The sequence below is a fragment of the Netta rufina genome (genome assembly GCF_964035555.1).
Source record: "Netta rufina genome assembly, chromosome: 4".
Taxonomy (NCBI): Eukaryota; Metazoa; Chordata; class Aves; order Anseriformes; family Anatidae; genus Netta; species Netta rufina.
The window spans coordinates 51,456,230-51,510,677 of NC_140127.1; the positions used below are offsets into that span (position 1 = coordinate 51,456,230).

Sequence of the window (54,448 nt, forward strand, 5' to 3'; positions counted from 1 at the left end):
CACTTGAAGGTAACTGTGGTGGTGGAATAATCTATTTTGGCATTACTTTTAACCTCATTATATCCCTCTTCTGTAGAGTCAAGGCATATTACATATATTTTTAAAACTTTTTATTCAGTTACTTTAACTATGGTAAGTAAAGGATTCTTCTGAATCACTTTTGCTGCATATGTGAAGAGATCACTTTTTAATGGTGCAGGCTTTGATATTCTACTATAGTATATGCATTAAACTACTGCACTTTTACAACTGAAGTCTTGTGCCTTCTATGTTATATGTCTTCTATGTTATTAACTTTAAGAATTACTTTAAAACCTAGTCTAGGCAAAGAAAATGAAAATTCAATATTCAATATTCATAACGAATACAGAATTAGGACATTTATTTCAGGCAGTGTAATCTTGAGCATTTGCTGTCTCATATCCTTTGACTGCACTCAGAAATGAACGCCTACAAGAACAGTATTATTTCAAAAGATGTAAAACAGATATAGCTGTTTTTCCTACTTCCAGCACATGTTGTGCATCTCTCTTCTTCCTGCAGTCAGTTTCTCATTTGTAAAGGAACGGGACATCCATACACACAGCTGCTCCCCCAGCTTAGCAAATTTAAAGGGACAGATCCTTTGAATTAGCTTGGCTTTCTATGAAAGATAGCTTCACCAACGCAAATCATTTTGCAGTTGCTGAAGAGTAAGAGCAATGACAAGGTTACTACAAATTAGACTGATTTCAAGTATCTTGGTTACATGCTTTAAGACTTGACATACAGACTTTTCTTTAAACAATACTGAGAGCCAGGACAACTGTTTAATCTGAAAACTGTAACTGTATGTCAAATCACAGCTTAATAATTCAGTATCCTTGAAAAAGGAGGAGAAAAGGCTGACCAGCAAATCTCTAGTGGGTACTAGTTTCTCAAACACCTTCATTTTCTCTTTCTTCTAATAATTCACACTGATAGAAAGAAATGACTTCCCCTCCTCTTATGCCAAAATCCTTCCTTATCGTTTTTCAAAGATACTTTTGTAAATATCATTTCAGTCAGCTTAATGACACACAGGTGATCTTTCTACAAATTGATTTGGAAATAACAACAGCCTGTGTCTGTTTTATGCTCTCTGGGCACAAGAGAGTATAAAAATGACCCAGTGATAGCATGATTGACTGGCAGAGGACCTTGCTTCCAGAGAGAGCAGAGGATATGGACTGCTGAGAGCTCCCTACAGCCAGGTTCCAGTAACAGGTGAGGGAAGGATGGTAGAGGAAGGGGCCCTGCTGTGCACCACTTTCCACACCTCATGGCATTAGTGGGGCTTCCAGATACCCATGAGAGAGAAAATGCTAGGAAGTGGGGAAGCTGAGTTTAGATTTTCTCCTATGGGAATTAGGGGGATGCAATTAGGGCAGGGAGCACAGAACAGAGAAGTGGGGACAGCAGGTGAAAGAAATCCCCTCTGTCCTCAGCCCATGGAGGACTGCAACAAACTCAAGGCTTGTGACAGTAAGGAGATCAAAGGTAAATTCGCTGGATGTGCGGTTACTTTAGGAAGTAGATGTTCCTACAATTTCTATGGCTGGATTAGTGTAAAGTGCTGATAAGAAAAGGCAATTTTCTCAGATCCAGAGATAACAGGAACAGGGGAGGAGCTTTCTGTGCTAAATACTTCACTCTACATCTGATTTATCTCAATGCTTAATATATTTGAGAAGTTAAAACCGCACTGGAATGACATTGTGTTGTTAGTGCAATGGTATCTACCTACTAACTTTATCTGAATTATAACTGAAGTTTTTCCTTAAGAAGAACCCTCCCTACCTGCACACAAAGCCATGTTCTTCTCACCCCTGAATAGCTGAAGTGAGTGAACCCATCTCTGAAAGTCTGTTCTTTTACTAATGTAAGACCCATCTCTGCAACATACCAGAATTGTTCTAAAGCAAAGACCTAACAAATATGTATAAATGTTTGCCTTTTAAGGCCAATTTCCACCACAAAATGCTAGTTCTATTTTACTATTTTCTTAGCAGTAGATCTAGGGTAAGAGCTTTTTTTTTCCGGTCATTCCTGCCTCTAGTGGCAGATTGGGCACTTCTACAGGAATGATTCTGTGGTAGTGCTACTAATGAATCAGAGAAAAAGACAAAACAGTTTGCAAGAGCCAGGAAGAAGTTCTATTTGGTTGTTTTGTTTTTTGTTTTTTGTTTTTTTTTGTTTGTTTGTTTGTTTTGTTTTGTTTTCTTGCTTGTTGGTGTTTTTTTTAGGTTTCAAATTGATCATTTAACAATCTGGATATACAAAAACTGTTAGAAGTGGTGAGGGGGAAGAGTCTGGAATTTCTGAAACTAGATTGGCCACCAAAAGAGTCATAACATGGAACTATGGTTTCTTTTGCACTTCTGTAATATAGAAGGAAACTACACCTCAGACAAAAGTCATGGACAGAACTGAATGTGATTTATATTCATAGGTTTTTATTATGTCTCTGTGGATGAGTGTCAGTCACTCACTGATCCTTGTAAATTACATTTCAAAGAGCAGTTGGGCATGCAAATAGGATCTCTAAGGGGAGTTGGTAGCACAGCTTACAGATGGCTCTAGGTGAAGCAAGCAAAAAAGAAATGATTAGTTTTTAACTGTAGCATTGACCACCTCACATACAAAGATGCGATAGATGGCTGTGACTGAGAGCTGTACAAAACGTAAGAAAAACAAATTCAACAAGCAACAACTAAACATATGAAACTAATCCTACATTGAGTAGTTGCTATGTTGAGGTTTAAATGTGTACATTCATACAGCTCCATAATGTATGGTGGTTTGTTTTCAAAGGTCAAAGTACTAACAAAGTCTAGTACTGACTAAAGGTCAGTATTATCAACATATATTGGGGCAGAATTGCATATTCCAAGGTATACCTGCCTTAATTTAGGCAGCTAGACCTGGTTTGAACATTCATCGCCTCACATTACTGCTACCTTGTTAGCATCTGTACAAAGCAACATTGATTCATTTACATCATATATAACAACTTTCTCCTTCACCCACAGAATATGCATACTGTGTCTAACCTGTGATTGACACTTCCCAGACACCTAATGGCTGTTTTCAGGCCATTATTTCTAGATAAGCTCAGACTACCATTAGTCTACCAAAAGAATTCATAATCAAACTTCTGGATGTAGCACAGCAACACTCAGTCTGTGCTGCAAAACCATGAGTTTCACACAGCACTAACCCTAATCCATGAGCCAGCACTGTGCCTTTGTGGACAAGATGGCTAATGGGATCCTGGTGTGCATTAAAAGGAGCATGGCCAGCAGGTCAAGGGAGGTGATCCTCCCCCTCTACTCTGCCCTGGTCAGGCCTCACCTGGAGTACTGTGTCCAGTTCTGGGCTCCCCAGTACAAAAAAAGACAGGGATCTCCTGGAAAGAGTCCAGTGGAGGGCCACAAAGATGATACGGGGCCTGGAGCATCTTCCCTATGAGGAAAGGCTGAGAGACCTGGGTCTGTTCAGCCTGGAGAGAAGAAGACAGAGGGGATCTCCTCAGAGTATATAAATATCTGAGGGGTGGGGGACAGAAGGATGTAGCCAACCTCTTTTCAGTGGTTTGTGGGGATAGGACAAGGGGCAATGGCTGCAAGTCAGAACACGGGAAGTTCTGCACTGACATGCGAAGGAACTTCTTCACGGTGAGGGTGACGGAGCATTGGAACAGGAACATTTGGAACTGCCTAGGGAGGTTATGGAGTCTCCTTCTCTGGAGATATTCAAGGCCTGTATGGACGCCTACCTGGACAGCCTGCTCTGAGGAACCTGCTTTGGCAGGGGGGTTGGACCCGATGATCTTTCGAGGTCCCTTCCAATCCCTAAAGTTCTGTGATTCTAACAGACCGCATTACACTGCAGGCTGCTCTCAAAGGGTCTTTCATTGTGCAACATATTTGTACACAGAACTGTGGCATAAAGACCACAGGAAACTCTTCATCAAACTCTTCATCAGAGTGTGAAGAGACAAAGTAGAAATGCCTAGCAAGACATGTTGAACTTGGGTATCTGGCTTAGAAATATACATCATACAAGTGCCAGAAAGCCTATGAAACATACAGAGGAATTACAGTTGTATGAATCATTTTGTACTGAAGCCTCCAACATATGCAGTGGGATTTACAGTATGTCTCTCCAACAGGTTAGTGTTAGTTATTAAGGTCTAAAGTCAAGATTTAAACTGAATGACAGTGGCAAGACTGGGTTAGCGTGAACAGTGCGTCTAAATGCTACTTGAACTAAGATTCAGCAATAGGCATAGCTGAAGAGCAGGACGGGAAGGCTTAACAGCATCTCACTTGTATGTATTACCCATAAGTTAAAAATAAAAATATAAAATCAGATTTATCTCTTTACCTGATCATTTCATTCCCTCCCTTTTGAAATTTTCCTAGGTCTTATCTCGCTACCCTTTCAGTTCTTCTAAAATGTAGATTCTGCACTGGGGCCACACTTTCAAAGCTGTTTTCTACATCCCCAGTCCCATTTTGTTTCTTTTTTCTCTTCTCTGCTTTTCTCAGATGACCTTTCACACTATGTATTATTCCATTCTTCAGTTTTGCTCACTCCCTGATGAGATGTCTTCATCCTGTATGTTTCTAAATAATTAATATTTTTGTACATGTAGCACTTTGTAACATATTTTTCATTCTTGCACCATTCCAGGAACCTCATTAGCATAATGGTAGGATAGATGCATATTGAACTAGAATTTGATTTAGTGCAGTGCTCTCAGTTCCTATTGTAAGGTCACAATTGGATTTCATTAGAGACTAAGAATAAAGCTGCTGGCATACACTGTCATTGTTTGATTCTTATTTATTCTTTTGGAAAAATATATTAGCATTTAAAATGTCAAGAGGAGTAAATTACTAGGCACTAGAGAGATTCACCTAGCAGGACTCCAGATTGGTCAAGCTCCTCAGCTGTCCTAGTTTATCCTGGGCTACACTGGTATGCACATTATTGATGTACTACGCAGTGGGGATCTTTTCAGACACAGATTTGTTGACACTAGCAGCTGACTGGTGTGCACTCAAATTTGATTCCAAGACTGGCACTGAATCACTACCACAGGAAGAGAAGATCAGTTCTAAAGTCATTTCTGAAGAAATCCCTGTTCAATATAACAGTGCAAGAGGTGATAACACACCAGTGCCGAATCTTCCCCTGACCTCGGGAGCTTTGGATTTGCTTTGTTTTGCTTCTTGGTGGGTGGGCTGATCTAAGTGAGGCTTGGAGCTTCTACTGCATAGATCTTTGTGCTCTTCTGCTCATTTAAAAAATAGGAACAACATTAAACTGTGTTCTCACCTCTTCCCTCCAGCATATCTTTGCCTGTATACGCTACTTGTAACAGTAAAGATAATCTCTTACCATTCTTCCCAAAACAGAATACCGAGTCCTGGAGTCATCAATCTCTGTAATGACAGCACTGTCCCAAGCTATTCAAGGTCTGCATAGTAAGATCAAGGAGGGGAAGAAAACGTAGCTTAGTGTTCCTAATTCTGAAGAGACTGAACAGACCAAAGGAAAGGACCGTGGCTAGAGACACATGAGTCAAAAGTCAGCTGCATCTCAGCACAGCACACAGATGACTGCCTTGCATTGCCTCTTAGGGGGAAATATATGGTGTGTACCCAGGACCAGCTACTGGCATGCACTTCACTACCGGAAAATGTGAAGGTCAAAGTAAAGCCCTAGAAGCAAAACAGCTCTCATCAGGTTTAATACTGGTCACTCCACTCCTTAATGTACAGGCAACCTCTGTGCTTTTGCTGCCAACTGTTAAGTCACTATGCTACTTTTACTTTTAATGTTCAATTTATTGATTATTTTTAAACAAAAAGAAACAGTAGATGTAACAACTGAAGTACATACAGCAGAAGGAACACAAGTTTTATACAGGATAGTGTGCATGCATCCATCATCTCTAGGGCACAGAAGTTTATTTTTCAAGTTCTTAATTTAGATAGGCAAGCTGAGTGTGAAGGATTGGAAGATTTCTTGTTTGATAAGATAGTAAATATTACTTTTTGCAATTGCCAGTGGTCTGCTGATTTTACATTTTAGATTGATCATCTAACCAATTTTCTATTATCTCTAGGCACTCTACGTGTTCAGTTATTGATTATTTACTTCTATTGATCTATTAGAAATATAATTTGCTTATTTCTAAATGGATCTCAAGTCCATTTTAATGCTGTTTTTGTTAGCAGAGAATTTAAATAAACAGCAAAGGCTTCCACCAGAAACCTCAGTTGTCTCCACTTCAGAGCAGCACAGTTGATGAAAAGGCACTCTTTCGTACATCCTTGTAGAAATAAAATATTCATCCTATCTTTTCAGTACTCAATCATGATAATCTTCATCTTCACTGCTGGTGAAGTGGAAAGACCTGGAAATGGGTTCTGCTTCCTTCCTGACCGTGCAGATGACTGATTTGTTCTTATCTGAGCATCACCCATTACTTTTCCTAGCTTTGTGGCTATACTGAATCATTTCTTTCTATTCTGTGCTTTCACTGAAATTAAAGAAACTGAAATGCTTTGATGGATCAAACTTAGACACTTGTACTGATGCTTAGAGTTGCAAAGGTTAGAAAAACAACTGTGCCATTTATTTTGCACTCTTGAAAAAATTTTATGGCTGGAAGGGGCACTAGGAATTCTTCTATTTCCTTTTCTCCTTACCTGGTTTTGTTGGCTTTCTGACATATCTTTATTAACTCTTCAACAGTTTGAAAGGAAGAAAAACCATTATGGTGTTTTTTATTTGTTTTGTTTTTCTACTATAAGGTCACAACCAGTATTTTTCTGTTATACTTTATTACAGGTTTGGAAATATTTTTTTTGTGGCTGTAACTTTCTGTTCTTTAACCATTCCTTTCTCACAGAAATGTGGCAAGAAGGAGAATGGTTCTATTTAAAAAAAAAAAAAAAAAAAAAAAAGAAGAAAGGGACAGGAATGGGAGAACCATTTCAGTGCTGAGGCAGAAGTCACCTCCCTGTGGGATATCCCTTTCACTTATTTTTTATTCTCACTTCAAATGCAACTCCTTTTTGGGCATTAAACTAACTCTACATTCAAAGCTTGGATGTCCTACTTTCTTTTCCTATGATATTGGAGCAATTTCTTCCTCTTATCCTTCGTTAAGTGGGTCATGGACCCACTCAGAAAGTTATTCCAAATAGTTAATGAACTGAAAAGGTGTAATGTGTGCTTAATATTCTCAATATGCAGCTATCCAGAGGAACAGTTAAAGCAGGTTGTTTTTCTTCTCTTATGCAGAAGCAAGGAAAAAAAAACTTTTATCATCAAGACTGAAAGACTGAGTGCTGTTTTGTCTAGGGAAGGGAGAACCAAGAGGAAACATCACAGTGGTCTTCAAACACAAGAAAGGCTACTGCAAAGACAAACGGAATCCTTCATACTATGACCTTTGTGTAATGAGCAAAAGCAATTGTATCCAATTACACAAAGTGGAAATTTAGGTTAGACATCAGACCAGACTTTACAATAGCAAGGATAACTGAGCACTGGAGGAGACTATAAAATATCCATCAGAGAAGGTTTTAAAAGACAGACTAGACAAGAGTAAGTCTAGAGTGGTAGAGCTTCATCTGAAGCTGAGTGATAAATCAAATGGTCTCTTAAGGTCTCTTCCAAACCAATATTTTTTAATGACTTTGTGATTCTACATAGACTTATGGCTTATTCATTCCCGTAGAAGTAGAACTAAAAACCTAGAATTATTTAATCTGTATTCTATTAAAACAAAACTAAACAACACATACTGCATTTTTTTTCCTCCTGATCAAAAGCACAAGTGGGAAACCTGGATATATGTTTTGTACCTGGAGGTAAAAATTGTAGAATTACAAGTATCTTTCCCCCTGTCACTCACCTGCATTTTTTTGGCATGAAGATCTATCGCTACAATTTCCAGAATATCTTTTGTCTCCAAGTGGTCCAAAACTGTCCCTGGTATGGAATGTGAGGTAAGTGACAGAGACAGCAGCAGAATGATTAACAATGTAGCTGTTTTATTGAAGACTTTATGAATAATTTATCATATATATTATGCATTTGTTCTTATGACTGCATAGCTTCAATGACATCAGAAGAGAAAGGACAATTCTATGACAAAAGAAGAAAACCAAGCATTTCCTTGAAACATGATCAAAAGATCCTGACTTCATGGTTGGGCTGCTGTTGTCTGAAGAGATCCTTATCATAGTGCATGTTATGTAAGCCAGCACTGGCAGCAGAAAACAGTGGACTAAAAAACATTTTCAAAGAGATGTATACCTTTCATACATTGAGTTTACAAAAAAAAAATCACAAAAAATATGCAGAAAAGCATTTAGAGAGAACACAGACACCTAAATTCACAAGAACAGCTCAGAAAATTTCTGCTATTATAGCCTCAGCTCTTGAGAACTGCAGAGCACAATTTCTAATGTCTTTGTTGTCATTTTCTGGATGAAATTTGCAAAACAGAAATTCAGCATTCAGAAGCGAAGTCTCCTAAGTGTCCTGTTTGCTGGGCATACGTCTGTTTGTGCTCTAGCATTGTTGATGGACTCTTAATTGGCATTCATATATACAGAAAAAGTCCACTTTTGAGACTCACCATAAAGTGATTATCTGTGATAAAGGTGGTATCTTTTTATCCAGATGTAGAAAGCAGTGTAAGATATTGCTGATACTGGGAGATGAAAGGATTCAGGCACAGCAGGTCAAATCCTGGAGAAAACTCTGAACTGCCTCATGTAGACCATTTATGTTCACATGAGTTTTCCACATGGAAAACTGTATCTGATTTTCATAGAAGTTCTGAGGTCCTGTGTATTTTTCTCTCATATAATTGTGAAAACAAAATCAAAACCCAAACAAAACTCTTTTTTTATATAACACTTTTTATTTTTTGTTACTTCAGAAATACACTCCAAGAATAATATGAGCATCCCACTTTCAGCTACTGTCTGTGCCATAGTAACATCTTGGTGACATAGCATTTATTGAAAATGACAGCTTGACGGATGACAGGGCAAGCCCTTTAATCCTTGTTTTTTATAGCATAGTAAGTTCCACATCTGATGCCAGAGAACATTCGACTCACATAAACAAAGCCACATGCCCTATGAAGCTTTCAGATTCCTAAAGATACAATGGAGGTATCTCTGCTACTGTAAAAAATACTATGCTCTCCCAGATGGTTAATAAAACATCTCTGGTATGATATATACTACATAATATAGCATCTTCCTTTCTTAAGAGCTAGACAGAAAGAAAATCAAAGGGTGTAAGAAAGAAAATGTCAGATTTTGAGGAGAAATTGATAAAAAATTCCTCCCATGCAACTGCCAGGAAACAGCAGCTTGCCAGTGTAAGAAACTACGAGAGACAAAATGGCCTTTTCAAGGAAGGGACACCTTTTCTTCATATCTTCATATTTTCTTTATATTTCCAGTTTGCACTGCTTTCCCACAGCATTGACCACCATGTTCTTAGCTAGATTCTGATGTGCCAAGAATGCTTCCCATATATAGATAAGTTTACAAAGCCAGCAATTTATTTTTTTTTTCCATAAGAATAAAGAACAACTGTACTGTGTCCATCTAGCCCAGCATGTTGTCTTGGAGAAATCAGTGATAGCAGTTAGCAGCAGAAACATATGGGAGAGTGGAAAAATGTCAGGAAAATGTTTTATTGCTCCCCCAGTACCACAGTAACATTTTGTATTTGCATTAAAAAGCCTCATCTTCCCTCTATCAGATGGTCCTGTTGCTTTCAGAAGCCTTGTAAGGGCTATAGACTGTAAGATAAAGCCCAGCACAGCTTTGCAACTCTTTTTCATCTCACTAAATAGGTCTCTCATGGTAAATGCCCCCCATTTAACTTTGTCTTCCCCTTCTTAAGAGCCCCTGTGCTGGAACATTGTTTGCCACACCTCCCCTTCTTCTCTTATATCTTCTTACACACAAAGCTTAACACAATTCCTAGAGCACATAATAATACTGCTAAAAATGGTGATTTGGCCATAGGGTTGTGGAATGGGTGGAGAAGAGACAAGGGCAAGAACAGCTAAAATTTTCAAAGAGCAGGTCAGGCAGAAAAAAGTGGAATGGGAGAGGAAAAGCCTTTGTGAAAGGCCCAGCTCCTCTGTCTAGGAGTAGCACGAGGGGGGGGGGGGGGTTAACAGTCACAGTAGTCCATGAGCCCATTTATGTAGGCTACTGGGAAGAAGGTTTTATGAGGAAAAAGGAATTTAGCATGATGGGTATCATTTGGTTTTGAATTGAAAGCAGCTGAAAGGATGGAGGTAACTGTCTCTTATTCTTAGTCAAAGAGCAGTAGACATTTCCCCAGAACTACCAGAGAAGGCCTTCGTTAAGCAAGAGCAGTGATCTGTATGCAAAAAGAGTCTGTGCGATTTGTTCTCAGTGCACTCTTACTATACATCAGTGAATCAGTTAAGAGCTGACTCCTTCCATCCGTTTCTGCCTTCTGAAGTCACTTGTTTGTGGATTCATGCCTTGCCTAAATTGAAATCAGCAGGAACATCTACTCCTAGACATAATCTGGCTGTGTCAGTTGCCAACAGCAATTACGGAAACTCATGGGGAACATTGGCTGCAAGTTACCGAAACAGATGTCGGTTGTAGCAACACAGGCATGAGACTGAATTTCCGAATGCAAGCAGTCCTACGTGCCATGTGGAAGTTCCAACAGCTCCAGCCACAAATCAGACCAGCAGCTAAAAATCACACTTTGCAACCACCATTCACATTCAGAACACTCCCTGATTTCATTTGCCTTCTAGAATCCTATACATTTCTCAGTATGAAAATGCCTTTTTATTTCCTGTGCTGGGAACCTTACCAGAGGTACAGAAAGCAGCGAGGTGAAGATGTGACAATAAACAATTAGAAACACAAGCTCGCTCTTACTACAGGAGAATAATCATCATAGTAAGAAAACTAATAAAATTGAGATCAATAATAGATGTAGATATTTTTTTTTTAATCTATTGAATTTTAAAGAACACGGCAAGAAGCATTTCTGCTAGTTTTGTGTTGCCATCACTCACAAATATGCACCCTTTTTAATTAATCTCTGAAAATAGGTAAACATTTTGAAAAATGCTGAATACACTAATCAATGTAATCTATAAGGGTATGTCCACTTCATGTTGAGATTTGGTCTGAGCCTCCCCCACCTTGTTTTCTATTCACAATCCTATTATCATGAGCCCAATCACCAATCTTTCCAAAGTAAAAAACTCTGTGGTGAGAACAACATTGACTTGGTAGTGTTTTAGCATAGCTTCATACACAGCACCTATCAGGCCTTGGATCTACAATTCTTCAAATACTTTACAGATCTGCAGGTCATCCCAACTCCCAGAATGTCTCTTCAACCCTCCTTCTTTGCCCCTCAGGGAAAGCTACAGGAGGTAATATGCAGCCTGTTTTCTGCATTATCTAAACATCCTGGGGGAGTGCTGGAGCAACCTCAAGAAAATAGTTCCCCATGTATTACCACTTAAACTGCTAAACGCAGTCAAACAACTTGAAACTTCTTAAGAGAGTTCAGCACAAAACACAAGTTTTCCACTAGCAAGCAAAACATTTACATCACTGATAAAATGCAACTTAAACGAAATGGGATGGGACACAGTCATACATATTGTCTAACTTAATGAAAATAACCTGATTTTAAGCATACTGAAATGCCAATAAGCAGTATGACAGCTCGAGAAGTCTGGGACTTGTTTATATGTATGTGAGGAATGTTTTAACAATTCGTGTCCATAAAGAACAATTCTGTTCGAATCCTGTCTGCCTCTGGGCCCTGCACTGGCAATTTAATTCTTGAACCACAGATGCAGTGTGTCCCAGTCTCCCCCTCATTCTAGTCAATTTATCACTTCTTAAATTTATGAACCTGTTTGCTTTTGTTATTCCGGACTTCTATTTCTAACACTGCTATAGATGTGTCTGTGAATGGCTGGGGAAGAATGTTTTAATTACTCGTGTGTCTGGGAGTTTCAGAACAACTGATAACAACTAGTGACTGTTATGGGATACTATGTGGATCTTTGGTATCTGGTTAGGGGGAGCCGAGAGATAAAGAGGAAGGAGAAAGAAGCTGAAGGACGGCTGGGAGACAAGACTTGAAGAGGATGTTCTATAAACTTGGCATGGTGTCCAGTAAGTACAAAGGGGGAGAGGAAGACTACGAGCCTTCAGCATGAAAGACCCCTAGAGACCCCCAGAAGAGACCCCAAAGGAGACTGAGCATGCTCCAGTAGGAGGGACTGCACCCCGGAAGCTAATTTTAATAATCTGTTTTTTTAGAAGTAGTAATGAATATGTATTAGTCTAGGAGCATAAAAATCAGCTGCTTGATGTAACTGGTGTGCGTCCTGGTGGAGCGGAGACTCCCGGTGCACCCAGCGCTGTTTGCTTACCTCTATTCCTTTATATTCTTTCAATAAATCCTATTTTTTTTATTTAATCCTAATTTGAATCCTGAGCCATTTATAACATGTAGTTTAACAAATTATTTGCTGAAAAGTATCTTTGGTAGTTTATACATAGTTCAAAGCAACATTAGGAGAGGTTCTGTCCTTCCTGCCAGAGGATGTCAAGCACGGTAAAGCCACAGAGAGGAACACTGTGAGAGGAAGGTGGAATGAAGATGAGTGTGATCTTCAAGGAGGACCCACTGATGATGGAGAGGCGCATACACACATAGTCCATAAAGTCTTGCATGCAAACTGTGTCAACCAAAGACCAGTGACATTCTGTAACTCCCTGTTTGGGTGAGTTGTTCAGCCATGATCAAATCATGCTTTCCCCCATGCCTACAGGGAGACAGGTACTCTTTTTGTCATATTGTCTATGGGTGCAACTCCAGCTGCTAAGAGCTCAGCAAACAGTAGTCATCCTAAGCATTTGCCCAGCTTTCCTGCCTTTCCTAGTTTGTGACTATGTGATTTGCCTCCCTGTGCCCCTAGAAGATATGGGAAATGCTGGAGTGATGGATCCTTTCTGTATGCTCTGCTTACTACTGGCATAGTTTCAAGCCTCCCTGATTGCCCACTAAGAACAACATTTAAAGCCACAGATCATGTCAACCACAAATTTATTTCACTTCCCAAACTGCACTATCCTTGAAGTGCATGAAGACATGCACAATTTTTCATATTCTGTCTTTTGTGACAGTACTACCCTACCTGTAGAATATGAATAGATTTTATGGGTTTTGATATAAATGGGTTACATTCTATGTATTTTTAGATCTTCAAAAAAGAACACGTAAAAAGTGTGGCTCTACAAGGACTTCGTTAAAGAAATCAAGGATGTAATATTAGACAGTCAGGGACAATTCTGGCCTCAGGTCTTTCCACTTCTCTGCCTGCTGATCAACATCTTAGCTTGAGAGGTGGCAACAGAAATCAGCTGAGCCAAACCAAATAATAGTCTAAAGCTGTTTATAATAATAAAAGATACTTTCTGGAGGCTTTATCATGTCCAAATATCCTCTCTTACCCCATGTTTCATCACATGACCACTCAAAACAAGCAGACTAAGATGTCTTTATGATATGTAAATAGATTTTTTTAGGGAATATTTAACACTGTATATATATATATATGTATATAATAATTTATACCTCTTAAAATTCCAAATGATGCTAACAAATTGATGAAAATGATTACACCTTTCAGTGACACAGTCTGATGGATGTTTTGACTGGCCTCAGGCTGGGGATAGGATGGGTGGAAACTACCACTGGCATGCGACTGGATTTTCATAGGAGACCCTCTGATCCTCATATGACAAAATAATCCTGAAAAAAAATATATATATGCATTTAGAGTGAAAAAAAAAAAAAAAAAAAAAAAAAAAAAGTTCATAATCAGGGCTCACCTTTAGATCACCCTTTTGTCTCTTGAACTGCAAGAAGTAGGCACGTACACAAGCACAAATAATACAATCAGCAGAGAACCACTTAGCCTCTGGGGACAGGCAGTCACTAGTGTCTGTAGGGATTAAAAAAAGAATTCTCCAGGGAGAAGAATTTGCTTAGGCTTCCTCTGTTTTTTCATTTATTTTTAACAACCCCAGGTGGGGCAATGACCATTATCTTCCCTTTCAGGAAATAACGACCAAGGTAGGACCCAAGCTTCAGAAACCGAAAAAGGGCTAACCCTTATTTAAGCTCTACCTGACAATGCATTGTTACAGCTAAGTGGATTCAGAAAGCCTCTGGTTAGAACGGTCTCATAAAAAACATGAAGTCAATTCAGGTGAATACCCATCAGTAGTTTGCTACACATTCTGCAGACTCGGTGCAAACAGACATCCAGACTTCTGCTTAAGACTAGCCTGGCTGAATAGCCAACTTGACAAAGGGTACTGAAATATACAAAAATAAGATTCTATATAATGGAAGAAAACAACTGGAAATATTATATATTAATTCCATTTTAGGGATTCTATACTTTTTATAAATATTATTTTGTTGTTGTTTGAAAGGAGCAGATAGTTGATAATTACTGCTTCACGCCAACTGCAGAAGCAAAGAAAGGAGGTAATAAGTAAAACCCGTTGAGACTACGAGGTATTTAACGTTGCCTTGCTCCACAGAAAGCAGACTTTAAGGCAACAAAAACCCACGGAAGGCGGCAACTGGAGAAGCGAGGACCCGCAGGCACAGCAGCTCAGCTCCGCTCCCGTCGGAGCGCTCCGGGGCATGGCGCCGTCCGTGAGGCCGCGCTGCCCCCTGCCGGCAAACAGCGCTAAAAAAAAATCTGCCAAGGATAATATTTGGAAAGTCTATTAATAAATACAAGAGAGGATAAATCCAGAATACGTTTCTTGAAGCTGCTTTCCAACTCTGGTCTTTCGAAACTTTTTAAAAACAAAACAAAACAAACACTCTCACACACACACACACACACAAATCATAATATATTTTTTTAAATGCACCAATTTTTTAAATCTCTGTTTGGTTTTGTGCAAGCACAATGAAAGGGGAACACGTTCATTAGCGCCAGGGAGACTCTCAGAGTTTCTCAGTCTTTATAAATGGCATACACACAGACATTCCCAAGCTGACCCACAACAGGTGGCCTATGTATAAGCTAGTGAAACAGTTCACTGGCTGCAAAACCAGTGAGCCTATTTCATGTGTGCACAGCTGGGATGGGGTGGAGGATTGAACATACCCTGTATATTTCTGTGCCTGCATATCTCTGCAGTAACACCTCCTACTTCTGCTGCTTTCTCCCTGGCCTTGTGCAGCACATGGCAATATGCCTACAGCCCGTAAGAGAGAGCTTTTAAAAACATCTCCTCAGATCAGCAGCCTCTGCTGGATACTTAGTGCTGCAACCCCCTGTCCTCAGTGGCTGCTGAAGTAGTGCAGGATGCCCACACTCAGCAAACAACAGCAAGGAGGGCCCCAGGGGACAGGCTGGGCATCTCCACATCCCGAGCTGCACACAACACCTCTTCCTGCTGTCCTGCACTGCCCGCAGTGGAAAAATGTTTTAGATGGAGCAGTCAGCATTGGGGTCAGGCCCTCCTGTTTCTCTGTACTTCACCCTGGCTTCCCTATCCTTTCAAAACATGCTGACAGGGGAGGCAGAGAAACGCAAGCAGCTGTCTATTTGCCTGACAGTATATTGTGACACCGGACTACAAATACACTACGTGCTTGCGTTGTGATTTCCTGAGAGGAGATGATCAGAGTATTGATTTCCCCATTATGCATGCAGTTAAAGTGGAAAGTCTGTTCACGTAAGAACCTGAAATGACCGATGCTAGCTAGGTTTTGGAACACTGCCACCTGGGCTGCCATTCATCTGACTACATATTCATGTATTCACTCCACATAAACATCCACATTCAGGTTATTCACATTTTTTGGAAGATGTTTAAGATTAATATGAATTCAACCACCCAGAACAGATGCCTTATTTCCCCCCATCACTCAGCAGATCGCATTCTAGAAGTCCAGGCCTGCAGATGGTGGGAATCAGCCCCCCCCCACCATGCTTTAATCAGGCTGCCTAACTGGGCAGATAGGAGTAAGCACACTGAGCAAATGCCCATATCCAAATCCCTTGTCATTCACTGTTGCTCCTTCTCAACAACTGTCACTATACCCCTTGCAAAAAGGCCTCTAAAACAATCAGTCTTCATGATGTATAAAACTTCTATGAAGCACGAGACCAACCAGAGATTCTCTGTAGATCAAATAAATTAATTAATTAATTAGTAGTGGCTTCCCATCAGATAGCACTCGAAGTAAGGGCACAAGTTTCATCTTAGACCTGCTAAGGACACTGCACTTGGTACCTCTTCTTTCTATTGTATGCATTTCAGCCCAGGTACATTCCTGGAAAGGCTCAATCATTCACCGCAGGAAAGGAGTGGATTAGGAGATGAGACAGATGAGAAAGGACAGAGTTGGAGAACATCTAAGCTATGCACTCTGAAAGGAATAAACTTGGACAACAGCTGAGAGCACTGCCAGAAGTTTCACTCAGCAACATCCTTGAGGACATCAAGAATGTCCCATGCTACAGGGCACAGCCAGACACAGATTTAGGCACTCGTACCTACGAGGCAGCCAACACTCCTGTCAGTAACAGGGGCAAGATCTGGTCTGCAGGGAATGTAGCAGGCAGCTGTGCCTGCTGGTTCAGGCAAAGAAGCTTGAAAGAGATGCTTAGGGAGAAACATCCTGGCACTGCAGACATATTAGAAAATGATCATCAGCTCTCTTTATGTGGATTAATGAAGCTGTACTGAGTAGGAAACTCCAGCACTGAACCCCTACTTTGAAGAATGGAAGAACTGAAGAATTTTCCAGCAAAATAAGGTAAAATGGTGATGGTATGATAATAACACCATGCACCTCCGTCCTCATCACCTTGAATGCTTACTCTGTAGAGATCGACTCTTACATCCAGAACCAGCTGGTGCTGCGTAACTGCCTGTTTTAGTACAGATTGTACCAGAATCCATGTTAGAAACAGCACATGGTGAGGAGAACAGAAACTGAAAACAAAAGCACAGGGTGCTAATTGGCATAAGCAGCCGTTGGTATTTTCATGGTATCACAGAATCTGACGTTTCCTATTTTTACTGGAAAGTGGATCCAGTTGGATTGCTGCATAAAGCACAAACCCAAAAGACATTGCATGCCATACACTCCTCGGCTCACAGAAATGTGGTGAGACCTAACAAAGCGTGTTTGGAGGAAAGCTGTGACAAGCACAGGGATGCTTTGTGAGCAGTAAGCAATGCTTCCAAGTGGATTCAGCCCCTTCTTGTTTATGTCTGGAAGACAAATGAAGTTATCAGAAATACAGTAATCTTCAGTCACAGAAATACAGAAGTCTAATTGACCCTATGGCACTAAGCAGAGTACCTGGGGCAACTTCTACTCTCTTCAAATTCTTTCAAAGCTCCAAAAATTTTTTGCTGCATGTCAGTTTAGTACAATGAACATAATTGCTGCCTGTTCCACAAGCCTGTCTAATTTTTAGTATACTATGCAATCTGTCTTTGCAATCTCCCTGTGACTTCCAGCCATTGGCTAACCAGCAGGGACTTGAAGAGAAAGCACTGGGTCACTGAGTGACTCTCTGTGAGACTGTAACCAAAATTTGGGCAGCTTTTTCTGAATCCCCAGTTTTCTGCGGCCTGAGCAGATCCAGATTTTTCAATTGCAAGGTGCACTCTGTGCTTACTGAAACCTAAGTGGAGCTGCAGAGATGAGCTGGAAATATTTCGCACTCTGGATATCTGCAAAATGGTGACCACTTGTTTCAGCTCTACTAGGGCTGATATTAAAAGGAGGTCCCTCAGCTAGTCCCTCCTAGATGGGCATCTGCTCATGGTGCTTGATCAGTAAGAAAGATTATTCTGAAGTGCCTACATGGTGATATGTTATTATAAATAGTCCATTAGAGTCACATTAGAGTCATTTCCCTTCATGGGCCTCAGTGTTGGGCAGGTTCCTTTATTCTTTGAACTAAAAAGGAGGGAATCTGACAGGATAACTACTTTGTTAAAATATTGGATTCAGCCTTCAAAGTTCAAGTGACCCTACTCAGGTAAAGTTCAATGCAGCTTGGTTACCATTGAAGTACACTAGTTTAAATTCTTAGTCACAAGCCAGACTCCTAAACATGTGGACATTTAAATAAAGGTAACACAAAAAACTACCTGCTCATAGTGGATATGTAAAAATCAGATCACCATGACTAGTAAATGATTTAATAATGAACAGAAGGGCTCATTAAGACAAAAAAAAAAAAAAAAAAAAAAAAAAAAAAAAAAAAAAAGTAACACAGTTCCCAGAAGCAAAAGAAACACTGACATTTTAAGTAATGTGACAGAGAGATTTTAAGAAATCTCTAGTCATGCTGCTCAAGGGGCTGAAACCTAATAAGGACTAATTAAGACTTCACCTAATTGCCTGCAACAACTCAGTGTATGTAGTGAATTTTGCATCTACTAACAATTAGAAGGGAAAAATCTGAAGAATTACTTGGGGAAAAAGTCACCCTACTACCCTACCCATTAGGATACTGATAAGGAGAGATACAATTGAACATAGTCACAAAAGATGAGAAATTTCTTGGAGAACATGTCTAGAAAAAGCAGTTGATAATTTTGCCATGTTTGCTAAAAGACAGTAGGTTGTTTGGAATTTAGAAACAGCAAGAAAAAGTGCAAGAAGTTCCAACAGGTGAATTGTGTATTCTCTGACCTCCACAAAAATATGCAACATGGGGAGCCTATTATCTGAATTTTATTATTATGAAATAAATATTATCTGAAAAGTGCTGAACATAGTGCAATCTCAAGGTGCAGAAACCAGCAGAACTTGTCTGAAAGATCTCAGATTCTTACAACTTCTGCAGAGTGATAAACAAAGTCAATGGACTATAGCAGGAATAGATGGTAGGGTCATAACTGCAAGGTAGGGCTAGGAATGGGATCAAAGAGATGGGAATATTGAGAGAAAGTTGAATGACTTGGGAATGCCAAGGGAAACAGAGGTAACACTAAGTGATGTTTTGTTCTGAATAAATGCATTACATAGTCTGCTGTATACAGATGCAGTTTACCTTGAAAACGTTACATGTGCTCCACATAAGTAGGAAAGAACAGAACAGAAATGTATGGACAAAATTTGGTTGTTACACAGGATCTGAAAATCACAACCTCCACAGTAATATTCTTTAAAATATTCCTGGCAACACTGATAGAAGCGGAGGTTCAGAGCATGATTCAAGAAATGGCGTAAGAAAAAGCATTCTTTGTGGTCCAGGAAACTTTGAGATAAATACTATAGGAAGAACAGACATGAGCAAAATCAAAGGGGTGAGAAATTGCTGATATTTGAAAGTTAAATTCAAATAAAATATTTTAGTTTCTGCTAAGCCCCAAAGATTTAAGATTTATTTTTGTCCTGAAGTTGCAAATGAACCTTCTAAGACCTTGGCAAACTGTTAATCCTTCCACGCTACCATGCTGTAGCAAGATTACCAGAAATACATATCATTGCTCTCACGTGAACATGACTCCTGATTTTAAGTTTTCCCTCACTTCTACCAGCTTCCCTCACTTTAATCACAGTGATTTTCTTAGGCAGTTATACTCCTGCTCAGTAGATTTACCCTGGTCTTATAAGACCAAGATTCTCAATGAACCCTATAGCACGTACACATAGACACAATTGCGCTGTTTGCTTTTACCTTTTCTTCAGTTTCCCCACTCAGTTTTGAAGCACCCTTCAAGATGAGGAGCCCTGCCCCAACCAGCAACACCCACCATACCATAACTTTTCAGAATACAGACCAGCTATGTGTATAAATCGTAGAATCATAGAATGGTTCGGGTTGGAAGGGACCTTAAAGACTCCAACTCCCCACCATAGACAGGGATGCCATCCACTAGATCAGGTTGGCCAAGGTCCCATCCAGCCTGGCCTTGAACACCTCCAGGGATGGGGCAAATCTGCCTTTAAACCAGAAAGAAGAGAAAGCAGTGGTTGCTGTACCCATTATTTTCACAATAACAATTATCAGCAGCTTTTACCACTGCCTCAAGAAAGTTCAAGTAAAAAGAGTTCAAGTAAAAGGATCAGTTTCCCTCCTGAAGACCCCAGAGCTTCCCTAACAGCCCTTTTGCCGCAGACAGGAGCTCTGAACAAAAGCCTCACCATAGGGCCCTATGAGGAGAGCTGGGGGTCAGCTTCTTCTCACAGATAACTAGTGATAGGACCAGAGGGAATGGCCTCCAGTTGCGCTGGGAGAGGTTTGAGGTTGAAAACGAGGAGACATTTCTTCCCAGAAAGAGCAGTCAGACACTGGGACGGGTTGCCCAGGGAGGTGGTGGCGTCACTGCCCCTGGGGGTGTTTAGGGAAAGGCTGAACGTGGAGCTTAGGGACACGACTTAGTGGGTGACATTGGTGGTGGTGGAATGATTGGACCAGTTGATTTTGGTGCTTCTACAACCCCTGATGGCCCGTCCCGCCCCTCCTGAAGGCCCCGCCCGCAGCCGCTGCCCCGCCGCATGCGCGGAGGCTGCCTCCCGCCCGCCCGCTTCCGCTCCTCGCCGGCTGCCTCCGGGTCGCGGCCGGCCTGCGGAGGGGCGGCGGTGGCGGCGGCTCCATCGCCCTTCTCCCGCTGCCGCTCGGCGCCGCTGAGGCCTCTCCCGGGGGTGAGCGGCGCCGGGGCAGGGGCGCATTTGGTGGGGGGGGGGGGGGGGAGGATTGGGCCCGGGCTGCGGTGGAGGCGGTCGGTGGGGCCGTAGGTCTGTCTGTAGGTCTGTCTGTCCCGCGGGGGCCCGCCTGAAGCGCCGTTCTCCGGCCGCCCTTCTCTTGTTTAACATCGCCGCGTCCTGGTAAAGCTTTGGCCTGCAGCCCTAGAGTTGCGGGGTCTCAGTTTACTGGGTGTCCTCCTGGAGGAGGCGGTGTTTGGGTTTTTCAGCACCTGTATGATAGAGTTTCCCATGCAAAGGTGAGTTTGGTTTGTTATGATTTTACGCCAGCAACAGATGCTGTGCCTCCCTGCCTTCTTTTATGAGAGCAGCAGGTACTGCCCTGCGGAGTGCTACAGTACCTTAATGTGTGTGTCTTCTGAAACTGGTCTCCCGTCTCCGGTTAGCTACAAGTAGTATGTGTTAATTGTGGCTTGGCACCTAGGAGGCCTCAGGCTCCTGACAGTGCTGTGGGGTTTGTGCTGATACCAAGCACGCTATGGCCTGCAGAGAAAGAAGAGTTGGTTTTGACATTTTTGGCGCTCAGCTGGTAACAGGAAACAAGGTTTAATCTCAGTGTTTGTGTTTCTTTGCTTTATATTTCAAGCAGAATATATTCCTTTTTTTCTCGTAAAAGTGAGAAGACTGAAATTCAAAATGACTTGCTCCCATTTTGTTTTAACTTTTCTTTATGAGTTCCTTTAAATTAGTGTGCAACTTTTAATGCATCTTTTTGACTGGCATGTGTCACTTGTAGCTTGTTTTTTGAGTGTCTGGCAGTCCAGTTTGAACTAGAATTGCAAGACTACAGTACACTGCTGTAGGTAAAATACCCTTTCTATTTAATTAGTACTATACCTTGTCATTATAAAAAAGGACTTTTACCTGTCTGTTGTCCAGGAGTTTTACAGCTATTGATGTGGTGCTTATTTTTAAAACTTTTTCTTTAGGTTTAAGTTCATTTTTACCGTACAAGCTCCTCGCTGCCATAATGAGGTTAGTCATTCTTGAAGATTACGATCAGGCAAGTGAATGGGCAGCAAAATACATCTGCAATCGTATTATCCAATTCAAGCCCAGTCAAGGAAGATATTTCACGCTTGGTCTACCAACAGGCAAGTCTTATTCAAAGCGTACATAATTGACTACACTTAGAACTGTATTTACATCACTGCTAAAAGATACTGTATTTAAAAGAACACAAACGTACTTCTGATAATGCTTCAACATGTTTCTATTTCAATAGGGATTTGGTTGTGTGTAAAAAAAGTGGTGAAAAGGTTTGAGAAACTGAGAAATTGTAGATGAGAAATAACAGTTCTTTTAATTACGTTGAAAAGCATCATAGCAAAATGTGACTATAATGATACTTAAATAGACAAAGTGTATGGATATATAGAACAGTGGAAAAACTTTGTTTAACAGGGAGTACACCCCTGGGATGCTACAAAAAGCTGATAGAATATCACAAGAATGGAGATCTTTCTTTCAAATATGTAAAGACATTCAACATGGACGAATATGTGGGTAAGCTCTAGTGCTAATTATTTGAGAAGACTGTATACAGTTTGTTTTTTTTTTTTTCCTTTATTAACAGTTGTACACTTCCACAAAGCACAAGACTAGCATTTTATTGTTATGCTTCTCCATTAAACCTGGGGACATTTGAAGCATTTGATCTGTTTATATACCAAAATGCAAACAAGTAACTAGTCCGTGTGGATCCTGGGCTAAATTAAGTAATCACAAATCACTTCCTTCCTACAGAAAGTGTTGTTCCATAGCATTATTACATTTGTTTTGAAGACTTAATACTCTTAGTGATATGATGTATACTAAGTGAAAGTAAACAAATTGTCTCATGTATATCAACAGGAAGTCTATCTTAGTATAATTTCAAATACTTCTTTGTCTCGTTTCTTACTGCTCAAGAAAGCCTTGTCTTGCATGCCCCATATTGACTACACGTAGGCTAGAACTAAGGCTAATTGCTGAAGTCTTGCAATATGTTAATTTGATTTTAAATGATTTCAGGGCTTCCCAGAAATCATCCAGAGAGCTATCATTCGTATATGTGGAATAACTTCTTTAAGCATATTGACATAGACCCAAATAATGCTCATATCCTTGATGGGAACGCTCCAGACTTACAGGCAGAATGTGATGCATTTGAAAAGAAAATTGAAGAAGCAGGGGGGATCGATCTGTTCGTTGGAGGTATGAGGAAATGCTCTGTGGTTAGTTATGGTTCAAACAAATATATTGACTCTTTAGACATGATCTTCAGAACATAGCTAAAACTACTTCGTATTGTAGTGTAAGAAAATTCTGTGACTGACAAAGAATTGGTATAGATACCAAAACAGAATGCTTGGTGTCCAGTTTTCTAATGATAACGTAGTTTAAGTAAGTTTTGAACGCTTTTTTTTTTTTTTTTTAAATTGAAAATGAGAAAGCAAAACAAAAGAATGAATCCTAAAACCTTTTTATTCTTTCACAATGTTTGAGAATATTTGTTGACTCGCAGGTCTGGAATGATTTGCTCTCTTTAACTTTGAAAAGGCATTGGTCCAGATGGCCACATTGCATTCAATGAACCCGGATCAAGTTTGTCTTCAAGAACAAGATTAAAGACTTTAGCAATGGACACCATTTTGGCAAATGCTAAGTACTTTGATGGAGACTTATCTAAAGTACCAACTATGGCGCTAACAGTTGGTGTGGGTACAGTGATGGATGCTAGAGAAGTAAGAATTCATTTAGTTCTAGTTGCATGTATCTGTTTTCAAGACTTGTTTGTGTTGATATGAGGACTGAAAGTAGAGACCTTTGTTTTGCAGGTGATGATTCTTATAACAGGTGCACATAAGGCTTTTGCATTGTACAAAGCGATTGAAGAAGGTGTCAATCACATGTGGACAGTTTCTGCTTTCCAGCAGCACCCTCGTACTATCTTTGTGTGTGATGAAGATGCTACTTTAGAACTAAGAGTTAAAACTGTGAAGTACTTTAAAGGTGAGCACTGAATCAGAAGTTACCTATATTAAAATTAAGTAAGTCTAGCTACCATAATGTGTCAGAAGGCCCAACGTATAATGTTATTTATTCAAAATACTAAATGTTAACTTATGTCTTGTGAGTGGAAAAGCACTAGGAGATGTGACTTATGTTACTTCCATCTGAAAGGACAGTTGCTTGATACATTCTTGACAAATCTCCTTTGAATAGAATAAGACATATATAAGACATATATAAGACATAAGACATATATAAGACAGCAGCTGTCTGGTATTCCAGAATACTGATTCTAAATAGAAAGTGGAAAAGTTTCATTTGCGTTCTTTTCTTTTAAACCTGATAAATTTTATACTGCTTTTTCTATGGTGTCTTTCCACTTAAGTGTCTTTTAAGTGCTATCTAGTAAACTTCAGATGTGTGATATGGGGTTTGAAGTCAACTGAGGATGTTTTTCATACAGTGCAATTTGCATAACAGTCTATATTGATTGTTAATGCATTGCACTTACTCTGCTCTTTATATCTGTAGTAAGTATATTGAGGCAGGCTTAAAGTTTGGATTTTTGATATTAACATCCATGAACATGGTTACTTCAGTTTAACTGAGTCTGTAGAAGCTGAGAAAAATAGTTTTCTCCTAACTATATTAGCACAGCAAATTGTGATTGTATATGTCAGTCATCTTACTGGAATGGTTATTCGTAGTAGCTGAGGCATCTGACGTCAAAGCTGTCATTGATGACCTTTTTTTTGAGCATTTTATCACTACTGTCCTTAGGTGCATTAGATTATAAAATCTGGCTTTACTGTGGTTTGATCCTGATATCACTTGTAGCTAACTCTAACTTTGAATTTCTCAGTATATTGTTATTTGCTACATATTTGTGAGAGGGGTGGTCTTCCCCTGTGTCACACTGCTGGATAGTACTGTTTTCAAAGATAAACCTCCTTAACTGCTTGGGTGAATTTTAAACATTATCCAGTGTTCATATAAACAAAAGCTTTGCTTGAGAAAGATATAAACCTACTAACGTACAATTATTGATGAATGATGCTGATATTAAACATTGCTTTAAAAAAAAAAACAAAAAAAAAAAACAAGGGCTACAGTATGTGAATGTGCTGTTGTGTCACAACGTATTATTACCCTGTAAGCACATACAAAGTGACAAAATTCTTATTGACTGGCTTAATTTTTCCTGTTCATAAATCAGTCAGGTTTTCTTGCTTTAAGGTAGAGGACAAATCAAACCTGGAATTATTTCTGAATCTTGATCTCCAGGTTGGACAGATCTTTGTTTTAAGAAAGCTGGGTAGTTCTTGATGACTGACTGCTAGTCATGGTAGCTATTTACTGCAATTTTTTACTATTTAAAAAAATCTCAAGGTACTATGTGAAACTTCAAATTCTTTCTGATAATAAATCACCACCCTGGCTGGTAACTAGAATAGCTCCCCTTCACTGTTTTTTTTAACTTGTTGAAACTGTTAGAAGCTAAAGTTATCAAGGATATTAAATGTTCTTATTGAAAGGGGGAAAAGTAACCTTCTTTACTTTTCCCTTCATTTACTTTCTTGCAGAAGGAAGCAGAAAATAAACTTTGAATTTACTAATCAATCTGAAGAAAAGTTAATTCAGGATGGCTTTTCTGTACTTGTATATGCTCCTAAATTTCTGTGTAATATTTTAACTTGATCTGGGTTGAGTAGGCAGCAAGACTCTTCATTTGAAATAATTGCTTTGGTATCTATCAAGTAAGGGATTCTGGTACATACCTTTGTTTAAAAAAAAAAAAAAAAAACAACAACTTTTGTTTCTAACTGTACTTCCTGAAACACATCAACTAACAGGATTTAAATATATTTCGTTAAATATGGAAGTGGCAGTACTTTGTAGGCATTTTTCATGCCTTCAGGAAGTGGATAATTCTTTTCTCTTTTTTTAGAAAAGAAAAACACTGGTTGGAAGTGTTGTGCTTTTAAAGTTCAAAACATGGTTCCAGATTGAGTAATGTGTGAAGCTGTTACTGCTCTTTCAGTACAAATCCCTTTTGTTTCAAATTTGTACTTAACGTTTTCCCACTTACTGTCAAACTCCTAGAAAACTTTAATGACTTGATCTTTCCTAGGTATGTCAGACAAATAGTTATCCTTCATGAAATTTAAGAAATACTTTCTTTGCACCTTAGTTATGTTGATTTCCAAGGGTTGTGATATTTTGTCTTGTTTTGTTTTAGCACAAAGATCTGCAGCTAAGTCAGTCATTACTTCCAGAGACAAAAATGACCTGGGTTTTTTAGTCTGTTCTAGGTGTGTTGGCTTTTTAGTATGGTTGAATGTGTTACTTAATAGAAAAAGGAATAGTAATTTGAATTTTATTTTAATTAACCACAAAAATTAGAAATAGATGCTGAATAAAATGTTTTTTGCTGTGGTCACCTAAAGTAATGAGCTCAGACTGTACAGTTATTCAAGCTTTGCTGCAGTGATGGGAAGTTTGCCACAGGATACATGATATAGCAAAGGTATTGGTATATTCTTTGCCACTGATGATCAAATATGCAATTACTGTCAGACTTCTTCCATGGTTTTTAAGAAAATCCCTACTTTTAATGTTGCATATTACTTAAATTTATAGTTTTAGAAGTTAATCTTTAGTTTGGTGCTAAACTGGACTCTTTGCAAAATGTGAATGTTGATCAGTTGTTATTACTAGTTTGTAAGGTGAAATAAAGTTTAAAAACATACTAGTGACTGAATAGCATGTATTGGTTAACACTTGGTAGGTAACGCTTCTACTGAGTTATAACCAAATAATGTAAAACTTTTTTTTCTTGTTAAATTGTTCTATTTTTCCCATCACTCTCCAATATTTTCTGAATAGAAAATAAAAGCAATATTCCAAGTCACAACTGTGGATAATCTGTATATGACCAGAAAAAGAATAGGAACTAGTCAAGTTCTAAATCAAGTTCCCAGTTGAACTACTCAAGTTCTAAATTTGCATTAATAGTCTGTTTGATTTTTGCCTGTCTAGGACCAGATATATATGATTATACTTACAAAGATAACACAATGCTAGAATGTCGCAACTCAAGCTGTAAAAGTATTAGTATGTATAAATCTAATTTTTATGACAAAATGTGATGTAAATAATTTTATGTTGCTATTATAGTTTTTAATACAAAAGAGTGATGGGTGGATCTCTCATTATGTGTTCAATTGATTTGGAAGTATTCCAGATCTTTTTGACTGGTTGTCGTAGCTGTCTTGTCCCTGTTCATTTTATACTGAAGATGTCAATAAGTATTTAAGTGATATATATACATATATATACACACACATATATGCATGCTGTCTTAATTTATTTACTTCTGATTTTAACCTACCTTGAATAGCCATTCTTTTTTCAGTAAACTGTTTAAAATGTGTAATTTGACGTAAAGCCCAAATGAAAATGTGGATAGAGAGACATGTTGAAAAAGTATAACAATTGTAAAGCTGGCATTGTTGCTTTCCCCCCAAGGTTTAATGCATGTGCACAATAAACTTGTGGACCCACTGTACAGTATGAAAGAAAACTGAAAGAAGAATTGAAGAAGAACTCCATGTGGGTCAACAGCAACAGTTTTAGGTAGCAGATGAGTTCACTGCTATGCAATATGTTGAAAACTGTTTAAAATGGGGAATCCATGTACTGTATTTTTTAAAAGGTCCAATATCTGTACATTCACATTCCATCTCTATTTGCTATGTCATGCATTTTGCTTTAAAATTTGGAACTCCGTTGTTGGCTGTTACAAAAACTAAATGGAACAGAACAAACCTGTGGGAGACTGCATGTTACATTTGGGGGTGGGGGTGTGGGGGGGGCGCAGAGCACTTATTTTAGCACAGCAATGTAATGCATCTGATAGAGAAAATATTTTATTTCTAAAAATTTGTAATTTTGGCTCCCTTAGTGCAACTACACTTTGTGTTTCTAGGCAGAATGGTTTTGGCCTTTGTTAAATACTATGGACTTGTAATAGCTGTACAATTTCTACTATGAAATGTTTTGTTTACATGTATCTAATACACACTGAGCTTTTGCACTTGGTTGCCTTAAATTTATCTTATACAAACAGTTTTGGGGCATCTCAAGTCCTGCTGTACAATTCAGGCAAATAAAAAAAAACAGTGCCTATAAATGCACCCAATTGTTGAAAGTGTCATAGCTTATTCCAGTTGCAAACATTAAACTTCTGTCATAGCACTTTCTCCTCTCATGTATTTCAACTTAACTTAGGATTTTTCAATTTTTCATAATTGAGCTTTATCCATAAGGAGAAATTTAAGTGTTCCTTTCTGGAGGTACATGTTTAACTATCAGCTGTAACCATTAAATGCCTGCAAAGAGGTTAATTTCTAGGAACATAATGTCTACTAGTTTAAATTATCATGTATTAAAATCATTGTTAACCACTGTAATAATTACCTCTCATTGTATCACTATAAATATTGAACTGCTACAAGGAATGTTATTTCCTACTTTGAAAAAGTAAAATGTAAATATAAAGCTATCATTTCCAAATTGTCTTGTTTCTAATGTAAATTCTGAAATGTGCAAGTACTTCAAGCTTTAATGGAGAGGTTAAGTATATATCTCCTTCCATATAAGAAAGAGGTTAAGAACTTAAATGTAGTTTCTTTTTTTGGTCGTTTGTTTTGGATCCCCAGTGGTAGATAAATACATCTAGATGAACAAAAAAATTCTTGAAGTTCACAACTTTGGTTGTTGTTCTGCGTCCTGCTGCCAGTTTGTGCTTAATGTAAAAAATAAGAAAAGGTGATGCCCTACAACATACTTACTGAAGAGCAAAATCTTTCTCAATTACTAACAAACTTCCTTTAAACAGATCTTAAGCTACCACATAAATTTTCAGCTTTAACTGTGAAAGACTTTACCACTGTCAAAAAGTTAAATGAAATATTTGTTATATGCTTATACCATGTAGGTATATATTTAATACCAAGTAAATACAAAATTAGTGTTTTGACCAGATTTCTACTTGAATTCTTTTTTTGGTGTATTGTGTGTGTATGTAAACCACCAGCCACATTTTTTACCTACCGAAAAAGTACACCCACACCCTGAACAGCCACGTTCTCTTGGAGAAGGCTGTGGGAAACAGTATCAGTAAACAACATCCACAGCCTGTTCCTGATCCTCCAAAGAGGTTATTCTGTCATAGAAGTGATTAAAATAATTTTTATTTTAAAAAAAGTAAAACAATGGTTTCACTTACGTTTCTCTTGCAATTATTTTCTTGCCAATAGCAGCCTGAATGGCTATTTCAAACAATTGTCTAGGTATAGCATCCTTTAAACGTTCGCACAGGAATTTACCAGTAGCGTAAGCTTTATCACTGAAGCAGAAAGTTTTCATGAAGTCAGTAACTCCTCAAATATATCCGTAGAACAAAGTGTTTGAGAAAAGAGTTATAACAAAGGCTTTCATTTTATCTTCTAAGTTAAACCGACCAGATAACAAATTTACTTCTAATGAGTTGTCTCTGTATGTCACCAATTACAGAAGGCTTTCAACATGTAAGTTTAAAATATTTGTAATAAATATCCCAATCATCTATCACACTGAAGCTGTACTGAAAAATTTCACAGCTTTAAAATGCTATTTTGAACTAGAGGGGAATTTCAAGGGGAAATTTTATTTACTGTTTCTGTAATAAGTAGATCATTTGACCTTTCATACCTACATTTTAGAAATATCTTATTACAATGAAAGTTGGGTGGTGTTTTAACGTACTATAGCTACCTGCTAATCAAAGTTATCCAACCATATTTAGCTTATGCATATACATCAGATTTTGGAAAGAGAAAAATGACAAGAAGTCTAGAGAATTACAAGACAGCATTTGAAGGAGGACAAAAAACAAGAAAGTTGATCACCATCCCTTTCCAATAATCCTGAGAAGTTACAGAAAGGAGAACTAACAAAGACATTGTGAGAAGAAAACAAAGCAAGGAACTCACTCCTGAGACACTTATGTAAACTGAATCATTTTAGCAAGCATTTATCATATATTAGTAATACATGTTTTCATTGTGTATTAATAAGAAGTCTTAGTTCTTTAGAATAGAGAATCCAGTCAACCTACCAGTGTATGATAGTTGCCAGTTCTTCAACTGGATTTCCATTTAGAAGAATATCCATTTTGATAAGGTCTGCTGCCTGGTATCCTGCATCTTCATAATCAAAACTAAACAAAAAGTAGCTTAAACATTAGTGATGGTTTTGTAAAAAATATATTCTGCATTCTTTGTTCATTAAATTTTAACTTTTATAAACAATTCTTAATGCAACACTTGAGCATAATGTTTAATAGTCTCACAGTAGGTCACTGTTATTCAAAACAACTCAGACTTCAGCGCAGATAAATCTCGTCTCCAAGGCAGCAGAGGACAACATCTTACCTTCCAGCTACTAACCAAGGCAAATCAATCAAATATCCACACGCTTATTGCAATCTCTTCAAGAATATATTCAAACACTTGGAAGTGTCAGTTGGAAATTCCTTAAAACTCCAGTCAACAAAACCCTTCAATACAGCCTCTAAACACTGAGTATTGTAGATGTCAAATGATTCAAACGCTAATGTTAGACTATTTTCTTCTTCTTACCCCTCTCCTTTGATACACTGTTTATATGACCCATATTATCATAATCTCTGAAAACTACATTTCCCTCTGAAAGAAGGGAAATTGTCCCCCTCTACACTGTCCTTGTGAGGCCCCACTTGGAGTACCGTGTCCCCAGCATGAGAAGGATGCAGAACAGAGCAGGTCCAGAAGAGGGCCACAAAGATGATCAAGGGCTGGAGCCCCACTCTGTCATTACAGATGAGAAAGACCCATGTAGAAGTGAGTGACATTCTGTAAGTCATACTGGATAAATAAGTATCACAAATGCAAACGATTATTAGGTAGTAATGCATATTAATTGTTTTTCAGATTTATTTCCACTCTTCTTCACATTGAATCTAACATATTAGGGTTGAAGTAGAACTAGATTTGCAGCACTAACAAAGGAATATTCTTTTTTATGCCCTTCCATGTTTTCTTTTTTCCACTTCCTCCTCATGGTCCAGGGCAGAGGGAAAAGGAAGAGGGAAAGAATATAGTTACCTTGCATAACCAGAAGACAGAGACTTAAGAGCATCATAAAAATCCACCACAATTTCGTTCAGTGGAAAAAGGTATTTCAGCATAACCCTGTGTTCATCAATGTACAGCATATCTTTCTGGACTGCTCTACGGTCCTAGACAATAAAAAATATTTCAGGTGACCTTGAAACATTTTCTACAAATAAATGCAGAGCAGATTAAAATGAACAACTATCTGTTCTTAAAAATATTTTATGAATTCCTTTCGATAGATCATATAATTCTCTGTGCTAACATATATAATACAAAACAGTATAATTGTATCTTAATATGTTAGAAGTTAATAAAAATACTGTGAACAAATTATAAAAAGACAATAGACCTAGTAGTTGAAATAGTTTTAACTAAAAATATTTCAAATGCAGTTTGGGAAATGCATTTTACCATCACTATTGTAACTGTACTCTCCAGAGAAGCACTGTAAAGCAATATGAAGCCTCAGTAAGGGTTGACAAGTATCTTACTTCATTAATTTACTTCTAAAAGACCTAAGATCTTACTCTCCTGCTGCAGATTCCATTCTTTCAGAAAAAGAAAACTAGCTATGAACTTTTCTACTACACAGTGCTCAAGCAGGTACCTGATTATCATCGAGCTTGAACTTTCAGTACAGGGATTCCATACAAGTAATTTTACACAGTGTAAGATACAGTTTAAAATATTTTCCGTCAAAATAATTTAGTAATTACTGTCAAAGATAGCAATATATTAGATAACAGTGACATCTAGAATCTTCACTTTTTTAAAGTATGATATGAAGATTTTAAAAATGCCTATGACAAAACTAAAACCGTATACCAACCTGACACAAAACAATTATTTTCCCAATATATTCTTGAGGTGTTACAATAGTACCAAGAACAGTTGGCTCCAAATATTCAGATACTGAAAGTTTATCGGGAAACTGAGCAGGGTTGATAATGGTAATCTCTGCTTTACCATACTCCTGAAAAACAGACAAACAAAAAGCAACCGATACTGTTATTTCACAAGCAGAGTGAATTACATGCTTAGGAAACGAGACAAATACAGCACTGGGAAAGGCTAAGAAGTGTTTCAATTATTTGGGGACAACTGTGAATTACGGAACCCAAATTCACACGAAGCATAACTTTAAGAAGAGACTTCTACATCACATACAGCAGTTCCTGGATTAGCATATCTTTAAACATGTCACCTAGATCATCAGTTGCATAATGAACCAGAAAAACTGTTTTCTCTGAAATCAGTGAAAATGAAGACTACAAGAACAAAACACGATATTCCATTTCCTCTTTTTTTAAGTTCTGTATCAATTTCAAAAGGTTAGTTTCACGCATTAATTTAATTGTCCTTAAAAAATAGGGCACCTTTCCAGTTTTAGCTATGTAAATAGCACAACTTATTATGTACAGTGGTAATTGGAGTCTGTATGGATCAAAAGTACAATATTTTATACGGAGCTACATATAAATGTTATGGCTGGGAAGTCATCAATGAGGCAGCTGTTGTCCAGCATTTTTGGTTGTCCTTCACTGATATCTCTTATTTATTGTCCATTGGTAAGTTCCCCCACTGCCCTAAACATGAAATCATTATTCTCAATCTCTTCAGCTACTAGCATCAAAATTTTTGACACTAAAAGCTTAGAATCCCATGCAGTATAAGGAAGTTGGTCCATGTAATAACTTTGCAGGAATAGCTTAAGAGAAAATACAGTGTTAGTATTATAATAATAAATTTAATTAGCCTAGAAACTATTATTCTGTTTTAAACGCAAGTATACGTAGAGTTCAGACTCAAACGACTGAAGATTAACTTGTTTGGAGATTATTAGAATTTAATGTTTCAATGTTGGATTTACTATTAAATAACATTTTTTCACTTCTGAGCTTTGAGAACAACTGTAATAAGTTTGAATCTTGACAGTATAACACTCTCGCCTCTGTATCCCTCAAGCAAAGTTGGAAGAACTGAATACTCTTCTCTATATCTGGTTCCTGAAAGTGTTTTTGGGAAAAATGATAGAAATTACTGTTCATTAGGATAGCCAATTAAGCATTTTATCCATTTTTTTTTTTTTTTTAAACAGAAGTGCTCAGAGCTAGCCAGTGGTATTCACAAAAAATAGGCTTAGAACTTAAACAGTGGGCTTAGAACTTAGGTTTTTGACTCCTGTACAGGTGTTTTCATTATCTAGCTTTTCCAGTTCAACATCCCTTTACGAACAGGAGTTATCCTTCTGAAATATGGACAAAAGGAAGGTTGTGTTTCTTATTTGTATGTGTATAACCCACCTGCACAACAAAGCAAGTGATTATATCACTTTCCTCAGGAAGACAGTGTTTTTGAACAAGGACCCAACATTCTGCACTGTTTGAAAACTTCATTCCAGTGTCCCATACCAGCAACCAAGAATCGCCTATGCAACAGAGGTGTCAACTGCTTAATTCATAGCTGCTACACTTCCTAAGGGAAAAAAAGCTCAAAATAACTGCAGAAAAGTTCTACGTCTCAGAGGTTACTGTATCTGCAAGGTTTCTCATTCAAGTTCAGAATTCACAGATTTTCTATACTGTTTAGAAGAATGTTGAATATTAAGGAGTTAGCCTATTTGCAGTTTACTCTGTCAACAGATGTTCTGAAGTCCAGCTTTGTCTGCCTCAAACATGGGAATTTTCACTGCAATCTGTTCAATGAGCTTTGCATATAGCTGTATCACTCTGATAAAAAAAAAACTGACTCATCAGTTCCTGCTGCCAATCTGCAGTAGTGTTACAAGCTATTCCTAAAAACGTTAACATTTTCTGACTGGTGAAGTCTCAAGATTATTTTCCCTGCTTTAAACTCAGCCCAGTCAGTGTGCACTCAAAAGAATATAGCAGGAAATGTTGCATTGTATATAGTGTCATATATAAGGTATATTGTATGTTGTGTCCTCTGTCTTCAAATACAGGTGTACAGGTGAGCACTTCAAGTGCAAAGAGAAAAAAAGTTAAAACCTATTTTAACTTAACAGTCTTAAGAAAACCATTAAACATCTATGCTTTTAATGTTTACCATAAAATAAAGTACTAGTCTATGTAAGAAAGTGTACATGTTTATTAGGAGGCTTTTAAGCTGCTGTTTACCTTTATCAACTTTGCTGAAGAAAGAATAGCTTTATATGGAACAGTAGGTGCAGTCAAAATAACAGACATATTATATTCTTGCTCCAAACGTTGATTAAAAACTTCCATATGTAAAAGACCAAGAAAACCTAATCTAGGGAAAAAAAGAAGTCTTGTCAGTCTAAGTATTTCTTTATCACCTGAAATTTCAGAGTGCTTTTTTTCTTCCCTCTGATATGTTTACACAGATAGTTTGGCAACATCAGGCACAGGAAAGAACATCTAAGAGATTAAATAGAAGTCCTAAAAATGAACAGTCTCTGAAAACAAACAGTATCACAACAAATTACATACTCCATGTGAATACAGAACATTAGAAAAACTTTTGATCTTTACCTATCATTAAACTGAATTAAAGCTTCTAATCTTTTACAAGGAGGCAGTTCTTTACTCTGAGGGTAGTGAGGTACTGAAACAGGTTGCCCCATGCCTGGATGTGTTCAAAGCCAGGCTGGATGGGGCTATGGGTAACCTGGTCTGGTGGGAAGTGTCCCTGCCCATGGCAGTGGGGCTGGAATTGGATGGTCTTTAAGGTTCCTTCCAACTCAAACCATTCTATGATTTTGAATTCATTTTAGTTCAATTTTCAGTTGACTTAAATCTGCATTCTCAATTTGTGAACAGTTCCAAAAATGAAAAGAGTATAAAAGCCTCACCTCCATCCAGCTCCTAAGGCAAGGCTACTGTCACGATGAACTGTCACACTGGAATCATTCAATGTCAGCCTTTCCAAAGCACTCTTTAGATTATTATATTCTGTTTGATCTACAGGATACATTCCTGTCAAAACATATTAGACACAAGTGCTGTGATGGAGAGCTTTATCTTTACTTAGTCACACTTGTAGTGTGTACCTTTCAAATATGCCTCTTACCATGAACACAATAATAAAATCAGGAATAACTTACTTTGTTCTAACTAGAAATTTAACTTTTTTTTTTTATTCTGAAAAATATTATGCTATTGTACTTTAAAAAGTCTTCAGAAGAAAGTTTTAGATCACCTTGGAGAAACAGAAATTAACATTCAAACCATAACAGTAGAATAATCATCTAATAGTAGAATAATCATCTAATCCTTCACAGCTGTGAAAGATGCAGAACTGAGTTCAATTTTGTGCAGACCTACAACGTAAACAAACAGCTTCTGCATAAGTAAATGAGCAGACATATCTCAGGGATGTCCCTTCAACATGTAATTTTTTAAATGAATAAAAGCAGTTGTCTGTGTAACTGCTGCTTGAACTAGGTTCCACTTTTCACATCATGTGTTCACATGATGTAGATTCCTCTTCATCAGGATGCAACACATGTACACACGAAAAAACACATTATTTACAGGATTACACTTTTCCCTTCTATATACACACACAGCATATGTAGTAGTTACTGAAGGTGGCAGCAACAACTCAGTAGAACTGACTGACCTTAGCAAGTCAAATATTTTTTAATTACCTTGAATATTAGCTTTGGTACTTTACCACATTTAACAAAAATGAAAAAGTTGCTCATTTCTTTAAAGAAATAGAGATTCCATAGTAAGTATACAGAAATTAATTATCAAGATGAAAAAGTCTATTCCAAGAAAACGGAATTAATTTTTCGAAGTGTTAATCCTTTTCCAGCTACAAAAACTACTGACATTAGAAGCAATAACCATGGCTAAAATTACACATTAGTCTCGTATTCATCTAAAACCAGCCTGTAATTATTATTAATCTTACCTGTTAAATCACAAACAGGCAAAATTACACAAGGGAAAATTACACAAAGCTATATAAATGGTGTGTGCCTCTGCAGCTTAATTTTGCTACAATTCTAATCCTTATAACACTTAATATATGCAGACATTAGAAGCTCTAATAGCTTTTAGAAGCCTTAACAGCTCTCCTGCTCTTGCTGCTGGAAAAAAAATGGTTTCCCTTTAATTAGTTTACTCCTCACCTGCAAAAACCATTGGCTTCGCTGACTTAAAGCCAGGCAAAGGCTCCACTGGCTGTTTATGCATAAACAGTGTGTCTCCTATTTGGGCTTCTGTTACTTCTTTCATTCCAGCAATCAGGTAGCCCACCTGTCCTGCATATCTGAATAAAATTGGGATTATATGGACGTGCTTCTTTGCATTATCACTATTTCCACTATTTTTCCCCAGTCCAGTCAGGTATTCAAATAAATCACCCCCCATGCAGAGTCCAAAACCACATTTATGCTGTTTCTGATCTGAGTTGTGAACTTCATTTCAGGGGATGAACCACATGTTGATTCAAGTAGATGTACTTATGTTACAATTAAACAGCACATTTACTTCTGGACTTTGAATTATGTGCTATTCCCAATTTGAAAGCTAGAGCTAGTCAAGGATCTAAGATGCAGAAGGCAGAACAGTTCTTAGCTGCCACCACAGCAACTCTCATACACTAAATGGGAAAAACAAAGACAAACACCCTCCGTCAGTACGCTACTATGTTGAGGAACCCATGGCAGATAAAAAAACAGAATTGTTTTTGATAAGAAAATTAACTCCATCCTAACAGCAGTCCCATACGGTGCCGTGTTTTGGGTTCATGACAAAAATGGTGCTGGTAACGTAAGTCTTCTCATCCTCCCGCCCCAATTCTCACTCTGACCCTTCCAGGCTAGCAGGTGGGTGAGAGGCTGGCAGGTGTCACAGCCAAGGCAGCCAAACTGCCCAAAGGGATATTCCATGCCACATAATGCCATGCTTACTAAGAAAAAACAAATTGCATGATCTTTTCAAGGTGGCCACTCACTGACTAGCTGGATTATCAGGCTGCTTGTGGGTGGTGGTAATGACTGATTTTATGTTACTTTCCCCACCACCACCTTCCCTTTCACTTATTGTCTTTATGTCAACCAATGAGTTTTGCCTCATTTTCACTTCTGATTCTCTTCCATGCCCTGCTGGTGTTGGGGTAAGTAAGCAAGTGGCTGATTGAGTGTTTAATTGCTGGCTGGGTTCAACCCGCCATACATAGTAACGTAGTCTCTCACTTGAGAATCCCCCAAGAAAGTCAATGTGTACTTGGAGAAACTGATAAGGCTTCTCCACTAATTCTGAAGTGCCTGATTTTCTTCCCACTGCTGCCATGAAGAGCCAGTTTCTGGAAGCTGTTGCATTCATGGATTTAAAGTTTTCCACCCTCAAAATATGCTGCAGTAATTACTAAGATGAAGTCCCATTCCCTTCTACTCTCAAACAAGATAGTTTCTAGAAATAAACTGGACAGCTAAATAAGAGTATCAAATGCTAGTTTTAAAAAGAACTAGCTGTCCAGATTTTACATGTACTGCAGGTACATGTAAAGGTACATGTACAGGTACATACAATGGCTCCCTCCCCCTGGTAGTGCCTGAAAAACAGTCCTTTAAAAGGTTGTGTCAGCACACCCACAATGAAAAAGGCTGACATTTAGCATTCAATTGTAAACAGTAAGAAAAAATTAAAAAAAAAAAAAAAAGGAATAAAAAGCAGAAAACCCAGCCTCACTATTCAAAAACAGAACAGAAATGCAGGATTTTGCATCTTACATCAATTTATGATTTTTTCAATTGAAAGAAATTTTTACTTACAGTTTATCTGTTGGCTGTTCGTTTGGAGTCAGAATTCCTACTTCATTAACTTCATATCTTTTCTTTGTGTGTGCAGAAACAATTTTATGCCCTTTCTCAATCTCCCCGCCAAAGAGTGCAATGTTAGCTATGACACCTCGGTAATGATCAAAGGTGGAGTCGAATACTAAAGCTTTCAATGGATCAGTAGTATTAAAACTGGGTCTGCCACAAAAGATTTAAAACAATACAGTTAGATTTATCATTCAATATGAAATGAACTAGCACCCCCACTCCAAAAGCATCCATGTTAATATAGCTAAACTATGGAGTAATTTTCAGTAAACAAACACATACCAGACCTCATTTCACTGTTTCATTATGTATTATGCAGCAGGTCTTTACATTTAGTTTTTCCTGTGTGCAGTAGTAGTATAAATAGGAGAGAACCAAACGCATACCCATCATTCCCATTTCACAACAAGTGGAACTGATGCATAAAATATTTTATTATTTAGAAACAAGATCTGTTATATTCCAACGATCAGACTTAAAAAAAAAAAGTCCATCAACACTTTGTTATCTTTCATGGAAGCTTAAGCTTGGATTTCATTGTGATTTCTTTTACACGATAATTAGCTAATAATTGTAGTTCTCATACTAAGTAATAGAAAAAAGCAAAATGCTGGTTTGAAACTTAACTGTAATTCAGAAGTTTTGTCATCAAATTCCTAGATAAAGTAAATGAAACTTAACTTTAAAATGAAACTTAACTTTAAAATGAAACTTAACTTTAAAATGAAACTTAACTTTAAAATGAAACTTAACTTTAAAATGAAACTTAACTTTAAAATGAAACTTAACTTTAAAATGAAACTTAACTTTAAAATGAAACTTAACTTTAAAATGAAACTTAACTTTAAAATGAAACACTAAACTCTTAAATTGCCTTTATCACTAACACCATAACATTCAAAAGAAATAATATACCCTCAAATACTGAGCTTCAGGGGAGAAATCAATGTCTTTAAATGGAAAGTATATATTCAATGAAAACATCATTAGTGGCTTTCCTCTCAACTTTCGTTATGAATTGAATTCATTTCCCTCCCCTGCCTCTTAAGAAAAGAGGTCTTCCCTGCTGACATCCATTATTACTTTAAAAACTTCACCATAGATACACACATTCATTTTTTAAAAGGTATCTTAAATGTAAAGTGCCATTTTTTCTAATTTACCGTTCAAAAATTAGATTTCTAGCTCAAAAATTAGATTTTCCCCCTACCATCTCTTTATAAAATATAGACCTGATTATAAGTTAATAGTAAGTGTAAAGCTACTGCCAATATACTGTATAAATACAACTCGTGGTTCCCTAGATAACCTTACAAGGTATTGTAACTTACGGTGGAATCTTCTCAATGACCTTTTCAAGAACTTTTTCAATGTTTGTCCCTTGTTTAGCAGAAATCTAAAACAAACCCAACAGTAATTTTATCAGAAATGTGTTTTTCACTTATTCAGTATCCATTAAAAGCATCGTCTGTCGTGGTTTAACCCGACCGGCAGCTAAACACCACGCAGCCGTTCACTCACCCTCCCCCCTCCCTCTCTGGGACGGGGGAGAGAAATGGAAAGTGAAGCCCGTGAGTTGAGATAAAGACAGTTTAATAAGACAGGAAAAAAAAAATAACAAAAATAATAATAACAATAATAATAATGATGATACAATGGGGATAATACGAAAGTAATAATAGTATGTACAAACAAGTGATGCACAATGCAATTGCTCACCACCCGCTGACCGATGCCCAGCCTAACCCCGAGCAGTCCGGCCCCCTCCCCCCGGCTAGCCACCCCTATATATTGTTTAGCATGACGTCAGATGGTATGGAATACCCCTTTGGCTAGTTTGGGTCACCTGTCCTGGGTCTGTCCCCTCCCAGCTCTTACTGCACCCCCCAGCCTGCCCGTTGGCAGGACAGAGCAAAGGCTGAGATGTCCTTGGCTTAGTATAAGCACTGCTCTGCAACAATTAAAGCATCGGGGTGTTATCAGCACTCTTCTCATTCTAAGCCAAAACACAGCATTCCACCAGCTACTAGGAAGAAAATTAATTCTGTGCTAACTGAAACCAGGACATCTATCCACCCCTTATTCCATACCATTTATGTCATGCTCAGGTTACACTCTTTTCCATACATTCTAATTAGTCACCTATAGTAATCATGGTAGTGATAACATACAGTATAATATACTATTTAACATGGTGCAATTCAGTTCATGGGCTATTCTCACCCAGTATTAAATCTCCTTGAGGTACACACCGGACCTCTCCGTTCTTTTGCATCACCCACCAAGTATATCCAGGTCCCTGAGCGAAAACAATTCCACGAATAGGTTTGCCTTTTCCTGAGGCAGGAGTAGCCCAGACTGTTTTACCCAGCATATTTTTTACATGCACTACAGGAACTTTATCCCCATCTACAGTACATAACAGGTTTGATTGGGCAGGTCCAGCTCGGTTGGTAGATCCCCTAGTATTGACTAACCAGGTGGCCTTTGCCAAATGCGTATCCCAGTTTTTGAACGTCCCAGCGCCCATTGCTTTCAAGGTAGTCTTTAACAGGCCATTGTATCGTTCAACTTTCCCGGAGGCTGGTGCATGATAGGGGATGTGATACACCCATTCAATACCATGTTCTTTGGCCCAAGTGTCTATAAGGTTGTTTCGGAAGTGAGTCCCATTATCTGATTCTATTCTTTCTGGGGTGCCATGTCGCCATAGGACTTGCTTTTCAAGGCCCAGGATGGTGTTCCGGGCGGTAGCATAAGGCACAGGATATGTTTCCAGCCATCCGGTGGTTGCTTCCACCATTGTAAGTACGTGGCGCTTGCCATTGCGAGTTTGAGGGAGTGTGATGTAATCAATCTGCCAGGCCTCTCCATATTTATATTTCAGCCATCGTCCTCCATACCAAAGAGGCTTTGACCGTTTGGCTTGCTTGATTGCAGCACATGTTTCACAGTCATGAATAACCTGTGCTATAGCGTCCATGGTCAAGTCCACCCCTCGATCACGAGCCCATCTGTATGTTGCATCTCTACCTTGATGGCCTGAGGTGTCATGGGCCCATCGGGCTATAAATAATTCACCTTTATGCTGCCAATCCAGGTCCACCTGAGCTACTTCAATCTTAGCAGCCTGATCCACCTGCTGGTTGTTTTGATGTTCTTCAGTAGCCCGATTCTTGGGCACATGAGCATCTACGTGGCGTACTTTCACAGCCAGGTTCTCTACCCGAGCAGCAATATCTTGCCACAATGCAGCAGCCCAGATAGGTTTGCCCCTACGCTGCCAGTTGTTTTGCTTCCATTGCTGTAACCATCCCCACAGGGCATTTGCTACCATCCATGAATCGGTGTAGAGATAGAGAACTGGCCATTTTTCTCGTTCAGCAATGTCTAAAGCCAGCTGAACGGCTTTCACTTCTGCAAACTGACTCGATTCACCTTCTCCCTCAGCAGCTTCTGCAACTCGTCGCGTAGGACTCCATACAGCAGCCTTCCATCTCCGATGCTTCCCCACAATACGACAGGACCCATCAGTGAACAGGGCATATTTCTTTTCATTCTCTGGCAACTGGTTGTACAGTGGGGCTTCTTCAGCACGACCCACCTCCTCCTCTGATGATATCCCAAAGTATTTGCCTTCTGGCCAGTCCATGATCACTTCCAATATTCCTGGGCGACTGGGGTTTCCTATTCGAGCCCGCTGAGTAATCAGTGCAACCCACTTGCTCCATGTAGCATCAGTTGCATGATGCGTAGAGGGGACCCTTCCCTTGAACATCCAGCCTAGTACCGGTAATCGGGGTGCTAGGAGGAGCTGCGCTTCAGTACCGACCACCTCCGAAGCAGATCGAACTCCTTCATATGCTGCCAATATCTCCTTTTCAGTTGGAGTATAGCGGGCCTCAGATCCTCTGTATCCCCGACTCCAAAACCCCAGAGGCCGACCTCGAGTTTCCCCAGGTTCTTTCTGCCAGAGGCTCCAGGTGGGGCCGTTCTCCCCGGCTGCAGTGTAGAGCACATTCTTTACATCTGGTCCTGTTCGAACTGGCCCAAGGGCTACTGCATGGACTATTTCCTGCTTGATTTGTTCAAAGGCTTGTCGTTGTTCAGGGCCCCATTCAAACTCATTCTTCTTGCGAGTTACTTGGTAGAGTGGGTTTACAATCAGACTGTAATTTGGGATGTGCATTCTCCAAAACCCCACAACACCTAGGAAAGTCTGTGTTTCTTTTTTGTTAGTTGGTGGAGACATAGCTGTTATTTTGTTGATCACATCCATTGGGATTTGACGACGTCCATCTTGCCATTTTATTCCTAAAAACTGGATCTCCCGTGCAGGTCCTTTGACTTTATTTTGTTTTATGGCAAAACCGGCTTTCAGAAGGATTTGGACTATTTTCTTCCCTTTCTCGAAAACTTCCTCTGCTGTGTCACCCCACACAATAATGTCATCGATGTACTGCAGGTGTTCAGGAGCTTCCCCCTGCTCTAGTGCAGACTGGATCAGCCCATGGCAAATGGTAGGGCTGTGTTTCCACCCCTGGGGCAGCCTATTCCAAGTATATTGGACTCCCCTCCAAGTGAAGGCAAATTGTGGCCTGCACTCTGCTGCTAGAGGGATGGAGAAAAATGCATTAGCGATATCAATTGTGGCGTACCACTTGGCTGCCTTCGATTCAAGTTCGTACTGAAGTTCCAGCATGTCCGGCACTGCAGCACTCAGTGGTGGCGTGACTTCGTTCAAGCCGCGATAGTCCACTGTTAGTCTCCACTCGCCATTAGACTTTCGCACTGGCCATATGGGACTATTGAAAGGTGAATGAGTCTTGCTGATCACTCCTTGGCTCTCCAATTGACGAATTAGCTTATGGATGGGAATCAGGGAGTCTCGGTTGGTGCGATATTGCCGCCGGTGCACAGTTGTGGTAGCAATTGGCACTTGCTGTTCTTCGACCCTCAGCAACCCCACAACAGAGGGGTCCTCTGAGAGACCAGGCAAGGTAGATAATTGTTTAATGCCCTCTGTCTCTAAGGCAGCAATACCAAAAGCCCACCGGAACCCTTTTGGGTCCTTGCAGTATCCTCTTCTAAGATAGTCTATGCCAAGGATACATGGAGCATCCGGACCAGTCACAATGCGGTGCTTTTCCCACTCATTCCCAGTCAGACTCACTTCAGCCTCCAATACAGTCAACTGCTGAGATCCCCCTGTCACTCCACAAATATAGATGGGCTCTGGTCCTTTATAGCTCGATGGCATTATAGTGCATTGTGCACCGGTGTCTACTAAAGCCTTATACTTCTGTGCGCGTGATGTGCCAGGCCATCGAATCCACACAGTCCAATAAACTCGATTGTCCCTTTCCTCCCCCTGGCTGGAGGCAGGGCCCCCCTAATCCTGGTCAGAATCTTCCTCGTTTCTGTGTTTGAAGGACTGTCTGCTGGAAGTTGGAGCAGCAAACTTTTCGGAGAATCCCTTTTTCCTGATTGTTTTCTTTTGCAACTCACGTACCCGTGCCTCTAGGGTCGCGGTAGATTTTCCATCCCACTTTCTCATGTCCTCTCCATGGTCTCGTAAGTAAAACCACAGGGTGGCACGGGGTGAGTACCCACCATATCGTCTTCCTTGTGTGGGTGAACGCCTACCCCTGACAGCTGAGACACTGCTTTGTACAGGTGCGAAGGAGAATAATCTCTCTTCAAGTTGGTGAACCTTTTCAGAAAGTTTCTCCCAAGTGTTCTCCTTTGGTCGGTGGGCACTGGTTGGTTCAGGTGGGGAGGACAATAGATTCTCTTCAAGTTGGTGAACCTTTTCAGGAAGTTTCTCCACAGCTGAGACGCAGGCCTGTAAGGAAGAGGAGAGACTTTCTTCGTACTGCCGAAGTTGTTTAGCCGCTTCACCCACTGTGGGTTCCTCATCCTCTTTCCAGGCCATTATTGCCAATGAGCTGGCATATGATGATGGTGCACTCCGTACAAACTTCCGCCACATGGGTCGTGTACACTTGACTTCATCTGGATCTGTGGATGTTTGATTGAGGTCTGGATCCTCATAAATCACTTCCCGTACGGCTAATTCCCTCAGGTACTGGATTCCCTTCTCCATAGTGGTCCACTTGCCTGGTAGACATAAAATATCTTCCTTGAAGGGATACCTTTCCCTCACAGCTGAGAGGAGACGCCTCCAGAGGCTGGTGGGTCGTGCTCCATCTGCAATTGCTTTGTCAATGCCGGCGTCTCGAGCAAGGGATCCCAGCCGCTTGGCTTCCCTGCCGTCTAATTCCACACAATTGGCTCCAGAGTCCCAGCACCGGAGCAGCCAGGTGACAAGCTGCTCACCTATACAGCGACCAAAATCTTTTCGCACATCTCGTAGCTCGCGCTCGTTTAGGCTTCGGGTAGTTACTGTTGCTCTTTCGGCATCCTCATCTTCCTCCTCCTGAATCCTTGACGGCCCAGCGTCGTCATCATCTTCGTCATCTCTATACTTAGTTTTGGCAGAAGCCTTACCTGGATTGGCAGAAGACTCTCTGCGTTCTAAACGACTTGAATTTCTGTACCATATTTTCACCTTCTCTACAGGGGCAGCTTGCACTGCTACTGCTCGTTTCTCTGACTTTGTTACAGGGTCTGCCACAGGGGTTGGAATGCCCTCTGCAGGGTCAACTTGCACTGCTACAGCTCGTTTCTCTGACACGGCCACAGGAGCTGGAGCGGCTACAGGAGCTGGAGCAGTTGCAGGAACCGGAGCTGTAGCGGCTACAGGAGCTGGAGCTGGAGCTGGAGCAGTTGCAGGAGCTGGGACTGGAGCAGCAGTAGGAGCTGGAGCTGGAGCGGCTACAGAAGCTGGGACTGGAGCAGTTGCAGGAACTGGGACTGGAGTAGCGGCCGGAGCTGGAACTGGAGCGACTGCAGGAACTGGGACTGGAGCAGCTGCAGGAGCTGGAGCTGGAGCGGCTTCAGGAGCTGGAGCTGGAGCAGTTGCAGGAACTGGGACTGGAGTAGCGGCCGGAGCTGGAACTGGAGCGACTGCAGGAACTGGGACTGGAGCAGCTGCAGGAGCTGGGACTGGAGCGGCTGCAGGAGCTGGGACTGGAGCGGCTGCAGAATCCACCGTAGGGGTCACAGTGGCCGTTGGATCTGTCACAGGGTTTGGAGTGGCCGCAGGGTCTGTCACTAAGTTGACAGCAGTATCAATGGCAGCTCGATAGGCATGAGCCAGGCCCCAGCACGTTACAATGATTTGTGTTACTTTGGAACTGCCAGAATCATTACACCTTTTTTTCAAGCATTCTGCCAGTTTTTGAGGATTTTGCCATTGTTCAGGGGTGAATTTCCAACACACTGGGGGTGCCAACTGCTCTAGATGCCTGCCCATATCCACCCATACTCCCTGCCACCCACAACTATACTGCCTCCGGGCAGATCTCCGGATGAGCTTCATAAGTAGTTGTTTAACTTTAAGCAGAATCTGAAGTGCATTCATGAGGCAGAACAACAAGACTATGGTATTCTGAGTATTCCAGAAATATTCAATATCTTGGAGAGCTATTGTGACAAGCTCAGGGGATAAGAGGGTGGTGAAGGAGGAAGGCAGAGTGACCCAGGAGGATACAGGGGTGGTGAAGGAGAAAGGGAGAGTAAGCAAGTAAGGAAAAATATCCTCCCCTTTCCCCTCCACAGATTGACTCTCTAATGGAGAAAAACAATAGGTATAATTGCTAATAGTTCCCAAGATGCTGTTTCCAAAGTACAGAGTCCACGATGTTACTGAGTATAAATACCAAGTTAGAGTCATGACCAGATATCTTATCGTCTCATAAGCCATTGCTATAACACTTAGTACCATAATGGTCTGAAACCAGGGCCCGGAGAGGAGAAACAACACTACAGAGAGCAAATACGGAAAATAATGTACTATAATACTCAATTTGGAAAACAGGCGCAGCAGAGTTGTGATTAAAGCAATCAGCATCATGACAAGTGACTATTAAGCAGGTCTAATCCTTACACCAATTTTAGTTTAACACACTCTGATCAGATCTGCCGTTATCTCAACCTTTCGGGCCCCACGTTGGGCGCCAAAAAGACTGTCGTGGTTTAACCCGACCGGCAGCTAAACACCACGCAGCCGTTCACTCACCCTCCCCCCTCCCTCTCTGGGACGGGGGAGAGAAATGGAAAGTGAAGCCCGTGAGTTGAGATAAAGACAGTTTAATAAGACAGGAAAAAAAAAATAACAAAAATAATAATAACAATAATAATAATGATGATACAATGGGGATAATACGAAAGTAATAATAGTATGTACAAACAAGTGATGCACAATGCAATTGCTCACCACCCGCTGACCGATGCCCAGCCTAACCCCGAGCAGTCCGGCCCCCTCCCCCCGGCTAGCCACCCCTATATATTGTTTAGCATGACGTCAGATGGTATGGAATACCCCTTTGGCTAGTTTGGGTCACCTGTCCTGGGTCTGTCCCCTCCCAGCTCTTACTGCACCCCCCAGCCTGCCCGTTGGCAGGACAGAGCAAAGGCTGAGATGTCCTTGGCTTAGTATAAGCACTGCTCTGCAACAATTAAAGCATCGGGGTGTTATCAGCACTCTTCTCATTCTAAGCCAAAACACAGCATTCCACCAGCTACTAGGAAGAAAATTAATTCTGTGCTAACTGAAACCAGGACATCGTCTTTACTTAAGATAGTTTTGCTGGTCATAGACAATACTACCCATACCAGCAACGTGAAGCACAGGATGCTATTACTATGAAATGCTTACTTGATTATAAATGCCTGTAATGAATCAGATAAATACATGTAGACAGATGACAGCCTGTTGAATTATTTGTGCGTACACAACTTTCCTTAGCTAGGAAGTAGATACAGGTATACTAGCAACTATATTATAAACCTTTAAGAGATCTTACCCTTATACATTCATTAACAGGGATATCGAACAGTTTCTCAATTTGTTTTTCAACTCTTTCAGGGTCTGCATTTTTCAAATCAATCTGAAAAACAACAAATTGCCAAATACACAGGCAATGGCATCTTATGCACAATCCAGCAATGTAGTTCCCAAGCATACAAACAAAGGAATCTTCAAGTGTATTCACAATACTAAACGTTTTTAGAAAAAGATATGTATAAAGAACTTTTCACTACCATGTTTAAAAACTGTGCAATTTCTCATTGTTGGTTACAAAAATGCTTCTGCATGTATTTTAGGAAATAAAAATGAAATTTCCAGTATTTACTGTAAAATATCAAAGACAACAAATACAAAAGTTCTTATTACATACTAGTTATTTTTTCATTACATGCTCCGATTTAAGGACACATTATTTTGTATTCAGTTGTATCTCATACAACTGAACTATTTAGTATGAAATTAAAACTGTATTACCTTGTTTATGACAGGAATTATTGCAAGTTGTGCTTCAAAAGCAAGATAGAAGTTTGCCACCGTCTGAGCCTGAATACCCTAGAAAATATACATTAGAGACATATAACACAGAATTTCCCTGTTTCTTTTTAAGCATATTGCATATTATTTTTTGGCATATGCTACCTACTCCTTCACCTGGGCGATGCAAAGTGGTTAATTCATTATACATATTGCTGAGAAAGAAAATTCTGAAGTATCATTTCTCATTATCTGAAAGCAGAAAAATTAATAATGTATGTGTAAGTACATTTTTAAAGATAGCAATTATTTACAGACAACGCCACATTAAGGAAAAAAGAGCATTCATTTGAGCATCATAAATGATGGTACAATCATAAATATGCCATAGTAAGCATTGTCTAAACACTGTGAGAATATGTCCATATTTAAAATCATTTCCTTAAATAAACTTTGGTTTCCTTAAGCAAACTGCTGAAATTCTAAGCAGAAAAAAAGTAAGAAATCTACCTCATTTGCATCCACTACAAGTATAACACCTTGACAGGCAGACAGTGACCGGGATACTTCATAGTTGAAATCTACATGGCCCTGTGGAAAAAAAAAATGTTTATTACTTCACATATTTCTGGAGTCCTTTTCAAAGGCTTATATATTGTAACAGTTTAATTTGTGTATCTGTCCATCTAAAACACAATTCAACAAATAATAACAAAAAAATAAAAGCTAAAAAAGGGAAAGAAAACACTGAATAAACACAAAAAGCCAGAAGTCTGATAGATCATTTTTAAATATAAAGACATTTAGCTTTGTGTGATTGAAACACTGTTTGTACTTAACTTACTGGTGTGTCAATAAGATTTAAGAGGTAGTTTACTCCTTTATGATTGTAGAAGAGAGATGCAGATTGTGCTTTAACTGTAATTCCCCTTTCACGTTCCACTTGCAGTTTATCCAGCACTTGTTTATTACGGTCAGTTTTAGCAATTGTTCCTAAGATGAAAAAAGTTTCATTAGCCTCATTTAAGAGACAGGCTCTGCAAATAATCCACTCTTGAAAATGCCACTAACCAGAAGAACATGGGACTTGCAGCTTCCTGAATAAACAGGATACAAAACAGTATGTTAAGTCTAAATTGGATCTTCAGGAGTAGCTAAATAATTTTGATGTTTAAGTAAACTTTAACTCTTATCACTGGATAGTAGCTCCATGGCTCCAAACAGTGTTCATCTCAAGGGCAAAAGGAGGTTTATCACAGAGTCTGGAAGACCCAAATTCAAAACTCCATTCTATAGCATTCTATAGAAAGTAAAACTGCCCACAGTGCAATTTATAAGGTAATAACAAATAATAACTTTGATCTAAAGCTTCTCTCCCAGGTTTTGTTTTACCTACTCCTTAAATGAGGAAAAGCAAGACTCTTCCAAAGGGTATTTCTGAGTAACTAAGTAAAGCTCTACTCGTAAACTGGGCTCTTCTTGGTAGACACAGCAACTGCTTTATAGCTTACCTCAAAGCACCCTCTAAGGTAACCTTTGTCTCTCTCCTCCAAGGTAAGCCTAGTTTCTGTGTCAGTTATATCTATAGAGATCCCTTAGCACTTCTGTCATATTTTCATTTTGTAAGGGGATTTAGATTTCCTTCCCTGAATAACGACACAAAAATAAGAACACTGAAGACAGTATCTCAGGGGAGGCCAAAATAAATACCTCTGAAGAAGAAAGCAACACAACTGCACTAACACTTAGGGTGGAGGAAAAAGCAAGTCTATGAATCAGTTGAGAGTCCATAAAATTTACACTTGACTACTAGCAGTTATTCTACACACTAAATCTAAATCAAAACAGAGCTGTACTTATACAGGATTATCAGCTTCAGTACCAGTGAGCTGCTCCACCATGTAAGACAGTTGTCTACAGTTTGCTTTCAAGAGGGAAGCACACTTACATATTAAGTAAAAACAGTTAGTTCCTCCTTTCAATCGCACTTCTGAAAACTAATTTAACCAGAATGCCTAGGTCATGATCGGTCCCCTTTTGTCCATCCCAAAAGCTGGCAGTAAGCCTTTTACTTGCTGTGTACTGGTCTAATGGATGACCAGTCAGGAATGACAGGAGTACCATCTTAAGCTAGGAACTACACTCCTTTTCAATCTCTTTCCAGAATACATTCCTTTCTTGAGAAGATTACACACTTTCTAACCCCTACTTTAACTAGGTCTCAACCAGAAGGAGAAGTACTTTATATTCACATATATAATTCTACAACATTTGCAGCCTGAAAGTACAAGCAACTTACTGGTAAGAAGTACAAAGGTAATAGCAAATTTAGTAATAAAGCTACAGAAATTTACATATCAAGAGAAGGTAGCGTGGATGAAATTAGAACACTTACCTGTAATTTCCAGCAGTCTGTCTGCTAATGTACTTTTGCCATGGTCTACATGAGCTATAATACTGAAGTTTCTTATGCTTTCCACAGGATATGTTGACATATCTATTTTTTCCTGAAAAACAGAAATTTCTTTTCACAAACCACAGATACGATCTCTATGTTCAATATGACTAAACCTTTAAAAGAAATGTAGTTTTTCTCTAGAATACGCACAGGTGGAAAACCTTAAATTGTCATCAGTGTTTAAAATGCTAGCATTTTAGTCATACATAAACATATATTTATTACTGTGATTTACTAGTTTATTGATCAAAGAGTACGCAAAAATGTGTTATGAAAAGTAGTATGTTCCTTTGAATATAGGAAGTTGGAAAACTTAAAACAGTTTGTTAAACTCCTTCAGAACAATGCTGTGACATTACCTGACAATTCAGATAGCAATGACAGCCTTATGATAAGAAGCACCTTCGTTGAAAAGGAAGCTAGAGGTAACATGCACTTTGGCTAACGTAAAAATAAATAAATAAAATTAGAAAAAGCCTGACTACCTTGGCTCACACACAGAAGAGGTCCAGCACTAAAACTTTCTTTTTTGTTACTCCTGCTCATTACAGGTAATACAACACTTTTAAGACTGGCAGCTTTGCTTTTCAAAGCTTTTGCAAGACCTTTTTTCATCAGGTACCAGGAGACCCCTAGTAACAACTGCTGAAAAAACTGATCCCTAATTTCAGAGATACACTTACTCATCTCTCTTACCCAGACCATGCTTACAGCTCCAGGCCTGACAGAAACAGATGTCTGGAGATCTTTAGCAAAGCCTCAAGACCTATGCTAGCATCAGTGCACAGCATAAAGGCACGTTATATGTTTTAAGCACTTGCAGGTGCCTCGGCTTGCAAGTCCAAGTCCTCCTACTGCCAGAGTGAAGGGGTAGGGCTCCTGCAACGGGAAGTCTGACTCGAGAAGACACCACCTGTTTGGAAAAACCGCCTTCTACACGCAGGGCCGTTAAATCCAGGACCCGCTCCAAGCAAACCCCGCGCAGGCTACTCCGCCGCCACGGGAGGGGACTCACCTTGCCGCCGGAGCTGTAGGGCCGCCGGCACGCCGCAAGCCCCGCAGCCAGCCCCGCCGGCGGGCCCCTCGGGGCGACACCGGGGCCGGGGCTGAGCAGCCGGGCCCACCACGAGGCCGCCCGGCTGCCGAAAGCCATGGCGCCCGCCGCTGGCTCAGCCCCTCACGGCGCGGCCTCAGCCCCCATGGCGGCCTGCCTCCGCTCGATCTCCTCAGCGCCGCGGCTCCCTGATACCTCCCGCCCCGGCACCGCCTCACGGCCCGCCCGCCGGCGCCTAAGATGGCCGCCGCCACAGGAGCCGCTGGAAGCGCCCGTAGGTGGTGGAGGAAGCTATATGGAAAACACCTCCGCCTCCTGCCCGCCCCTCGCGAAAAAAAATTAAAAATAAATAAAGTAAAAAGTAGTTCGGTCCCGCTGCAGTTACCGACAGGATCGTAGATTATCCTGAGTTGGTGGAAGGGACCCGCAAGGATCATCGAATCCAGCTCCTGGTTCCACACAGGACCACCCAAAAATCAGACCCTGTGTTTGAGAGCGTTGTCCAAACACTTCTTGAGCTCTGTCAGGCTCAGTGTTGTGACCGCTGCCCTGGGCAGCCTGTCCCAGTGCCCGACCACCCTCTGGGTGCAGAACCTTTCCGTAACCCCCAGCCTGACCCTCCCCTGTCCCAGCTCCATGCCGTTCTCTCGGGTCCTGTCACTGTCCCCAGAGAGCAGAGCTCAGTGCCTGCCCCTCCGCTCCCCTTGTGAGGGAGCTGCAGGGCGCCATGAGGCCTCCCCTCAGCCTGCTCTGCTTGGGGCTGAGCAAACCAAGGGACCGCAGCTGCTCCTCACATGTCTTGCACTCTAGATCCTTCATCACATCTATTGCCCTCCATTGGATGCTCTCTAATAGTGTTACAACTTTTTTATACTGTGATGGCCCAAACTGCACATAGTGATGCCACATCAGTGCAGAACAGAGTGGGACAATCCCTTCCCTCAACCAGCTAGCAGTGCCATGCTTGATGCACTCAGTATATGGTTGGCCCTTTTGGCTGCAAGGACATGCCGTCAGCTGTTATTAAACTTGACATCAACCAGAACCCCCAGGGGTTTTTCCACAGAGCTGTTCTCTAGCCTCTCAACCCCCATTCTGTACATTCAGGCCTGTCAGCCTGATCTGAGTTCCAGGGAAAGTTATGGAGCAAATCATCTTGGGTGAGATCACACGGTACTTGTGTGGCATCCAAAGGATAAGGCCCAGACAGCACGGGTTCACAAAAGGCAGGTCGTGCTTCTCCAGCCTCAACTCCTTCAATAATTGTGTGACCGGACTGGTAGGTGACGGAAGGGCTGTTGATGTAGTCTACCTGGAGTTCAGCAAAGCCTTTGACATAGTCTCCCACAGTATTCTCTTGGGAAAACTGGCTTCCCATGGCCTGGACAGGCATACTCTTCTCTGGGTAAAGAACTGGCTGGAGGGACGTGCCCAGTGGGTAGTGGTTAATGGACTTAAGTGCAGCTGGTGTCCCGTTACAAGTGGTGTCCCCCAAGGGTTGGTACTAGGGCCTATCTTGTTTAATATCTTTATTGATGACCTAGATGAGGGGATTGAGTGCACCCTCAGTAAGTCTGCAAACGACACCAAGTTGGGAGGTAGTGTCAATCTGCCTGAGGGAAGGGTGGCCTTTCAGAGGGATCTGGATAGGCTGGACTGCAGGGCTGAGCTGAATGGGATGAGGTTTAACAAGGCAAAGTGGCAGGTCCTACACTTTGGCCACAATAACCCCATGCAGCGCTATAGGCTTGGGGCAGAGTGGCTAGAAGACTGTGAAGAGGAAAGGAACCTGGGTGTGTTAATTGATGCTCAGCTGAGCATGAGCCAGCAGTGTGCTCTAGCCAAGAAGGCCCATGGCATCCTGGCCTGTATCAGGAATAGTGTAGCCAGCAGGAGCAGGGAGGTGTTTGTCCCCCTGTACTCTGCTCTGGTGAGGCCGCACCTCGAGTACTGTGTTCAGTTTTGGGCCCCTCATGACAAGAAGGACATTGAGGCCCTGAAGCATGTCCAGAGAAGGGCTACAAAGCCGGTGAGGGCCTGGAACACAAGTCCTATGAGGAGCGGCTGAGGGAGCTGGGGTTGTTTAGTCTGGAGAAGAGGAGGCTCAGGGGAGACCTCACTGAACTCTACAACTTCCTGAAGGGGGTCAGCCTCTTCTCTCAGATAACTAATGATAGGATCTGAGGAGATGGCCACAAGTTGCACCTGGAGAGATTTAGATTAAATGTCAGGAAAAAAAAAATTATCTCAAGGAATGATCAGGCACTGGAACAGCCTGCCCAGGGAGGTGGTGGAGTCACCATCCCTTCCCTTGCAGTGTTTAAGAAGCACCTGGACGAGGTGCTATGAGATGATTTAGTAGCTTATTGGGTAGTATTGGTGATACGAGGATGGTTGGACTAGATGATCTTGTAGGTGCTTTCCAACCTTGTGTTTCTATGATTCTATGATACAGCCAAGGTTGCTGTGTCCCAAGTGCAGAATCCAGCATCTGCTCTTGTTGAACTTCAGGTAGCCGGTGATTGTCCAGCCGTCTAATTTGTCAAGATCTCTCTGCAAGGCCTCTCTACCATCAAGGGAGTTAACAATTTCTCCTGGTTTAGTGTTGTCTGCAAAGTTAGTCCTGTACATTTGAGTCCTGTACCCAAAGTCTTAGCAAGAACATTCCTCGGACTTCTTTTCTGTAGCTCTTTTTCTAACCTCCATGAAGTACTCAGAGAGAGGGAGAGCATAAATTTTATTCATTATCAAAATGATATTTTGTTTTATTAATCTCAAATATTACAAGCATACCACAGAACTGTCTCCATTATTTTTTTGCTTTTGCTAACAGTCCTTTTTTCATACCTTAGGAACTGTGCTACTGTAATCATTACTGGCTATTCTTCAAACACAAGGAAAATGTGTTTAAATGTGTTTGTCTTTTTGTCCAAATTCTAGCTTTCACAACAGAGGGGCCTCTAGCTGTTAATACTGATTTTAGAATTGCTCTTCAGATATGCTTTATGCAGGCAGTTCAGCAAGAAGCAGCAAAGAAAAGCTCTGATAGGTTAAGGATCAAACTAGAGGGTTCCATTTTGAGCTTGACATGAACCAGCAGTGCACATTTGCAGCTGAGAAGGCCAACTCCATCTTGGGCTGTATCAACAGAGGCATGGCCACTAGGTTAAGGGAGGTGATTGTCCCCCTCTACTCTTCCCTTGTGAAGCTCCAGTTGGAGTGCTGCATCCAGGTCTGAGGCCCCCAGCACAAGAAAGATGTTGATCTGTAGATACAGCAGGCCCAGATGGAGATGATCAGAGGAATGGAGCACCTCTCCTATGAAGAAAGGCAAAGGGAGCTGGGGTTGTTCAGCCTGGAGAAGAGAAGGTTCGGGAGTGACCTTATTGCAGCATTTCAGTACTTAAAGGGGGCTTATAAAAAAGATGGAGAACAGCTTTTTGCTCGGGCAGACAATGACAGGTCAAGGGGGAATGGCTTTAAACTAAAAGAGAGGAGATTTAGACTAGAGGTTAGGAGGAAATTCTTCATACAGACGGTGGTGAGGCACTGGAAAAGGTTGAGGATGCCGCATCTTTAGAGGTGTTCAAGACCACGTTAGACGAGGCCCTGGGCAACCTGGTCTAGTGGGAGGTGTCCC

The 54,448-nt window shown here is 40.2% G+C and overlaps 2 protein-coding genes across 2 annotated transcripts; one reads left to right on the forward strand and one right to left on the reverse strand.

The window, feature by feature from the left end:
- The first annotated feature begins 20,691 nt into the window (after window positions 1-20,691).
- Window positions 20,692-27,714, forward strand: GNPDA2 (glucosamine-6-phosphate deaminase 2). Its single transcript, XM_084286010.1, has 7 exons — window positions 20,692-20,814; window positions 21,804-21,972; window positions 22,283-22,380; window positions 22,888-23,070; window positions 23,416-23,600; window positions 23,694-23,868; window positions 27,397-27,714. The coding sequence occupies exons 2-7, from the start codon at window positions 21,845-21,847 to the stop codon at window positions 27,453-27,455; spliced, it is 828 nt and encodes a 275-aa protein (XP_084142136.1). The 5' UTR covers window positions 20,692-20,814; window positions 21,804-21,844; the 3' UTR covers window positions 27,456-27,714.
- Window positions 23,877-51,024, reverse strand: GUF1 (GTP binding elongation factor GUF1). Its single transcript, XM_084286009.1, has 16 exons — window positions 50,770-51,024; window positions 49,692-49,803; window positions 48,141-48,289; window positions 47,807-47,887; window positions 47,297-47,374; window positions 46,818-46,901; window positions 39,219-39,283; window positions 37,834-38,037; window positions 36,187-36,326; window positions 34,900-35,023; window positions 34,205-34,337; window positions 31,897-32,040; window positions 31,056-31,189; window positions 30,029-30,130; window positions 29,159-29,278; window positions 23,877-24,071 (listed from the first exon to the last, which is right to left on the reverse strand). Exons 1-16 carry the CDS (start codon window positions 50,905-50,907, stop codon window positions 24,023-24,025), a joined length of 1,857 nt encoding a protein of 618 aa, XP_084142135.1. The 5' UTR covers window positions 50,908-51,024; the 3' UTR covers window positions 23,877-24,022.
- Window positions 51,025-54,448: the final 3,424 nt, after the last annotated feature.

Excerpts from the sequence above, each read along its gene's own strand:
- GNPDA2 (XM_084286010.1), top strand. The coding sequence starts at position 21,845 with ATGAGGTTAGTCATTCTTGAAGATTACGATCAGGCAAGTGAATGGGCA. Across the intron at positions 23,071-23,415 it reads GATCGATCTGTTCGTTGGAG|GCATTGGTCCAGATGGCCAC; the intron begins GTATGAGGAAAT and ends AACTTTGAAAAG. Across the intron at positions 23,869-27,396 it reads AACTGTGAAGTACTTTAAAG|GTTTAATGCATGTGCACAAT; the intron begins GTGAGCACTGAA and ends TTTCCCCCCAAG.
- GUF1 (XM_084286009.1), bottom strand. The coding sequence starts at position 50,907 with ATGGCTTTCGGCAGCCGGGCGGCCTCGTGGTGGGCCCGGCTGCTCAGC. Across the intron at positions 30,131-31,055 it reads CTGTCTTCTGGTTATGCAAG|TTTTGATTATGAAGATGCAG; the intron begins GTAACTATATTC and ends CTTTTTGTTTAG. Across the intron at positions 24,072-29,158 it reads AAAATAATTGCAAGAGAAAC|GAGATTTGTCAAGAATGTAT; the intron begins GTAAGTGAAACC and ends TTCTATTCAAAG.